Genomic DNA, 60948 nt, shown 5'->3' on the forward strand with positions numbered 1-60948 from the left:
CTTTTGTTTCTTTATTGAATTTTATATAAATATACAAAATTGTTTCCATGACTAAAAATCCCTCTATAACATTGTTTGAGACAATTCAATCGCCCTATTAGAGACAAAACTATCTCACAAAGACTAGGTCGGTAAAGTTTTGTCAGTCTGCTTTAAGACTTTCCTTTTTCCACAATTTTTTCGGTTTCCATTTCTCTGACGAGGTCAAAGTTCAAATGTTTTATTCAAACAAATTGTTATTCCTGTTCTTGATCAGATAGCGGGTAATTCAAGAAAGAGATCTCCCCACGCCGCTTCCCTCACATCATCATTTTCGTTCGAGAGAGAAAGAAAGAGAGAGAGGGAGAGGAAACTCGTGATCGGAGATGAGAGGAAGGGAGCGGGGTCGGTCTGCCGTCTGCACACCCACCACCGGTAGGGTCCGGCAAGGTTTCGATTGCCGGTCGTCGGACAGGGATGGAGATCGTGCATGACCCTGGGAAGGGTGCGCTGTTCGCTAGGGTGACCTTTCATTACGACCATCCGAGGGAGCTAATGATCGCCACCGGATGTGGACAGGTCGGGTCATCTACTGCGACAAGAAGGCTACCATCTCTGTGGCAATGTCCTCCCGCTCCAATCCATTCCTGAGGAAGCCGTCGTGCGCAACATCGAGCGCCATGTAGCCAACCATGTTGTTTTCGCTCGATCCTTCGGGAACTACGCACCTTTCGAATCGCGTGATCAGAGATGAGAGGAAAGGTGCGGGATCGGTCTTCCGTCTGCACACCCACCACCGGTTTTGCGGTTTGTAGTATTGCTGTTTCTTCTTTTATTTGGTTATATTGATTGCATATTAGTTGTTTTTCATCATTTGATTAGTGTAGTGAGCTCAGCATGTTCTTCATTGATGTTGTGATGGATCTGATCTAGGATATTGAATTGGTGTTTTTGATCTGATCTCGTCTTTGGTGTTTTTTTTTTTTTTTTTGGTGATCTTGGTTAAAGAAATCAAAGTTTACCATGACTAAAAATCCCTCTATAACATTGTTTGAGACAATTCAATCGCCCTATTAGAGACAAAACTATCTCACAAAGACTAGGTCGGTAAAGTTTTGTCAGTCTGCTTTTAAGACTTTCCTTTTTCCACAATTTTTTCGGTTTCCATTTCTCTGACGAGGTCAAAGTTCAAATGTTTTATTCAAACAAATTGTTATTCTTGTTCTTGATCAGATAGCGGGTAATTCAAGAAAGAGATCTCCCCACACCGCTTCCCTCACATCATCATTTTCGTTCGAGAGAGAAAGAAAGAGAGAGAGGGAGAGGAAACGCGTGATCGGAGATGAGAGGAAGGGAGCGGGGTCGGTCTGCCGTCTGCACACCCACCACCGGTAGGGTCCGGCAAGGTTTCGATTGCCGGTCGTCGAACAGGGATGGAGATCGTGCATGACCCTGGGAAGGGTGCGCTGTTCGCTAGGGTGACCTTTCATTACGACCATCCGAGGGAGCTAATGATCGCCACCGGATGTGGACAGGTCGGGTCATCTACTGCGACAAGAAGGCTACCATCTCTGTGGCAATGTCCTCCCGCTCCAATCCATTCCTGAGGAAGCCGTCGTGCGCAACATCGAGCGCCATGTAGCCAACCATGTTGTTTTCGCTCGATCCTTCGGGAACTACGCACCTTTCGAATCGCGTGATCAGAGATGAGAGGAAAGGTGCGGGATCGGTCTTCCGTCTGCACACCCACCACCGGTTTTGCGGTTTGTAGTATTGCTGTTTCTTCTTTTATTTGGTTATATTGATTGCATATTAGTTGTTTTTCATCATTTGATTAGTGTAGTGAGCTCAGTATGTTCTTCATTGATGTTGTGATGGATCTGATCTAGGATATTGAATTGGTGTTTTTGATCTGATCTCGTCTTTGGTGTTTTTTTTTTTTTTTTTTAGTGATCTTGGTTAAAGAAATCAAAGTTTACCATGACTAAAAATCCCTCTATAACATTGTTTGAGACAATTCAATCGCCCTATTAGAGACAAAACTATCTCACAAAGACTAGGTCGGTAAAGTTTTGTCAGTCTGCTTTTAAGACTTTCCTTTTTCCACAATTTTTTCGGTTTCCATTTCTCTGACGAGGTCAAAGTTCAAATGTTTTATTCAAACAAATTGTTATTCTTGTTCTTGATCAGATAGCGGGTAATTCAAGAAAGAGATCTCCCCACACCGCTTCCCTCACATCATCATTTTCGTTCGAGAGAGAAAGAAAGAGAGAGAGGGAGAGGAAACGCGTGATCGGAGATGAGAGGAAGGGAGCGGGGTCGGTCTGCCGTCTGCACACCCACCACCGGTAGGGTCCGGCAAGGTTTCGATTGCCGGTCGTCGAACAGGGATGGAGATCGTCCATGACCCTGGGAAGGGTGCGCTGTTCGCTAGGGTGACCTTTCATTACGACCATCCGAGGGAGCTAATGATCGCCACCGGATGTGGACAGGTCGGGTCATCTACTGCGACAAGAAGGCTACCATCTCTGTGGCAATGTCCTCCCGCTCCAATCCATTCCTGAGGAAGCCGTCGTGCGCAACATCGAGCACCATGTAGCCAACCATGTTGTTTTCGCTCGATCCTTCGGGAACTACGCACCTTTCGAATCGCGTGATCAGAGATGAGAGGAAAGGTGCGGGATCGGTCTTCCGTCTGCACACCCACCACCGGTTTTGCGGTTTGTAGTATTGTTGTTTCTTCTTTTATTTGGTTATATTGATTGCATATTAGTTGTTTTTCATCATTTGATTAGTGTAGTGAGCTCAGTATGTTCTTCATTGATGTTGTGATGGATCTGATCTAGGATATTGAATTGGTGTTTTTGATCTGATCTCGTCTTTGGTGTTTTTTTTTTTTTTTTTTGGTGATCTTGGTTAAAGAAATCAAAGTTTACGAAGTTAAGAGACATAATATCCCAATTGATTGAGTTGTAAGGTTTTTATGCTAGTTAAGTATATGGTATATGCTTGGTAATTTTAAATGCTATTTGGTTTTAACTGCATAGTCACAGAAACGAGGGAGACGCCATACTTGTGGGAAATCTTGTTGGTCATTGAAATTTGGTGAAAAAAATATACTGTAGTGGTATAAAAGAAGTGCAGTTTCTTTTTTCAGGAGAAGAAGTCGATGTTGTTGATACTTGATATGATACAGATATTTGAAAAGAATTAAAAATGTTTTAGAAAGCCGCTAAGTTAATCCGATACGTACTAAGTATCAAATGGTCTTGTTAATACCAACCTTATCATACTCGGCTTCATCCGACCGATACAAATTGAAATACTGGCAAATGGATTTGAATCAGCAATTTCAAGAGTACCGAGTGTCGCCTTTTGACTATTTTATGAATTTTCATTAATTATAAACATTTTCATTTATTCTTTAAGATTGTTTTTTAAAATTTCTTTTACAAAATTCTGGTAAAAACTGGAGATTTGATGAGAGTCCTCAAAATGTCAATGGATCTGGATCTTGTCCAGTTTTGGATCACGTGTGTTGCGGCGAGGGTGTATGCTCACATCTGAATTGAGAATAAAGCAATTCAAAAACTGAAGGAAAATAAGCCCGATATCTGTTGACGAACATGGGCATAATTGTCTTTTCAGAGAAAAACCGTCACATGAAGCCAGCGTTGAGGAGGCAACTTGTCCAATCATCCCATCGTCGAAAAGTGATGCGTGGGACCCCACCCCATTTGAAAACACTAGAAAAGCCGTGGGGAATTGCAGTTAAAACAGAAAATCAAGAATCCGGATGGCACTAACCAAGGATGCGCTGAGGAGGTTCCCCAAGAAGCAATTCGCCAGGACTCGACATTCCACCCTTCAGTGGTATGCCGTTTCCCCTGCTTCTCTCTGCCATCCTTTTGTTTGTTTCCTCTCGCTGCGGTAGTGATCGTGAAATCTCGATTTGCTGGTCCTTTTCCTCTCGCTGCGGTAGTGATCGTGAAGTCTCGATTTGCTGGTCCTTCTTCTGACTTGGCGCGTCTTTTTTATCGTTGCCACGGACGTGATTGTAGGTATTCTTGGATTTCTCGGTTTTGGTTAGGTTGGCGCTTCGTTTTGTGGTGATTCTCGAATTTGGTCTTGGTGGTTGCGCTGTTTGGGTCAGGAAGAACGATGCGAGAAGTTGATCACAACGGATCTTGATTTCATCTGCCTGTTCCTGTTCTATTTGTAGTCGTTCTGTTTGCTGCATCTTGATGCAGTATTGTCGTATCTCGTTCCTTTTCCCACGCTGATTGCTTGGAGATGGTCCTTTTAGTTCTTTTGATTTCAGAGAAAATTGCGTTTGTTTTGATTGATTGTTTGTCTAGACCTGTATATTCAATTTCAATTTGTCGGATGGTAGTTTCTGGATTTTACTTTTGGTGGCAGTTCTGGATTTTCTCCTTTCTTTGCTCAATTATGGTCTCCTCTCTTCCTTGATTGAATTTGGTTGGGAAATAAAGTAACTCGAGGTCGATTGTCCATGCCTTCATCAGAATCTGTTTCACCAGATGGGAGGCTTCTTTTACAGGACGGCGTTTGTGGAAGGCAACATAAGCAGCACCTTTCTCTTCTTGAAATGCTTGAAGGAACATCCCAAACTGTTGATTTGGGTGAACAATAATAGAAAGCAGTCTCAGAACGAGCATCATTCTGTGTGCATGCTTTGGCGAGCAGTTCAAATTTGAGGAGGTGGAGCCTCCTCTGTCACCAGAATCTTTCGCGACGAGAGATTTTTCGGCTGGTGGCATTTCCTTCAGGACTTTGGATTGGGATGCCAAGTTTGAGGATAATCATGTCGAAGAGGTTGAAACTACTCTGATGGATGCCCTCTCACTGAACTATGTGGTCCCTTTCTTCCCCTTTTTGGTTCTTTATTTTCCTCTTGACGGCTCCGTAGATGGTTGTTTTTAATATTCGTCAATCTCGTTTTCCTGCGCAGGAAGCGCGTGCTTTATTGGGACGGCTGGAGTACCAGAGAGGTAACTATGCTGCTGCTCTCCAGGTGTTCCGTGGGATTGATATACAGGGTTTGATACCTAAGATGACTAAATCTGTCATTGAACTAGAATTTCAGCAGGAGCGAGATGTGCAGGTAGACTTCAACGCCAACTGCTAAGGAGGCTTTTTTCCCTTTTTTGCGGCCTTCTTCTCTTTCCATATCTTTTCCTTTTTATTGCATTTTTTTATACTGACGCTTCAAATAAATGCTTTTCTCCTTCTTTTCATGTAATCTTTTACGGTCTGGACAGTTTCAACTTTCTGAGGTGCTCAAGTTCATTGACATGAATTCTGCGTTTGTTCACTTCTTCAGAATATTCGATCTTGCTTTTTTGTATGACATTTTAACTTACTTCTGTTGTAAAAGAACGTTACTATTAGAGTTAAATGAACAAATTGATTATATATTGCCTAACTTCAAAATTTCATGTGGTAATAAATATGTTGACAATTCCTATGAATGCTTGTGACATGTTTTTGTTCTCTTTCTGAGTTTTTATTTTCTCAAGACTTCTTCACATGTTTGTTTGTTCTTTTTTTTCTTTTCTTTTGGGTGAATTGATTTAAGAATTCAATGAAATGTGAACCATAGAAGACTCACCTTCTGTTTGTGGTTTGACAGAGGCTGCCAAAGAGTGCAATGCTATCCTGGACACAGTCAAAGATGCATTACCTAAAGGCTTGCCTGTTGGTGTTTTTTGAGACCGCAAATTACAGGAGATGTTCCATACAGCACTGGAAACGCTTCCTGTATTGTGGAAGAGGGCTGGCTGTCTTGAAGAGGCCATGATTGAGAGAGAGAACCCAGAAGTGGCTTTTAGTCTTGGGTTGGCTGCTGCAGTATCAAGGGATCTTAATGCAGCTTTGGAGAGTTCAAGAGATTACTTGCATAGGACATTGGGAAGTTCTGTTAAAGGATGGAGCCTTTTGGCCCTTGTTGTGTCTGCGGGCAATCCCTTAGTGAAGCTGAGACAGTTGTATATCTTGCTTTGGACGAGACGGTAGAGTTGGACCATATAGGTCTCTTGAGATTTAAAGTGCAAACTTCAAATAGCTCAAGGACGGCCCACACAGGCAATTGAGACACACATTTCTGTTTACTCTTATTCAAGCGCAAACAAGATCTCAAACTATGAAATCTGTATCTGAGGTACTCCATTGTGTGATAAAACTTAACTGCATATTCTTTCCCAAAGGAATAAATCTTCTTTGTTTTCTCTTTTCTGGTATTAATTGTTCATTTATTTTCAAAAGCTTGGTCAGATTGTTATCTTTCAAATGTTTGACAAGTGATGCTGCGTAAAAGATTAGAAGCAGAGGCATGGCAAGATTTATCATACATATATACAGTACTTCGTTTATGGTCTGATGCAAGTATCTGTGTCAATAAAGCAATGTCATTTGGTGCATATTCTCCTACCAATTGGCATGCAGCAGGTTGGTGCTTTTTCATTTGTGGCTTTGTTCACTTCTCTGCTATGCAACTGTGCCTTCCCTTGTTGTCAGACTTCTTCAATTTTTTTGCGAAGGTGAGAATGTCTTAGGTCTGATAGCTTCCATTCAGATCCTTATGCTTCTACTTTTTTCTTTCCCCCTTCATAGTTTCTTCTACTCCTAATTATATACCTCAACAGGTGAAACGTATGGGCGTGCGCCAGCAGCTCCAACAGGATCAATAGCTGCAGCAGCAGCACCACCATCAAACGGAAAAGGGGAAAGGTAAGAACATAATTATTAGGGGGTCCACGCAGGGGTTAGGTGTATTTATGTTAGGTGATACTAGGAGGCTGACAGAAGGCATACATGGATTTTTATTAGGTGACATATTAGGGGACCCACTTAAGGCATAGGTGGATTTTTATGAAAGGCTGTGGTTGACGGCCTCGTAAGTCATAATATGTGTTGGCTGCAGTACATGTGGGAGTGCTTTGTTGGCAAAGTAATATTGGGTCGATAAAAAAACATTTGTTGGCGTGTCAATTTCTGCTCGATGTTCTTCAATAAAGGATAAAGCACTGGCTCTTCCAAGCATAAAACTTGGTGCAGTTCAGGGCAAAGCTGGTTGAGAAACTGAATCAGTGTTTCATACATTTTTTTTCTTATCTTACTGCCATTGAGATATATAGGATTTCAGCTCTACTCTTGAGATTTTTGTGCATGCAGGCTATAGCTGCAGCTAAGTCAGCCGACGATGTCGGGTTAATCGACTTTGCTCATTTTCCTGAGTTCCCTATGCCTGAGATATTGCATGGTTTGTGCAGGTAGGCTTTTATGCATGTTATATGGTTTAGAGTCCTGTTCTCGTTGATTTTTTACGAGATTATGTTGCCATGCTTGATGCTTGTCTGACTTCAAAGCACTCAACACTAACAGGATCAGGCAGTACCATTGTTATGGAGTTACTTGAAAGCGAGAGGGCAACCGTTACCCCGGATGTGCAGACTATGTGTCTTTTGCTGCTACAGATATCTTGAACTTTGTGTCTCAGAATTGTGGGATGAGACCAGTTTCTGGGCTTGAAGATTTCTTCAAGGAAATTAAAGGTTTGTGTTATTTTTCAACTACAGATATCTTGAACTTTGTGTCTCAGAATTGCGACCACAAACCATCTTTATTTCAGCATTTTAAGGGCATAAATTCTTAGAACCAGAACCAGAACCAGAAATTTTTGGCTAAGGAATAGTGACATGTTTTTCAATGCTGACCAACTGCTGAAGAAACCATCTTTATTTCAGCATTTTAAGGGCATAAATTCTTAGAACCAGAACCCGAAATTTTTGGCTAAGGAATAGTGACATGTTTTTCACTGCTGACCAACTGCTGAAGAAGCCAGTACCCTGCCTTTGATTCTCTTGGTACCAAAACCTCCTTTTTCCTGGAGTACAAGGTAAAAAAAAAGAGTGAGTAGCTGTTTTTGAGTGACCTGTATTATTTTTCTTTTTTCCCTTTCCGTCAAGAGTGTACCATTTTGTAATGAATCTGACTTCTGTATAAAAGAAGAAATTTTTTTTAGCTCAGAATGGCCAATTTTTCTTTTTGTCTACGTTGTTAAAAGTGGTACATGTAATTATTAAATGCATAACTCTCTTAGAGGTTTTGAGAAACTCATTTAAGGAAGGCCTTCTCGTGTCTTGCTTTTGAAAACTTCAAAATGTTGTGTGCAAAAAGCCCAAGGGATGAAGGCGTCAATGTTTATCACACATTTGAAATATTTTGTAGAAATATTTTCTGGACTTTCTAAACACGGTCTGAATCAGTTGAAAAAAAAAATTCTTCCACATGATTTCAAAAGTTCTTTTTAATCCACGACTTTTTTTTCCATGGTGAAAAATTCTATCAGTGGTTATCTCCTAAACGATATCTGAGAGAAGTTATTTTCCATAGCAAAAATATCTATGGATTTTCTTGTTACACTGAAAGACTAAAAATTCCATCCTAAAGGATCACTTAAAGATTTTTTACTTGAAAAAAAAATCCATGAAATTTTTTGCCATGACTAAAATCCATGAAATTTTTTTCCATGACTAAAAATCCCTGAAATTTTTTCCATGACTAAAAATCCCTGAATTTTTTTTCCATGACTAAAAATCCCTGAATTTTTTTTCCATGACTAAAAATCCCTGAAATTTTTTTCCATGACTAAAAATCGCGGAGAACTTTTCCATGACTAAAAATCCCTGACATTTTTTTCCATGATTAAAAGTCTCTGAACATTTTTTCCATGACTAAAAAACCATGACTTTTTTTCCTTGACTATTTATCCACGAATTTTTTCCCATGACAAAAAATCCATGATTTTTTTTCCTTGACTAAAAATCCCTGAAATTTTTTTCCATTACTAAAAATCCCTGAGAACCATGACTAAAAATCCCTGAAATTTTTTTCCATGACTAAAAATCCCTGAAAATTTTTTCCATGAGTAAAAATCCCTGAAAATTTTTTTCATGATTAAAAATCCCTGAGAACTGAATCCCTGAAAATTTTTTCCATGACTAAAAATCTCTGAGAACTTAATCCCTGAAAATTTTTTCCATGATTAAAAGTCCCTGAAAATTTTTTCCATGACTAAAAATCCACGACTTTTTTTCCTGGACTATTTATCCACGACTTTTTTTCCTGGACTATTTATCCACGATTTTTTTTCCTTGACTAAAAATCCATGAGAACTTTTCCATGACTAAAAATCCCTGAAAATTTTTCCATGAGTAAAAATCCCTGAAAATTTTTCCATGATTAAAAGTCCCTGAAATTTTTTTCCATGACTAAAAATCCCTGAGAACTTAATCCCTGAAAATTTTTTCCATGATAAGTCCCTGAAAATTTTTTCCATGACTAAAATCCACGACTTTTTTTCCTGGACTATTTATCCACGACTTTTTTTCCTGGACTATTTATCCAGGATTTTTTTTCCTTGACTATTTATCCACGATTTTTTTTCCTTGACTAAAGATCCATGAGAACTTTTCCATGACTAAAAATCCCTGAAATTTTTTTCCATGACTAAAAATCCCTGAGAACTTTTTCCATGACTAAAAATCCCTGAAATTTTTTTCCATGACTAAAAATCCCTGAAATTTTTTTCCATGACTAAAAATCCCTGAGAACTTAATCCCTGAAAATTTTTCCATGATTAAAAGTCCCTGAAAATTTTTTCCATGACTAAAAATCTCTGAGAACTTAATCCCTGAAAATTTTTTCCATGACTAAAAATCCACGACTTTTTTTCCTGGACTATTTATCCACGATTTTTTTTCCTTGACTAAAAATCCATGAGAACTTTTCCATGACTAAAAATCCCTGAAATTTTTTTCCATGACTAAAAATCCCTGAGAACTTTTTCCATGACTAAAAATCCCTGAAATTTTTTTCCATGACTAAAAATCCCTGAGAACTTTTTCCATGACTAAAAATCCCTGAAAATTTTTTCCATGACTAAAAATCCCTGAGAACTTAATCCCTGAAAATTTTTTCCATGACTAAAAAACCCTGAAATTTTTTTCCATGACTTGAAATCCTTGAATTTTTTTTCCATGACTAAAAATCCCTGAAATTTTTTTTCCATGAATCCCTGAGAACTTTTTCCATGACTAAAAATCCCTGAATTTTTTTTCCATGACTAAAAATCCCTGAAAATTTTTTCAATGACTAAAAATCCCTGAGAACTTTTCCATGACTAGAAATCCCTGAAAAATTTTTCCATGACTAAAAATCCACGAATTTTTTTTCCTTGACTATTTATCCACGACTTTTTTTTCCTTGACTATTTATCCACGAATTTTTTTCCTTGACTAAAGAATCCATGAATTTTTTCCCATGACAAAAAATCCATGATTTTTTTTCCTTGACTAAAAAATCCCACGAATTTTATTCCATGACTAAAAAACCCTGAAATTTTTTGCCATGACTAAAAAATCCCTGAAAATCCGAATGTTCAATTGGAAAGCCTGAAAATTAAAAGAATCCACGAATCTAAGGGTGCATTTTATTCACCCCGAAAATAAATCTACGGACCTTTTCACCATAGATATTTTTACCATGGAAAATTTTATGGAATAGGGTGGCAAGAATTTTTTTTCCATCAATTCAGTTTGTGCTTGGTAAGTCCAGAAAATATTTCTACAAAATATTTCAAGTGCCTGATAAACATGGAAAATTTTATTGGATAAAATTATAAATCACCTCTAGAAAAAGAAAAACATTGACACACAAAAACAACTCAAAACTAACAATGGAAAAAACTGGTATTGCCATGGATTTTTTTTTACCATGGAAAAAATCTCTGGAATAAGGTGGAAGGAATAAGTCCAGAAAACATAATCAAGGAAATATTTATGAAATAAAATTTTAAATCACCTCTAAGGACAAAACTATTAACGCACACCTCTCTCTCTCTCTCTCTCTCTCTCTAAATCCACTAGCTCTGAAAAAGAAATACTCATATATGCAGTATTTGAATCAGAAAAGCAATTTCGTTGCTTCAGTGATAGTATAGCGAGTAAATATCAGACCACCCATTAGCTAGCAGAAGATCAACCAGCAGTTGAAGTTAGAACATTGTATGTTCCTGATTGAGGGACTACGAGTTCTTCATTTTCCCCTTTTAGGAATTTAGGACAGATGAGAAAGAACCACTGGTGACAGCCAGAAAAAAGGAACAAAATTCAGAAGAAAATCTGGCAGACCTAATCCCCCTTCGGTTTTCCTATACCTGAATAAGGCTTCTTAACCGACATGATCAGGATCAGCATATAAATGACATACATCAAAGCCCGAAAAGAACAGAGGGATCAAGATCAAGAAGAAAAGCATCCTTCCACAATCACTGGGTGATTCCGGCGAAGGCAGACTCCCCATCCGCGGCTGGCGCCAGTGCCTTGTCCTACTTTGCGCTCTTGATCTTCCTGTACTGCTCCCCAAGAGAGACGAAGGGTTGAGGGATGCCATGAATTAACACTTTAGGCTTCTGAGGGCTGAGGATTATTGCCACAATCGTTTAACTTTGTTATTAATGCTTTTAGTGAAAAAGTATCTTGCCAGTGTGCAGTTATCTGTTCTAACAGTAGTCTATCAACCCTTAAGTGGCCCCATGGGCGAGTCTCTTGTTCTTGGGCTGGCCGATGAGCGAACTGATTGATTCTCATCCAATTTACCTGATTATGTATGCACTTTTAAGAGTTTGTACAGTTGCACTACCAATCTTGTGATTGTTTTATTTTTATTGGAAAAATGGCGAAAGGCAAGATGAAAGCTAGTTCTGATAAAATTAAGAAATGTCTTCCAAATAAGTTTCCAACTGAAGTGTGGTCGAAGATCTTCGAGCTAAAAACCTACCGTTGTGCATCCCGAAAATGAAGGTTATGACGACAGTCTAAAAGGGGAAATGTTTTCTCTGATTCACCTCTTTCTTAGCAGACAGGAAAAGCAGAAAATGTAGAGAGAGAGAGAGAGAGAGAGAGAGAGAGCAGTGCAGACCAGGTCAGAAATTCTTGAAGTGATGAAAGTTGAATTACGGAATCGCTTTTGAAGTGCACGGGTTCCTGTCTCCCATAGGGCCATTCTTGGGCAACCGCCCTTCCTCATCAACCAGTCTCTTTTTGACTTGCCCTTCTTAGGACCCTCCATGACCTTTTCTACAGCAAGTTTGATTGCTTCAACATTTGTTTCTGGTTGATTAATCTACATAGGGAAGGTTCTGTATTTTCAGTTTCAGAGTGAATAAAAGATCATGAAGAATCTATACAGCAAGTTTGATTGCTTCAACATTTGTTTCTGGTTGTTTAATCTACATAGGGAAGGTTCTATATTTTCAGTTTCAGAGTGATTAAAAGATCATGAAGAATCTATACAGCAAGTTTGATTGCTTCAACATTTGTTTCTGGTTGATTAATCTACATAGGAAGGTTCTATATTTTCAGTTTCAGAGTGAATGAAAGATCACGAAGAATCTATACATTCCTTCTAACAAATTATGCAAAAATTCTGTGACTTGCTCCTCATCCTGTAAACAAGTTATCCAAGCAATCAAACCCTTTTTAAGAAGGCATACCATAGAAACAGAATGGTCTGACGATCTTCATAAAAGACCATGAAGAATCTATACAGCAAGTTTGATTGCTTCAACATTTGTTTCTGGTTGATTAATCTACACGGAAGGTTCTATATTTTCAGTTTCAGAGTGAATAAAAAGATCATGAAGAATCTGTACGTTGCGCCTAAGAAATTATGCAGAAATTCTGTGACTTGTTGCTCCTCATCCCGTAAACAAGTTATCCAAGCAATCAAACTCTTTTTAAGAAGTTGTTTACTTAAAAGGTTAAACACATTTTTTTTTAAATGATTATAACAGCAATAAAAGGACGTCAGGGATTGGCCGAATGAAGCTTTGACTCCATGCAGCCAAAAGCAAGTGATATAATAATCGATGCGCTTCTTTTATTCAGACCGCAGGTGAAACTCCCAGGGTTGCTCTGTCACTCACGTGTTCGTCTTTCATTGAAAAAAAAAAAAATACTGTAGTGGTATAAAAGAAGTGCATTTTCTTTTTTCAAAAGAAAAAATCGATGCTGTTAATACGACACCGATAGTTGAATGAAATATTTTGTTATTTTAATATAAACAAATTAGAAAGAGCTAATTTAATCCGATACGTACTAAGTACCAAATGGTGTTGTTAGCACCAACCTTATCATACTCGACATGATCCGACTGATACAAATTGAAATACTGGCAAATGGATTTGAATCACCAATTTCAAGAGTATCGAGTGTCGCTTCTTGACTATTTTTAAATATTTTAAGAAATTTCATATTTTAAATGAATGATAAACATTTTCATTTATTCTTTAAGATTGTTTTTTTACATTTCTTTTACAAAACTCTGGTTAAAACTGGAGATTTGATGAGAGTCCCCAAAATGTCAATGGATCTGGATCTTGTCTAGTTTTGGATCACGTGTGCTGCGGCGTGGGGGTATGCTCACATCTGAATCTGAATAAAGCAATTCAAAACCCAGACACCGCGTCCATTTCACTCCTCATATCTAATTCTCAAGTATTGTCGTCGTCATGAGCCTCACAGGTCACAACGCCTCTCTCTCTCCCCTTGGAGCGTCGTGCTCAAAGCAGCGACTGCCATGACGGCGCGACTCTCGAGGCCGGAAAAATGGTTTCCGGTGAGAGCAGTCAATACAGTCCATGTGCCCGTTCTCCCACCAATCTTTCCAGCTCACTTACCATTAAGCCCTTTCCATCCTGTCCTGTCACGGCTGTCGCCTTATAGCGCAATATTTGTTGGCGCCCAATATATCGGCGAGAAACCAACTTTTCTTTTAGCTATTTTCATCCAAAATTATTACCGAAAACTAATTAAAAAGGTGTTTTTCCTTTTATTTTGTGCAAAGCGAAGGTTGTATGAAATAACAAGTGCTTGGTAGCATAATTTCAGGCAGGTAGGATATCTATTGTTAATGTGTGTCTCTTTGTCTAAATGAGATTTCTTGTAATAAATTCGAAAGCTCTCTCAAGCTAATTACATATAAAAATGGAAGTTATGAGTTTTTTGTTCTTTTCTCACTTTTAGAATGTGAATCCCACATTGGATAACTAATGGAAATACAGGTTGAATTTCAAGCAAGCACCACAATGAGAAGCAAAGTTTCAGATTCTAATGGAGATCCTGATGGCCCTCATGACCTGACAACAAATCGAGGGTCTGCTGTTTAATTCAAACCCGCCATGTTTCCTGCTTGATTGAGAAGTTGTTGTTTATCCTCAGATAAAAATTACTGTTTTCTCTTTTCCTGAGTGGACTCAGAGTTGAAAAAAAAAACGGAAGAAAAAGAAAGCGCAATCTCTGTGACGAACATGGGCATAATTGTCTTTTCTGAGAAAAACTGTCACATGCAGCCAGCGTTGAGGAGGCAACTTGTGCGATCATCCCATCTTCGAAAAGTGATGCGTGGGAAGACTTCCCATTTGAAAACATTACAAAAACTGTGGAGGAATTGCAGTTAAAAAAGTTCAAAACAGAAAATCAAGAACGCGGATAGCACTAACCAAGGAGGGGCTGAGGAGGTTCCCCAAGAAGAAATTCGCCAGGACTCGACATTCCACCCTGCAGTGGTATGTCGCTGTCCTTTTCATTTCACTGCATTTAACTGTTGGCGTTTTCCCTGCTTCTTGCTGCCATCCTTTTGTTTGTTTCCTCTCGCTGCGGTAGTGATCGGGAAATCTCGATTTGCTGGTCCTTCTTCTGACTTGGCGCGTCTGTTTTATCGTTGCCACCGACGTGAATGTTTAGGTACTCTTGGATTTCTCGGTTTTGGTTCGGTTGGCGCTTCGTTTTTGTGGCGATTCTTCGATTTGGTCTTGGTGGTTGCGCTGTTTGGGTCTATTTAGTGGAAGACCGATGCGAGAAGTTGATCACAATGTATCTTGATTTCGTCTGCCTGTTCCTGTTCTATTTGTGGTCGTTCTGTTTGTTTGCTGCATCTTGAAGCAGTATTGTCGTATCTTGTTTCTTTCCCAAGCTGCTTGCTTCGAGATGGCTTTTAGTTCTTTTGATCTCAGAGAAAATTGCGTTTACTTTGATTGATTGTTTGTCTAGACCTGTTTATTCAAGTTGAATTTGTTGGCTGGTAGTTTCTGGATTTTGCTTTCGGTGGTAGTTCTGGATTTTCTCCTTTGTTTGCTCAGTTTTGGTCTTCTAAAGGTTCCTGTTTTCCCTGATTGAATTTGGTTGGGAAATAAAGTAACTCGAGGCCGATTATCCATGCCCTCATCAGAATCAGTTTCACCAGACGGGAGGCTTCTTTTACAGGACAGCGTTTGTGCATGGCAACATAAGCAGCACCTTTCTCTTCTTGAAATGGTTAAAGGAACGTCACAAACTGTTGATTTGGGTGAACAAGAATAGAAAGCAGTCGCAGAACGAGCATCATGCTGTGTGCATGCTCTGGCGAGCAGTTCAAATTTGAGGAGGTGGACCCTCCTCTGTCACCAGAATCTTTGGCGACGAGAGATTTTTCGGCTGGTGGCATTTCCTCCAGGACTTTGGATTGTGATGCCAGGTTTGAAGAGAATCATGTTGAAGAGGTTGAAACTACTCTGAAGGAAGCCCTCTCACTGAACTATGAGGTGCCTTTCTCCCCCTTTTTGGTTCTTTATTTTCCTCTTGACGGCTCTGTAGATGGTTGTTTTTAATATTCGTAAATCTCATTTTCCTGTGCAGGAAGCGCGTGCTTTATTGGGACGGCTGGAGTACCAGAGAGGTAACTATGCTGCTGCTCTCCAGGTGTTCCGTGGGATTGATATACAGAGTTTGATACCCAAGATGACTAAATCTATAGCTGATAGGGTCCAGCGTCAAAAAGCTCGATTTAAAAGCCAGAAGGTGCAGAGAAATACAATGTCTATGCATTCTGTGAGTCTCTTGCTTGAAGCTATCTTACTTAAAGCAAGATCACTGGAACAGCTTGGTTTGACAAAAGGTACGGTATCTAGTTGTGTAATTACCTTTCTGTTCGAAAGTGGTGTTCTTAGTGTTCTAGTTGACATGTCTGGATTTGTCTGACTGACTTTATTATGTTTGAATGTCTTCGAAGAGTGGTTGAGGCTTGAGCAATTCTGTATTGACTTAATCATTCATCCTGCTGCACATAATTAGTAACACTATGTTTAAAGGTATTCACGATGGGTAGATATACTAATCAATTTCCTATTGTCATGTCGTATTTGCAACCCAACATGCAGTCAAGTTTCCTGAAAGCAGACAGCACATGATCAAAAACTTTGAATCTTCTCTTTCCTTGGTAGCTTGGAGCTATTCTCCGATTAAACAGTTAATACAGCAGTGACAGCACTATAACACCAAGGGGATAATGTTGGCACTGTCACTGAACTAGAAATTCAGCAGGAATGAGATGTGCAAATAGACTTCAACGCCAACTGCTAAGGAGACTTTTGTCCTTTTTGTGGCTTGCTTCTCTTTCCATATCTTTTCCTCTTTATTGCATTTTTTATACTGACGCTTCAAATAAATGCTTTTTTCTCCTTCTTTTCATGTATTTTTCCAGTCTGGACAGTTTCAACCTTCTGAGGTGCTTAAGTTCGTTGACATGAATTGTCTGTTTGTTCACTTCTTCAGAATATTCGATCTTGCTTTTTTCATGACATCTTTAACTTACTTCCGTGATAAAAGAGCGTTACTATTGGAGTTAAATGAACAAATTGATTATATATTGCCTAACTTTGTTATACATTACAAAATTTCACATGGTAATAAATATGTTGACAGTTCCTATGAATGCTTGTGAGCATGTTTTTGTTCTCTTTCTCAGTTTTTGTTTTCTCAAAACTTCACATGTTTGCTTTTTCTCTTTTCTTTTGGGTGAATTGATTTCAGAATTCAATGAATGTGAACCATAGAAGACTCACCTTCTGTTTGTGCCTTGACAGAGGCTGCCAAGGAGTGCAATGCTATCCTGGACATAGTCGAAGATGCATTACCTAAAGGCTTGCCTGTTGGTGTTTTTGGAGACTGCAAATTACAGGAGATGTTCCATAAGGCACTGGAATTGCTTCCTGTATTGTGGAAGAAGGCTGGCTGTCTTGAAGAGGCTATTGCTTCCTATAGGCGTGCTCTGGTTAAGCCCTGGAATTTAGATGTAAAAAGCTTGTGTGCCATACAGAAGGACTTGGCAGCAACATTACTTTACTGTGGCATTGAGACGCCTCTTCCTCCACATTTTCAAATATTGAGTGCACTTTCCCCAAAAAGTAACATTGAAGAAGCAATTTTGCTGCTGTTGATACTGATGGAGAAGCTGATATTTCGGGAAATAATATGGGACCCAGACATCATGAATCACCTTGCTTTTGCATTGTCAATATCAGATTGTTGTGATGTTTTGGCAAATATCGTTGAGAAATTACTTCCAGGTGTATATCATCGAGCAGAAAGATGGTACCTCCTATCTCTTTGCTATTATTCAGATGGTCAAAATGATGTTGCGTTGAACCTCCTAAAAAATGGTTTGGGCAGATCCAAGAAGTGCTACCACCTTCCTTCTGTTCTTTTGGCAGCAAAATTGTGTACCCAAAGTCCTAAGAGCTTTAAGGAGGGAATAAATTTTGCATACACTGCTATGGAATTGGCTGACAGTCATGGAGATGTCCATCTCATGGGTGTCGCGATGCACCTACTTGGAGTATCTTATGGTTTACATGCTAGATGTTCTGTTTCTGACAAGGAACGGCTCTTTTTGCAAAATGACTCTGTAAAATGGTTAAGGAAAGCTGCCATGATTGAGAAAGAGAACCCAGAAGTGGCTTTTAGTCTTGGGTTGGCTGCTGCAGTATCAAGGGACCTTAATGCAGCTTTGGAGAGTTTAAGAGATTACTTGCATATGACAACTGGAAGTTCTGTTAAAGGATGGAGGCTTTTGGCTCTTGTTGTGTCTGCTGGGCAATCTCTTAGTGAAGCTGAGACAGTTATAAATCTTGCTTTGGATGAGACCGTAGAGTTGGACCATATAGGTCTCTTGAGATTAAAGTGCAAACTTCAAATAGTTCAAGGACGGCCCACACAGGCAATTGAGACATACACATTTCTGTTTGCTCTTATTCAAGCACAAAAAAGATCTCAAACTATGAAATCTGTATCTGAGGTACTCCATTGTGTGATAAACTTAACTGCAAGTTCTTTCCCAAAGGAATAAATCTTCTTTGTTTTCTCTTTTTTTGCTATTAATTGTTCATTTATTTTCAAAAGCTTGGCCAGATTGTTATCTTTCAAATGTTCGACAGGTGATGCTGTGTAAAAGACTAGAAGCAGAGGCATGGCAAGATTTATCATACATATATACAGGACTTCGTTTATGGTCTGATGCAAGTATTTGTGTCAATAAAGCAATGTCATTTGGTGCATATTCTCCTACCAATTGGCATGCAGCAGGTTGGTGCTTTTTCATTTGTGGCTACTTTCATGTGTATTTGCTCACTTCTCTGCTATGCAACTGTGCCTTCCCTTGTTACCAGACTTTGCTTGTATTTGGCTAATCTCATGAGTACCATATAACAAGTGGAGTAGAGGACCAAAATGGTCTTAAAAAGTGCACTGAGAAGCATTTTTCAGAAATTGTTGATGCACCACTATTGTGCATGTTATGCAAAAAGAACCAACGTAGAGTTTAAGATGGTGAATAAGGAAGAGTGGCTCGCCGTGATTGTGTATCTCTAAAGTACTTGGACCTTCTCTTTCGCAGGTTCCCTTTTTGAAGCTCGTCAACAATATGTTGAGGCTCTCATATCCTTCTTTGTTGCACTTACCATCGAACCAGATCATGTACCAAGCTTGGTTTCTGCAGCAGTAGTGCTGAGGGAGCTAGGGAAGAAATGTTTGCCACTTGCTCGTAGCTTTCTAATGCATGCCTTGCGTCTAGACCCCACTAATCATGAAGCATGGATGAACCTTGGATATATCTCCAAGATAGAAGGCTCACTCGCGCATGCTGCAGATTGTTTCCAAGCAGCATTCGATCTAGAGCAGACATCACCCATTCAGGATTTTGCTTAGTTGTGCTTGCACATAGTCCAACTGTTGGCGATTGAGAACAGATAAACCAGCTCTTTTGCACACTACCAACGTCATCAATTGTTGGCCCAGGCAAGCCTAACGTTGCATTTTGGAGATATTCTGTAAATTCAGTATGAACCTGATGTCCCGCTTATCAAGCAAGCCTTGAGATCAGATGTACATAAAATCTCCAATTATGTTGTTGCACAATGTAAAAGCCTGTTCCTGTGTTCATTATAGAGATAACCTGTTAGTTTGTTACCTTTTGTGATATGACCTCAGAAAGTGTTTTCAGCAATCGTCCTCCATCCAAACTGTTGTGAATGCTATTCTTGCAGCAAACGGAATTTTGGTAATCAGAATTTCTTATAGAAATGTTTTTGGAAAATAATTCATGGACCCGATAGCATTGCTACGTATGGTGGCCCTCCTGAAAAATTTAAGAAATCATTATGTTCCTTTCTAGGACTTTATCAAAACGAAGATGACTAGTTTAGGAAAATTAATTTACAGAATAGTGATCAATTGTCTTTCTTGGGCCCACTTGAGCTTTTTTGGAAGAAATGTGAAGTCTCTCTCTCTCTCTCTCTCTCTCTCTCTCCGTGTCATTCGTCCATCCCTTCCTTTTTTCTTAGGTTTTTCAAAAATTTTCGGCACCTTTACGTTGCCTTCATGTTTAGTTGTTTTATCTTCTTTTTGTTATATTTAAACGCGTCTATTTCCTAACATTGATATACTTCATATACATTATCATTAGTGCTTGCTTTGTATGTGTGGCACACGCCTTCTTAGTTGCACGCATCTGAAGTCCTGCACAAAGCGTTGTCGTGGACGTTGCAAATGCAAGCTGCACCCTCCTGATTTGTTCTAAAAGGTTTTCCAACTCCTGCACCACGTTGGTGGCTTCATTCCTCGGAAGCATTGGATGGTCACTAGGATCACTTCTTTTAAGAAAGAGAACAGCTTGTCTCACGGCAAAATCATGTGTTGACTCATAGATTCTATATTATACACATATATATAACATTATTGAATGTCGAAGATATATAAATTAAAGATATGCACTATATTCGGTAAGATGGTTCCCATAAGCAACATCTTTGTTTTATATATATATATATATATATGACTTTAACAAATAATTGTCAAATGGACTGCTGATATCAACCGTTCATCATGCCCCATCCAACGTTGTAGACACATCAAATAAAAAGGCGGATGCAGTGCCCCAGTGGGAATGAAGGCAATCATCACATGGAGAACAAGTATACTGCTTGTGGGGATGATCGTATTGAATATGATGTATATTTCATTGACATTTAATAAATGAAAACAATTTTACCAATGTGAAATGATAAGCAGATGTGCAACATGGCATGTCTATGTCTGCTAACATAAGGACATAAAAGGCTTCTGTCACAGGATTCACAATCATGGCTAGCAGAAAGGGCCACATGAAAATGTTTGACATAAGATCAGGGTTGAGAGTTTAATCATTAAATCCTTTGCAAGTCTTCGTGAGAATCTAAACGTACTTATGAGCAATCAAATGTTCAGTTAGGATTTTTTTTTTCAGTTGATGATATGAAGTATGGTGGATGCATTAAACTACCAGCCTGAGCTCAGTGTGAGAGTGAGTATATTATTAGAGTTGGTATGGGAGTCGTGTTTGTCCACATGTACAGACCTTTAATGGGAGTAGATTGTAGTACTTCATTATAAAAAAGTTTATTTTCATTGGTATTTTTGGAAAATTTTTGAGTATTTATAAAAGATTGTTAAATGATTAATTGTCTTGATTCTAAAATTTCTAAGATACAAATTAAAGCTGCTATGATATATATATATATATATATATATATATAGGTCATGCTGTTTGGATGATAGCCCAAAACTGAGTTTTGAAAATAAAACACCTTTTCGCCTTTAAAAATGCAGTTTTAGGCTTACTTGGGTAACCTCAAAAATGGGTTTTTCGAAAAAAAACTCATTTTAAACTAAGGGTTTGAAAAAACACTGTTTGAAAATTATTGGAGGCCGCTTATTTTTTTTTTTTTAAATGTGGTTTTTGAAAAAACACTGTTTCCAAAAGGTGTTATCCAACGGAGCTTAAGTTTCTGTTGTTCAACAAGTGACATTATTGGAAACAGGAAAATTTTACATATGAAAAGACTGATTTATGTTGAAGAAAAAATGGTTTTGCAGCAGAAATTATTATTGTTTTACCACCACTGGTTTATGCAACTGCATCATGAGTTGGTAAGAGAATGTTTGATGCAGCCAGAATTTTAGAATTTTAGAATGAAAATTCTCGTTATTGATGAAATGGGAATTGTGGTATTAAACAAAGAATTTTGATTCTGAAATTTTATATTAATTCTAAAATAAAAAATTCCAGAATTATGGGTGGAATTATGATTCCGGTACTGTAGATTTGTTTTCCCTGTCTTTGGGCACAAGGCATGAAGACTTTGATCGATGAATTCTACAATTTTAATTCCCTTTCATCAAACAAGTAGTTTTCTGTTCTAAAATCAAACTTCTATATTATCAAATACAAAGAGAAACAAGAATAAGAATTTTCATTTGAGATGAAATTTTGATTCTGGAATTCTTATTCCAAAATCAAAATTTCAAGCCACCAAACGCCCCTTAACAGAAGAAGCAGATCTCATGTCTTGAAACAAAGAAGAAAAAGATCTCATTATCTTGAAGTTTGTTTCATAAAAGATTCATTTGCGACGTAGAGCAGCATAACGATTTCTGTTAAAAAATCAGGTGTTTTCCTGCAATATGACGCATGAATTGTGGACTGTTACAGAAAAGTCCTGACGAGTGACGACAGCTACTCACCATTTTCCCTTTCAACACGTTCTACGAAGTGAGGGCGGGCTTGATTGTAAAACTCACTCTGGTTTTGTCTCGCATTATTTTCCTATTTTCTTTTCCCTTTCGCGGTTGCTTTGCCGCTTTTCTTGCTGGAGGGAAAGCCGTTGCAAGGCTCGTCGGAAATCCCTTGCTTCACGCAGCCAAAGTACACGACGGAAAGAAACAGAGAGAGAAAGAGAGACACAACGAGAGAGAGAGGGAGAGAGCCGTTTATCCGCCTCAGCTTCCCTCCTTTTCTGAATTCCTTTATTCGAATTCTGCAGAATCTCTAGTCGATCTTGCTGCTGATTGCCTCCAGTTTGGCGATTTCCTTGGGTTTATTTTCTGTGCCTCCGATCGCGATTTTTTTTCTTATTCGATTCTGACTTTGGTTTTCTGCAGTTCGTCTTCGTCGTTCGTTGGTTATTGTTTACATGAAGTTTCGTCTGATTCTTGTTTGTTGAGGGGGATATGTTGGCTTACGGAATTCGGTTGTTGATTGGTGCGACTTGGATTCGTATTGGTTCTCTGACGGCTATTATTCTTTCGTTTATTTGCTCTCTTCGACGAGGTTTTCTTGCTGTTTGAGTCATTAGCTTCCGCGGATTTTTGTTGGCTAATCTTTTCGCGCTGAAATTGGTTTCCTTTTTTGTTTCTTCACGAGTATGCTATTTAATGCGGACTAGATTGTTTCCTTGTGAAATGCTCATGGTCAACTAACCAATGGTTTTTTTTTTTATTACTATTATTAGAATCTAGTTTTCATTTTTGTCTGTGTGGATATGGAACCAGCTCCATGCAGATAATACATCCCATGATCACGAAGTCCTGATATGTTAAGGCGTTGGATATTCTTATATACTAATTTTTACAACGAGAGCTTGAGAATAATCACAAAAAGACTTTAGCGACTGGTAGGATGCCGCATACGTTGTTTTGTTTTGTTTTTCTTCTGGCGTTCTTCTGTTGTTGAAAACATTTCCTGGTCCAGCGTTTCGCATGCTTTGCTTGGTAGTTGTCCTCTCTGCCGTTATGTCCAGGGGTTCTTTCATGTATTTTATTGTTATTTACAAATTTTTTTCTATCTAATTTCTTGATTCGATTTAATTATTTGGATGCTACTTTCTAGCAGTGTTTCCGGAATTAGATCATATCTACTGAACCATATCCACCCCTTAATGATATAATACTGCCAACTCAGCCTAAAAATTTTACGTTTTTTTCCATTTTCTAAATCAGTTTAAAATATTTAATATTTTTTTTTTAAATGAAGAACTTAAGGAACTACAAAAGCCGTTTGTGGTCAGGGACGAAAACTTGACCTCTTAAACTAAAATTTTGAACAAAATATAAGCATCCTAATACGTCCTTCAAGTAACTTCATTCGTCAGCTGACTCAGCTCTCCAACTTTCCATCCGTTACCACTGTTGAATAATGAATACTGAATTTAGAGTGTGAAGACAATATGTTCCATGCCTTCTGCATTCAACGTCTACATCCATTTCGATGTAATGGAACTGTGTTGTTCCGCTCCAGCACGGAACAATGAGTCAAAATAGTTTAAACTTTAGAGGACTATGATTCTGGTTATCTGCTTTGAAACTTCCTTATAGGCTCTTAAATGGTACCAAAGGCGATCCTGTGTCATTTTCGCAGAAAACAAATAAGATGTCCTGGTGAAAATTTCAACTTTTATGACTCTTTGCTCATTCATTCAGTAATATGCTACATATTTTTGGTGTTTTCATTCCCATGCAAGTCCGATACTCTGTCAAAAGTAACCAAAGAAAAAAGCACATATTGGAGGTACATTTGTCCTTCTAGGCAGGAATTGATTTTATATAGTTGGGTTTTCATGTTGCTAGTTGCATCAGACGTTTGGTAGTTTATGTTGGAATAAATCTGCCAATATTATTGCTCTCTTATGTTCTGTCACTTTGTGTAGATTGTATGTGAAATTATAACAATGAGATTATCTTAACATTGTATCCTGTCAATGGCATCTGAAGATCTTGCATCTTTTATTATGGTACAAGTTGTCAAAAAATTGCAAGTTGAGCACAGGCCAGTCAAAACCCTAGAAAGCCTAGCTGGACTAGTTAGTTTGGTTCAGTCCAAGTTGGCACGCGGACACACCCAGACACACACACACTGAAATACATGTGGAAGTATATAAGTGTGAGATTAGTTGGCTGGCCAATGGCTAAGCGGACTAGTTGATTTTTTGGCCCAACTAATTGCTGGTTTAACAATAGGTCGGTTGACAACAGGCTCAACCAACTAGTTGGGCTTAGTCGGCGGGCTAGTCATAATTTTGACCACAAAAAGTTTATGGTGCTGCTGCTACCATTAAGAAAATTAGACCTACTATTTGCAATTTATGATGATTAATCATTGGTGAGCCCCTCTCACCTTTTTTGTGAACCTCTTCTAGCTATCGGTTCAATCCAAATGGCTTCTTGAGAGATGTCACTCCTTTAGTTCTTGTATGCCTCAATATAGTACAACAATGTGCTATCAGAATTTTCTTATTTTAACAAACAAATTAGCCGTGCATCCTGAGAGTGAAACTTCCAATTCCAGTGAGGACTAGTTCCTTTTATGGCTTTGTGAACCTTTTCTTTACCAGCTTTTTATCTTGCATGCATGGTGGTCATTCTTTATCGTCTCACAATTTTGGTTACTTTTTAGCCATAATTATGTGTTCATAACTTCATATGAGATTCCAACAATGTAGTAGACATTAATGTTTGTCATATTGGATCTGCTAGATACAATTTGTTATTTCTATTTGGTAGATAACATGTTTTGTTATTAAACCTTGCAGAACCAGGACATTGTCCCTTATTTTCCTCTTTTCCGTTCTTGGCATGTCAAGTGTGCTTGGGACTGATAGGTTATGCATATGATGGAATATCTAAGTTCTGAATTTTCATCTAGCATGCAGCTATGTCATGCTACTGCTGTCACTGGTGGTGATTCTAGGTAGTCTTCCTTCATGTTTGTCTGTGAAATGGTTCTATCTTATGTTGGTCCAAGTCCCTCTTCATCTTCCAGTGCTTTTAATGATCTTGGAAATAACCTGTTTTTTGGTTCTTGAATTCTCTGTTCCAACTCAGTTGTATGATTGATTCTTTTGGCATTAAAAGGATGAATGTCATTGTTTGCCACTTTCTTTGGCTACACTTATGGAGACTCCCAAGCATATAAGTTAATTTTAGATATTAGCATGGTTCTTACATTATGCAATATAGACAGTAGACCAGACTTTTTTAAGTTCAGGTTGACAGTGGATTTCGAGCCCTTTTTTATAGGACATCTGTGAGCATTTGAGGCATGTAAACTCTGTTAAATTCAGTTTATTTCATGACAGCTTCAGTTGGTTTTACGATCAAAGGGGCTGATTTTGCTTTGTCTCTTAGTGAAACGACATATGCTTGGTTGACCCAACTTCTCGGTTCATTCTGTTGGTGAATTTCTGATTGCATGGTAGCAGACCTCAGTGGGTTTTAGCCTACTAGGTTTTTGTGCCTGACTGATATGAAAGAGCTATCCTTAATGGTCGTTTTGGAAAATAATATCATTATGATGTAGAGATGGACGGTGCACCTCTAGTTCCTAACACAATTTCTATCATTAGTTAAGTAATTTATATTGTTATATGAGGTGTTCCCAAGAACAATTTGCCCCTGGGATATATGAACAGACATAAACTGTAATTTCGTTTAAGAACGATCATATATCTCTGGTTGGTGCATTCTTTTATTTGGTTTGCAAAGTTGAGCTGTTATTTGTTTCTGAAATGCACGTTGTTGTTTAGTATGAGGATGATGATTCCCATACCATGGATCAAGAAATTTCGTGGTCCATCATGGTCAACATGGTTTTGATTAAAGAGAGAAGAAAAATATGAAAACTCATCAAGATTATAAATTCCCTAGGCGCAGATTCAAAAAAGATTTTGATCCATCAGTCAACATGGTAGGTATAATCTTGGGGTTTCTCCTTGTAATTTAAAGGAAAAAGTAGAGAGGGAAGTATGAGAAATTGATTAACCTACAAGGAAAGATCTTATGGCATATGAGGCCTTTATAAGATGGAAAAAAGGTATAGGTATACGATGTATCTTTTATGCAAAAGCGACTAATATGTTATGCTTTTTCTGATATTGTTGAATGCTTACTGTTATGATCATGCATCAAATCCCTCAAACTGATCAGAACTGGGCTCTTGTAGCTGAAATAAATACACACATCCTTTGGTGCTTTTAGTGAGTCATTGCATTTAAGATTTATGAGGAGTATTAATCATGGAACTGGTTCTGGTTGCAGCCAAGACTGCAGGTACAGCTATGGATATGCAAGTTCACGTGGAAAACGTTCATCAATGGAAGACTTCTGCGAAAACCAAATCTCTAATCTTAATGGACAAATAGTTGGTCTTTTTGGGGTATTCGACGGTATGCATGTGTGGGGTATTTGACTTTGTCCAATATTTTATTTGCAACAAATGCTGTTTGTAGATTCAGTTCTCAATGCATTTCAAATTGTAATTTTTCGTGGATAGTTGATGGGAATTCACATCTTTTGGATGATTGTATTTTCTCTTCTGAAATGCTTTGGCTAACTGGGAGTCTTTTTTGTTTTCAGGCCATGGTGGTGTACGAGCTGCAGAGTATGTGAAACAAAACCTTTTTAACAACTTGGTTAGGCATCCTAACTTTTTCAGTGACACCAAGTCAGCCATAGGTACTGTGCAGTTTCATATGAAGTTAACTTTCCTCTCCTATTCCTTTATAGAGAAAGTGGTTTTCATTTTTTTCAATTCACTTATTTATAAATTTTGAATTGTTCCTTGTACTGAATTTTCTGTTTTCTATTTGTTGTGCAGCTGATGCATATGCTCATACTGATGAAGAGTTCCTAAAATCAGAACACAATCAGCATCGAGATGCAGGGTCAACTGCTTCTACTGCTGTTATTGTTGGCAACCGTCTACTTGTTGCAAATGTTGGAGATTCACGTGCTGTTATTTGCAGAAATGGGAAGGGTAATTTTGTAAATGATTTCCCAGAACATGTTTCTTGGAAGTGAATCAGCACCAGCATATGAATTTTGACTGTGCCTTCTGCATCTCTTGCCTTACCTTCCATTTGTGTTCTGGTGCCTGTAGATATAAGTTTGGTGCATGCAATAACCAAACCATGCTCTTGTGATAATTTAGGTTGTAAAGGGTTTCATGACATGGTAAGCACATTCTGGCTTACAAAACAGAAATAGTTGAATATGGCATGCATATTCCCTCTTCTGGCTCACAGATTGACCTCCAATGCCTTTTGTACAAGTCAGAGCACCCCTTGAAGCATACAATTTGAATGTATGAATTAATTAAAAATAATTTTTTCAATGATGGATCTCAGCTTGAAATATTCAGCTTCACATAATTTTTTTTTTCGTTGATATAAATTACAAAACAACTGAATTTTTAGGTTTTGTTCTTAAATATACTTTCTCTAAAATGATTCGGCCTTTTGTTTTCCCTTAATTTTTAGCTATCGCTGTTTCGCGTGATCATAAGCCAGACCAAAGTGATGAGCGTCAGCGGATAGAGGATGCTGGAGGATTTGTGATGTGGGCTGGTGAGGTCTTCTATTTCTCTTGCCTATGTAGTGTTTTGACCTGTTTGGATAATGGAGAAAGTTTTATTAGTTATCTTTTGTTTGAACGTATCCATCTCGAAACATTTCTTTCTGCCAGCAAGTTTATGAATAAGAGAGCACCTATGGAGCACGTACATGGAATTTGTGTATCCCTACAAACATCATTTGGATATCTTTCAGGATCGCCAGTTAGCTTCTCCTTTTGTTTTGTCATTTCATCAATTTTAACATGCCTAATTTAGGTACATGTTATTTAATTAAGGCCCCATGTTAAAAGGTTTTCTTAATTATGGCCCCAAATTAAGGGTTTCTGAAAATCTGTCCTTGATTTTTTGGTGAGACCTGCTGCTCTTAGTTGATGCGATTTTTTTCTCAGTATTCCTGCTTGCAAATTTGGAGCTTTTTTTGCCTTTTCAAACATGTTCCTGTCTTAACACGTCATGGCCAACTTCAGGGACATGGCGAGTTGGTGGAATTTTAGCAGTTTCACGTGCTTTTGGTGATAGATTATTGAAGCAGTATGTGGTCGCCGATCCAGAAATAAAGGTATATGCAAGGCTATGCCAGACATGATGTTATCATGCCAGGAAGTCTTGCAATTCTGATGCATTACTTCCATTTCGAAGGGGTAACATATCCATCTATCTTGGTAATTTTGAGCTGCAAATCAGCATTTCCTGCTGTGGTAGTTGTAGTTTCTCAAGAACATAATGTTACCAGTGTCACTTTGAAGGACAACATCAAGCCTACAAGTTTCTCAAAGCAGTGTACCGTCTTCTGTTTATCCTATAGAAGAGTTATTTGACAAATAGGTTCCTTTTGCTGGCTCTCTATGGGGTGGAACTGGGTCCTTTGGGTAACGTAAATATTTTCTTTTCAGGAAGAAGTAATCGATGGCTCTCTGCAATTCCTAATCCTGGCAAGTGACGGCCTGTGGGACGTTGTCACCAACGAGGTTTTCAACATCTGCATTTCTCAGCATCTCTTTTCACCTGATACCAGGGGTGGAGCCAGGACCTTGAAATTCAGAATATTCATCCTACATATTTTTCTGAGATAACCTTTTGGCTCTTCTTAGAATGACAACTAATAGTAATGCTTCCTTCCGCACCTTACAATAATGATAGGACAGATGTCATATAGTAGCCCGCCCTACATGTATTTGCTGGCTCTGCTCCTGCCGGATATGATACTGGAATAAATATATTGCGCTTATTTGCTCGATATGGTACCGTAAGACAGTAGTTTTATACGATTAACCTTAGTAAATGGTTAACCAGTTAACCTGTTACTTTTCCAGGAGGCTGTTTCGATGGTACAACCGATTGAAGATGCAGAAGTTGCTGCTAACAGGCTCACTGAAGAAGCGATTCGGCGAGGGAGTGCTGATAATGTTACGTGCATTGTTGTTCGGTTCCACCATAGTGGCAGGGCAGAGGCTTCTCCGTGATGCTTTTGTAATATGTACGATATATTTTGCTTGCTCGATGTTTGCTAAAACATGGATTCTTTTTTCCTTTCCATTCTTCTATCACATCCAGTTAAGATTGGCCCATCACGTAACCTAATCTCTCTCTCTCTCTCTCTCTCTCTCTCTCTCTCACTCGCTCACTCTGAGCGTTCATTGATTGTTCGTTTTGCTATATGTAGTAGCGACCGTCCTGGATGTAGATGCATCAAGTGATTCATGACTCATCTACATATCTTCAAAACATAGCATCTGTGTAAGGTCTATGATTCATTGAAAGGGATCTTTTGCATTTCAAATTGGTCGACAGGCACATTAAATTCTGGGTCTGACAGGCAATTGGGTTTGGTTCACCAAGCTTCCAAAAAATGTGCATTCCTAATCTCTTCTCCTTTTACATACATTGGTCCGAACCGATGCATGGCCGGGTTCGTGCGGCTTCCCCATGTATACTGTTAAGTATGCTACTTGGAATCCTTCATGATCGAGAGTGAATGAGGTGCAATCGCATATCAGAATTGTCAAATGCAAAACACAAGGACGGCAGGTCTCGGGTTCGTTATTGCAAGCTGCCCGGTGTCTATCAATTTATGTTAGAATCTCTTTTACATTCATGCTGCTGCTTTTCCCTTCTAATAGGAACTCTGGGTGGGACTCAAGACACATTTAGGAACTGATTTATTATCCTTCTTCAACATGGTGGTCTTAAGTGGAAGCCTGAAGGGAAGCGGATGGAACCCTTTGCGAGTATATTCATGCTTACATGGTCAAACTTTTGTGGTTTTTGGGTTTAGATGAATACTTTGGCTGGTTCTACCTGGATTTGGAGATCGTTTCACCTTTCTGATGTAAGCCTAATATTTTTGGCCTTCCCTGTGGATCCACTGGTGCTACATAGCCTATATCCGGATTCAAGCCTTAGCATTTGCTGATACAAGGTCTTCTATTTACGCCACGTACTAATACCTATTTGAATAGCGACGTCGCTTCATGTGTCCAGGATCCTATATATTTGATCATAACAAGTCCTGCAAGTAATGTGTTGTCCACACTGCTATAATGTGGGGTTGTTTTGACACTAAGTGGGCAATGCTTGTCGGCTTCCCCTGATGGGTTGCACATTCTTCTGTTGGTGACGAAAGAGTTTTGGTGAAGTAGCGCATAAAGATGAGCAAAAGCAGAAAAGAAGTGGGGGCAGTATTTAATCATAAAGTGTTATCCGACGCAGAAGCTAGATTTTGACTTGAAAAAGTAACGCGATTGCGTCGTTTAGCTTTTATGGTGATTTGGAGAAGTTTTTGATGATCCAAAGATACAAGCTTGTTGTACACATCCCAAGAGTCTGCTCATATATATATATATATATATATATATATATATAGTCCAAGTTATTTCCATGAAAAGTATTGATTTCTCTGCTATAAAAAATTATAGTATTCCGCAAGCTACTAATTTTTTGATGATTAAAGTGACACATTAAAACCCATTGATTGACTTAATGCATGTCTTATGTCAAATCAGTCTTATGAACATATCTATAACATTATATTGCACTAAAAAGATCTCTCTTTATTGGTTGTGCCTGGCTTAGGTGGTCTAAGATATACAGGTTCATTTGTTCTCTCTTTCTCTTTATTGAGAAATAAGAAATAAGGGAAGCCTGTTGTCGGGACATTGATTGATGTATGTAAGCTCGTTGCCTTTAAAAGCCTGGTCTGTTCAACAAGTTTTGGAATAGTGGAGATGGCAGATCATATTCTAATCAAATGTGTACCTGCCACACAGAGAGAGAGAGAGAGAGAGAGGGAGAGAGAGAGAGAGAGAGATGAAAATAATTTCATTAAACGGAACCACATCAAAGAGAATTGGATCCGAAAAACAACAAAAACCAAGAAGTAAATTTATAACAGAGAAAGAAGAGAGGTCATAAACTGAGGTTTACAACAAGCTTTGACCAGAGCCAAAATGTTCGACCGAACAGAGTGAAGGACACTGTAGAAATAAAAGGTCAGACTGCGGAAGAAGACATCATTTTATGTAGTCCGAATGTGCCACAAGAAGATGAAGAACCAAGTTCGCCATAAGAAGCGCCAATTTTTGGACCTGAGAGCAATAGGAGGTCTAAACAGAAGGTCCCGGGCAAAGGATGTCGAGATGCATGTACGGATCTGAGAAACAGAACTTTTGAGACCTATTTTTAGTTAGATTTTGATATGAACATGAGCTTTTTATTTGAACTAAATATAATTAAGCGTTTGGGTTTGGAATTGAGATCATTTCACCCTACAATTTATGTTTTCCGGACAGTATGAATTACATATTTTCTCTTTTAAGTGCACGAAGAGAATATATGGACAACTGAAAAGATTCGCTAACTTTGTAAAGTAGAAACTGTAGAATTAGTGGTGACCTACCTGATCATCTCCCCTGACATTTGCCGGTACAACCAGCAGCCAACCTAGGGTTTTCATTTGCCCTTGTCAGTGGACGCTTTTGGTTTGATCAGATTTTGCCTGTAAAACAATTGCATCTCATCATAGAGAGTTGGACGCCGTCTATGAAATATCATGGCAGAACCAGGCCCGGCCAAATTCTTCCGAAGGATGCCTACTTTTCCCCGCGAGGTTTCACGCTTTCATTTTAGATGATCTCGTCAAAATTAGGGTTAGTCGTGATCTCAACACCTTGGTTCAGGTTTTGAGAGTCGTTGATGGCTCCTGAAGGCTGCAATGGTGCATTTAACAGGCCCTCTGGACGGACGGTCCCATCTTGGGTGGGAATCACATCATACTATACTTTCATTGGGATGAAGAATCTCACAAATCACCGAGCTTTGAAGTCTTTAGTTTTGTCATGATACGGTAGGTTCGGCGAGGCGGTTGGCCGGTTGCCCTTTGGTACTCTGGCAGCCCATCTGTTGAAGATAAGGTTCCCATTTTGCTTCGCTACACGTCAAATGAATCAAATGTTGAATTGTAAATTTCTGTAAACTTGAATATTTTAACATGTCCGAATATTAACCTCTCGACTTCTATGACCGTGAGATAATATTCCTTGTGCTCTTCTGAACATTTTTTTCTTGCGTAAGTGGGTTTTCTCAGATATAGGATTCAAGATGACCAAGACAGCCTGGATCGCTTCAATCAATTCTTTGGTTCCATTCCTTAAGTTTGACAATGGTGGAAGATTTTGACACAGCAACACACGCTATTCCAAAAGATCCACACACGTCACGGTAAATGGCGAGCCGGCAGATTGGACTGTCAAATAGTGTCAATCTTCCCCAGAAAGAAAATGTATTGAATTTTGGGAGATAATGGATGTGGCAGGAGCCTCTGTCCCACCTCATTAATAGAAAGATCCCACTTGATCTTGAAAGTTTATAATGGCAGCATAGTAGTAACTTGTGTTAATTCATCAGCGCATGAAAAAACAGTTAATGGCAAGCCGCCAGATTTTGGTGGCTAATCTTGAGCGGTAAAGGAAAGGCAGTTCAAGCTCATCTGTTTAGTATTTTATCATCAGTGATTACCAGTCTCTTGCATGTGATTTCTTACGCTGCCACGTTATACCAACTGGGCAATTATTGTACTTCCGTTCGTGCCGAACCCCGACGTCGTCCGCAAAGTTCCGCCCATCTTCCTACAAGTGCCGCAGCTTTCTTTGTGCTGGCAAAGGCAGATCCTTCTGTCCGTGGAATAAGAGGAAGCGGACGTTTGATTCCTGCACATTCACCGTTTGCTTCCAATTTGGACTTTTGCGGACATGATAAGGTGAAGTTGGCATTCAGATTGGTGTTCCTGTTGCCATCCTTGTGCTGTCTCGTTGGACATTTGACATCATTCTTGCTGATTCTGATTCTGGTCGGTTTTGACGCTTACTAGAAGCCTGCTTCAAAAGTTTACTGCAATATTTATCTTTTGACTCGCCATCTTGTTGATAGAAGATCTCGCGTTTTTGCCTTCCGATTCCTTCCACTGTCTGCCTTCTGTTTAATCCAGGGTATCAGAGTCAATAGCCGGCGCTTTACTAGTCTTGCTTCAAAATTGGGTTCTCAAGCTCCTACTTCTTTTCCATGAAGACCCTCTGGTAGAAGGAGAGACTGGGCCACCTGCTCTCTACGGATGCTTGAGAACTGAGAGCAGGGCCCTATATCGTCCCTTTGTAATCATACATCTTGGTTTCTTTTTCCTCTTTCTTCCCGAGAGAATATCGGTCTCTTTGATCCCGCACCTACTCCTACCTATTGGTCGCATTTCAGAAGAATAATTCCAAGGGATCTACCATAGAGGGAAGCTTTCCTCGCCTTTTACCCGGCCGAGGCAATTTGGATGTGCAGAAGTCGGCCTCGACAGGGAGAGCGGAGGGGGAGATGGGTCGTCCTTCGTGGGGCTTGACAATCTTCACTCAGCTGGCTCTCTGTGGCTTGCTGTGCGTTGCCTTCTTTATGGGTAAGCCTCAGAATCCCGGCAGAGAAGAACCATTGGATGTGTATTTCATGAGCGTCAGCGGGGGGCATAGACCATTGAAGCATCAGATCAATCTCCTGAAACAAGTTGGTTGTTCCTAACCTTCTATTTAGTCAGTTTCAGTGTTTTGATTAGGGATGACTTCTGTTTCAACCTTATATAAGTAGTTTTTTTTTTTTTTCTTGATTGAAGATGGAAAAGCTGGTCAAGAGTTACAATGTAAAGTTCGTCATCAGTATCAGCGAGCTCGGTGACGAGGATCCCCTCTTGCAGAATGTAAGCCTGCCTCTCTGTCTTTCTCTCTGAGTGAGCGTTCCTGGTCTTTATAGTATACGTTTTGATATATTCTGTTTTGCAGGTGAGCAGGAATTTCCCATCGCTAAATATTCCATGGTAATGCACAATCTGCTCAGTGTGTGATTTGGTATATAGATTTTCTTTTACGAGGCACGAAGAAAACCCGATCCCCATGGATGAGAAACCTCGACCTTGCGCTTTTGCTCACTGCGGAAATCTTCCTATTGCTTTGGCGGGCCCTATGGTGGAATTGTTTGTGTCCTTTTGAAAAATGGCCTACCATAGTTTGTCCGTTTTCTTTTGTGCTTTTCTAGGTTTGTGCTGCAGGATTCTATGACGGGGTATTTTTTGAAGTTCTAGGTAACTGATTGCTTGAGAAAATGCAGATTGTAACCATTAAAAGGAAACTTTGTTATGTAGGTATGGGACTAACTTTTCTCAAGGGAAAGGACACCTTGCAAAGCAGATCACAATCCCGTATGGAAATATCCTAGATATTGTGTTTGTTGATACCAGAATGCTGAAGGTATGAAAATGCTCTTGTACAAATCAGTTTCCTGAACGTTTAAGTACCTAACGAACATGCATTATGAAATGGAGTTCATCACAAACTGATTGTGGGCTATCAACTGCTGAAACTTTATCCGTGGCATAGCTCCAAAGTGCTCTTCTTTGTGGCCTTTTGTTGACTGAACTTGTGTTATCCTATGGTGCTGTGGTCAATCGTGCCCTTTTTGGCAGACTGCTTGCAGTACCTGCGTGCCCGTGGCATCAGCCAGCGGGTTATCTATCCAGCCGGTCTTGTAACTTGGACCAAATAGTATGACATATATGCGAATCAACAGGTGTTGAAACCTGGAGATGACTCTCGGCAATGGATATCTTGGCTCCCGCCACGATGAAGAATGTAACAAAATGCGATAGTTGATGTAAATTGCAGAATCCCATGAATCGTGGAGTTTTTGAAAGCAAATTGCACCCAAGGCCATTTTGCCAAGGGCACGTCTGCCTGGTTGTCAAACCGCACTTGCACATGGGTTAGTCGATCCTAAGGGGCAGGGGAAGCCTGTCGGACAGCACAATCAGTTCCAAGACTTAAGGAAGCAACACGATGGAATAGACATCATTAATATATACTAGAGGACAGGAAACTTGTGACGAGTTATGTGGAGGTAGTTCTTCCAAAAAAGGGGGACTAGCATATATGGTTTTGTTGGGAAGTAACTGTCGGAAAAGGAAAAAAAAAAAGAGGCACTAAAAGATATGCCTAGTGCACTAGATTTCTATGTTGTGCACAAGTCCTTCAATTTTAAGCTTTTCTTGTGCACATCCAGGATCTGTCATGAAATAGACTGGCCTTTTCATGTTTCCATTCTGAAAAGCCATCAATATTTACTCGTGTTGTGCCTCTTTGTACTTTGGCACCCGATGGTCGTTTTGGACAAAAACGTATGGAATTTCTTTGGTGGGATTGCATTTATTCATGTAGTTCTTGATGAGTTTGCTATGCGCTTCATCTTCATTGTTATTTAGGTTTATCCATCTGAAACCTTTTTTTATTCAATCGTAGCTGGTTAAAATTATGTTGACAGAATTTCCATAATTTATTATTGTATCTAAGGAACATAGGACGCCTAATTCAAATCATTTACAGCAAATTGAATTTCCAGGATAAAGTACTGATGGAACAATCAAATCATAATGGGATGCTAGTGGACCAACAAAACTTGCTCATGAGAACATTATCACAGGCTAATGGCAATTGGTATGTATTGACCAATGCATTTCCAATGTGAAGGGGCTTTCAAATTATGTACTTCTGCAATGTTCTTCCTTTCCTTTTTTTTCTCCTTTTAATTATTCACCTATAAAATTGATCTGCAATTATGGGATTGCATTGATCCTTACCTTTCAATACTTTATAGGTCTTCTGTATTTGGTTTCCCATATAATTGTTGATTCCTTTGGCACTGTATCCTATATTCTGTCAGCAGGATATCAGGGGATCATGAAGTTTGGTATGCTTTGCATGTTTTGCTATTATGCCATGTTGCAAGTTAGTAAAGTGTGCTTATGGCAATGGTGCTTACAGCTGCTAAACTGCTGTCTTGCTATCTTATCTACCTGGAACAAGTTAGCATGTGAAATTTACAAAAATACGTTCAACTACTTTATCAGTTCTCATGCATTAGATCCATTTATCTATCCCATCCATGGAAATATAGAAATTTGAGTGAAGAATTTTCTCTTTCCTATACAGCTTCCAAGTGGGTGGAGTAGTACATGACTCTGAATGGCAATATGTAGTCTATAAGACTTATTGAGTCCATACAATGTGGAGCTAATGAAGAATGGGCGGTGTCTGGCCGATGTAATATGCTGTCCTGAAAGAGGACCTGTGTGCCTCCTTTAATTGTTATTGAGGAATTGAGTTAGTATAGTGTCAAACTGGCAGGATTCAATGTAAAGCTTTTTATGCATTTCATCATTCTGAAATGCATTACCATCTTACTAATATATGGACAAATAGTGAAGTTACTCAACAAAAGGCAGACTCTCATTTTGAGGAGTAAGTGTCTCCTCTAATCAAAGCTGTACCCTTCAACCTTTAGTTACTAATTATCTTATACCATCTGAAAGGCTCACTAGTTAGTTAGTTAGTTCAAGACACATATAAAATCAGTTACAATGTCAAGAAATCTGGCATGCTGAGCAGAAGTATATCAATATATTAAATTTAATGACACAGTGTTAGAATCTTTTTGGCATGTAAAGTCTCATGCATCGGTAAGAAAGGGTTTCAGATCAATGTGTTTCCCTAGAACTCTAGCAATCTCACATTATAGTGGTCATATAGAAAACTTGACATGCTTTATTGTTAGGTTGAACTAATTTTAAAAGAAAAATTCTTGGTTGTGCCTGGGATCGCTAATGCTGCCCAGTTTGCATAATTGATGTCTGATTGTATTTCAAACTTTCAATTAAAACAAAATCGAGAAGTTTTAAATTTGATCATCAAATCTGAATGATAAACGGGTTCCTGATTCGTGAACACCATAGGAAGCAGCCATTGCCTTTCTTGTGATCGTGATGTACAGGACAATTTTTGATACATATGTCTAGTACCTCCAAGGATTTTGATAATATTAGTCACCAAGGTTTCATAGTTTGAGCTCTTTGATTGATGTTTTCAGGAAAGGTTTTCTGTTCATTTTGTCATGATTAGTGGTAGTTCAAATTTCTCTGACATATATGTTTGATGCGTACCTATTTTTTTTGAGACAGGCGTATCATTGTTGGATATCACCCCCTAATTGTTTGCCAAGGGCCAGAGAACACCATCACACCTACCAAAACAACTGAACTCTATGAGCCTTTGCACCACGCTTTAGTCAGATATGGGATTGTATGGTCGTCACCTTGGAATGTTATTAGATTTTCCGACGTCTCGTGGCAAATCAACTAAAACGGGCTTCTCTTTATATTTCTTCAGGACATGTATCTGAGCACTCAGGCTCGCATTGGCCATTATATTCGAGACAAGGGGATCACTTACATTGGAAACCCAGAATTTGGCATTGAGAGTCGTAGTTTTCCTTCAGAAAATGATAACTCTGGCTGCATTAGGTGAGGAGTGCATCCATGCCCTGATTTATCTTCTTTAATTGCTTATGCAGGAACTGAAGTTAGTTTTTGCTTCTTTCCTCAGTGGAGCGGAACATGGATTTCTTCTACACAGAGTTAGCCCCCTGGAGATTGTAAGTACCATTGCTTTCGTGTGAGGAAACCCGACTCTTTCTTCATACTTATTAACTTCAAAACACAATTTCCCTGGCAGGAGTCTTATTTCATCGATACAAAAGGCAAAGTAGTCTTCAGGTCCACCCTTCACCAGAGAGGCAAAGAAGTCATATAATCGCCGCAGACCATTGCTTCCTTTGAGTCTTGTTGTCTATTTTGTTGGTCATTCCTTGTTAATTTATATTCCTTCATTTTTCTGTTCACCTTTTTACAGTGTCATTTTTTCTGTATGGGGGATGAACAGAGGAGAAAGGCAATAAAGATTTATGCATTATAAGGTCCTCATCTGTTGCATCGAGCTTTACGTTCAGTAGTTGGTCTTACGAAACACCGTTCAGCTCGTTCCATCGACTGTCAATGGGCACATTGCATTCCTTTACGATTCCGCTTTTTCAACTTGTCACTTAATCCTCAGATTAGTGGCTTGAAAAAGATCAAAGAACTAAATGCCACAAAGCTTCAGCTCATCAAGCACCCTGTTTTGTGGATGATGAAGGCAAGGTTAGATGCAACTAAAGAAAGTGCTTGTTGGTGAAATGCTTTGAATTTTTGGGCTCTCAGAATGGCTTTTGAAAGGATATACTGGAATGGCTTGAGGGCGTGCATTTTCTGCTGTCTAGGCCCGACATTGTGGGGCTAGACTGGGATCTTTGTTGGCAATGTAGGCTCAGGAATTGGTTTTGAGATTTTTCTCTTTTCTGGCTGCATCCAACTCGGGTTTTAGATTTATCCAAATTCGAACTATTGAAAAACACGTATACATGTAGATTTAGTATGCCGAGTTTGGAATAAAAGTAACATAACAAAGCTCACTATATTAGCGAGAAAATTACGTTGAATGGAGTGGTTTTGATGATAAAATGTTTCCCCAGTTTCCCTTCTGCGACTCTTTTTTGGCAATTTAAATACATTGGATGGCTTTTTTTTCATGTCTTAAAATTTTCTGTTATAAAGTATATATCTTGGAGACTAAGATGGATTAAAGAGTAGAGTGAGAAAAGAGGGATGGACAGACGGCACGTGCAGGTGACTCAGGCTCAGAGAGCACCTTTTCTTACTTAACCTTTTGATATATATTTGAGGTTTTTCAAAAAAAAAAAAAGAGATTCAATATAGGGACATCAAATATAAAAAGGTAAATGAAACATTATTTGTTAGAAAAAATTTCACGTTTGCCGGTCACTTTTTTGGCGAGTTAGAATAAGGAAGGCCTCCTTTTAGTGAAAATTTATTAGTTTCCACTTTTCCAGTGGCCAAGAACAGAAAAATTTACACTTTTTTCTTCATTTGATTTATTAAAGGAGGTCTGTGCAGGTGAGTCGGCTCAGAGCGCACCATTTCTTACTCAACCTTTTGATAAAAATTTGCGCATTTTTTAAAAAAGTGAGATTCAATATGTGGACATCAAATATAAAAAGGTAAATGAAACATTATTTGTTAAAAAATTTCACGTTGCCGGTCTCTTTTTTGCGAGTTAGAATAATGAAGGCCTTTTTACTGAAAATTTATTAGTTCCAGTGGCCAAACACATAAAAATTCACTAATTTTTTCTTCTTCACTATAAAGGGAGGTGTGGAGGGCCAAAGCCTTTCTCATCTCGTTAGTTTAAGTATGAGGCTGTAGAGAAGAAGGTCCGTTGGGGAGGGCTGCCCTTCTCTACCTCGCCTGTGATTACCCTTGAAAATAATAGGCCCTCCCTCTCTTTCTTTCCCTTCCTTTCTCTCTCTCTCTCTCTCTCTCTCTCTCTTCTGTGTTCCTGCAGTACCTTCTTCTTCTTCTTCTTCTTCTTCCGCTTCCTGTTTTTTTTTGGGGTGGCAATGATGATTTCTGCCGTCGGTTTCCCAGAGGGATGGACTCTTAGGTTGGTCGATGGCGAGGCAGCCATGGATGGTTTCCCCTTGTCCTTCAAATGAATGGTAGCAAGGGGCGGCAACCGCTGCAGCCATGGCCTCCCTTGGGGCTCCTCTTTTCTCGGGTAAACGCTAATCTGAGCCCTCCCCCCTTTCAGTAAACGGAACAAAAGCGGATCGTCTCTCTATATCTCTGTTGATCTTTTCTCGGTCTATGCAAAAGAACGCATGAACCATAAAATAGGGTTTTCCAGTCTTTTCTTGCCGTCTTTACCTTATTCAACTTTGCATATAAACATAAAAGAGGGTTTTCCGGTTTTTTCTTGCCGTCTTTACCTTATTCAACTTTGCATAGACATAAAATAGGGTTTTCCAAGTTTTTTCTTGCCGTCTTTACCTCATTCAACTTTTTAAGTTTTTCTTGCTCAGGCCGTTGTTGATGAATGGTGATGATGCATTAGCATTATAAGCAGTGAAGATCCGTAGGCTGGCATGGAAGCTCGGTCTTCAGGACCTCAGGTCGACTTTGGCGAATCTTTTCTTTTTGAAGAAAAGTTTCTCGGGCTTCCGCCCGAAAGGTAAAGAAGAAAAGGATATAAAAAAAAGCGAAGATGAGGTTTTATATTTGCTGATATGACTAGTACGCCAGTCGAAAAAAAATAGTGTAAATGCCAAGTTAATACGGGGCAGCAGGCATGGAGAATTTATAGAGAATGAATGTTGTTTAAACATATCAAATTGATGTGATTTTGGAAAATGAAATCATGGGGATTACAGCAGCAGAGTGGAGGCATGAATGAACTTTGCATGACTTTTTGTGGAGAGGAAGCCGCATTAGAGATATAATCATCATTGTCGATTCATAATATTGATAATATCATGGACTTAGTTCTGGTAAAAGCGAGCTGCGACCATAACTCCGAAGCTGCAAGCAACTTCATATCCAATTTAGAAGAACCCATTTCCAAAGACGAGAAGGAGGCTTCGTAGAATCTCCAAAAGAACATACCAAGTACTAAATACTGTAGTTCCCGGTCTGGTTCCCGCCGGTGGATTGGTTCATGGATTTTCCCTAGCGTAGACGGTTGGTAAGGTAACTCACCATCAATTCAGTAAATTAGCACAAGGGCGATGTCTTTTAGCTTTTCCTGCCCGGAGTGAAGGCTAGGGAGGGTGAAAGAGACTCCCCCTTGCAATGTTATGTTGTGGAGATGAGGTCCCTCCATTCACTGCGTGGCTCCTTCAAACAAGACATTAAACTGTATGACATTAAGATTATGGACCCCAAGAGTTGGTTCACTGGACAATGAAAACCTCAGTGGAGTTAGTAATGGTGCTTCAACATTATGTCTCTGCTTATTAGAGATGACAAGCTTGTCTTCCCCGACAGAACAGACTTATGCACACCAATGAGCTGATATTTAGAGGTATAAATTTAAAGTGAGGAGCATCCTTCTCTTGGCCTAACAAAGGAAATAACAATAACCGGAGCTATTCTCTCAATAAGTTCTCTTCCATCAGCCCTTTAGAAAAAGAAAAGAAGGCAAACAAAAGGATGAATTATGGGGGCTCCCTTTCTCTGACATATCTGACAATCAATAAGGAGATCAGCCCCATCACTCATCACCATCTTCCTCCTTTTCTTTCTTTTCAATTTTATCTTTTATTGAAGAGATGAATGGCCATACATGCATATGAGGAATAGCCATGGCGAGGCAGCTTATAATGTCTTACAACCCTCTGCATTTTCGAGCAACCATTGCATGGTAAGGTTCAGGTCACCATCCGTTTGCGAACTGGTGCCAACACAAACAGATGGTGACCTGATCCCAGTTCATCATAGTAAAGAACTGCCGGATTCTTCATCATGTCCAACCTAATAAAACACCATAAGACGCTTATCTTTCCCAAAGAGTTTTTAGTTATGTACAGCCATTACAGAATACAAATTCCAAGCAACACAGTTTATACGATGTGCAAAGCAAAAGAGTTCTTAAAACATAAATACACAGACAGCCATGAAAAAGGTCTCGCCTAAGGTTCAAGAGGCAGGTATTCAGATTTCAGAGGGAACCATTTACAAGAAGAGGAAAGGACTCAAACCAAACAAACATCAGAGGCAGTGGGCCTATCACTTGCCCAAAATGGACTTCAACCACCAGACGCCCTTGGTGTCTACAGGACCTGCTTCAGGGGGCGGCTCAGTCTGCGGTGTTTTGTGGATACGAGATACATCATATCCCTCCTGTGTGGCCCTGTCAAGCAGCTGATTGTAGATCGTCTCATCAAGCTGTTGTTGCCTGCATAGTATCTGCACATCGATTCACAAATTGCATATCAATTTCCTCGCCTGAAAACAGGAAACCCAAAACTTCCTTCATAATTTTTGCTTCAAACACCATCCAACCAAGCCGATTCACAAGCTTTGGCTCTTGGTCACACCCGTAACATAACATTAGATCTTCCCAAGATAAAGTACCCAATAATATATCTAAAATTAATTTCATACAGAAATCGCGGTTCATGAGCGTCAACTGGAAAAAAGGAACAAAAACCATTCCTCTTCCCTGTTCCCGTAGAAAAAGGGAAAAAAACATCAACAACCTAAAATCCAAACCGATCGCGAAGAAGAAGATGATAATGATGACGGCAGAGAAGAAGAAGAAGAAGATGAAGTGAAGGGGAAACATACCCAAAGGTAATTTCTAGAGGGCTGACCAATGAGGGCATACTGGTAGTCCTGATCGATGTAGAGAACCCAGTAGTCCCCAACCACAGGGATGATGGGCAGGAAGGGCGGCACGTAGAACTTCACCTTCAGCTTAGCCTCGTCGCTCTTGGGGTCGGCCTTGTAGGCCGACCCTTCAATGTAGGATCTCTTCCCGTCCGTCCACGTCTCGTTCAGCACATGGATGGTGCCGTCGTCGTTGAGGGTGTAGGTGGCCCTGGTGTTGATCCCGTTCTTCGGCTGAAACCTCGACGGAAAGGACGCGATTTCATACCAGCGGCCCATGTACCTCTCCACATCTAGCCCCTTCACCACATCCATTTCCTTCTTACCTCCCATCCTTCAACAACCAACACACTCACTTCCCTCTTCCTTGATTGCCAAAATGGATCGACACTCCACAGTCTAGACACCGAAGAATCAAGATGATTCCAGACAGATGCACGAGAGTGGTAGGAGGAGGAAAGCATTGGAAGAATATATATTATATAGGGGAAAGAGGGACATTCGTGTCGGTGTAAGCGTTGGATATTTTGAGGATAAGATATCGGACGTGTCCGCCAGGAGAAGGCGACGCGTTTCACTTTCATCTACAGCCTGTTGCTATGGAGCGTGTAGTTCGCTCAATCATTTTGTTTCCGCTTGGAGAGTTCCCGAAGATTCAATCCGCTGAACCGAAAACCGAACCATATTTTCTGTTTTTTTGGGAAAAAATGAAAAAGAAAAGGAGAAACAAAATAACATTCAGAAAGATTCATTTCAGAATTCCAAACCCGTGGAAAGTTTAACGGCTTTCGGTGTTTGATCTGAATTTTGATGCCAAAATGGATTTCTAAATGAAACCGGAGATGATTAACAGACCACTTTTAGATGTGCGGCTGATTTTACATGCATAGCAATTAATCAAGTTTCCAAATACTTAGTGAAGAAGCCCTCATCTCTGCCAACCAAATTAGATCCGACAGAACGTCGAGAGTCCAATTCATGAACTTGGTCTCTCGGCACAGCATTACTGAAGCCTTACTTGAACCGAACATATTGATAAGCCGTAGATAGATTCAGTTCGAAAATTGAATCATCAGTCAGTTCTTTTAGCTGCTAATTGGTTATTCATAATGAAGATTACCAAACTAATGAAGAAAAGGAAGGACAGCGGATTGAGAAGATATTTATTGTGGGCTAACGAGAAATTGATGTGAGCTCTGGGAGATTCTGTGGTTCGCAGCAAAGTCTTCTTCCTTGCTTTGCAAGTTTCTTTCTGTACCACCCGTCACCGAGAGAAAAAAAAGAGGAAAAGTGAGAGAGAAGAGGGACGGACAATAACCAACCACTTACATTTGAAGAACAACATTTACTCCTCAATATCATCAACATAGCTCCCTATCAATTGATGTCAGAAGGAGAGAAGAGAGAGAGAGAGAAAAAAAAATACACTAATTAAGTTTGTGAACTACTTCGTTATGAAGTTGAATATAGAACGGTCCTCAAATCCTTTCAAACTCTCGAATCGCGAGGAGTTGTGTTGATTATTGATCCTCAAACCTAAGTGGAATCTAGGCAATTTTTTGAACAAATTTTAATTTCGATTTGGATGAAAACAGTCTTTTTTGAATATAATTGAATTTAAATTTGGATGGAAATCATCTGGAATGTTTCTCATGTAAAAGCAACACAATGTTGACACGGTTTTTTTGCTTGTTTGGACAGTTTCCCCATAGCTTATGGACTGGAACATTAAATTCTTCAATTCTTTTAAGTATATCTTTTAATTTCTATTTTCACTTTCAGTATCACATCCTCTCTTCTTGTTGTTAGGCGAAAAGACAATTCCTGAAAACCAGTTTTTTCCTCTCTTTTTTTTTTTTGTTTATAGTTTCCTTGTGAATATGGATAACATAGTGTGTTGGCCTTGATCTTCATCAGATTTAGTCTGAACCAGCTCGGGCCAATGAGGTATGCTGTATCTCTTGAGATATTTCATTTCCTAGTTAACTTGCTTGAGAAGGCAAGTAGAACAGAAGAGAGTTGAGATCCTCATCGGTACATAACCTCAAAAAACAAGAGCAAAATCTTTGCACCAGGAAAAAGGTGGAGAAGAGGAGGAAGAAAGTTGAAGGTAACGTACACGAAAGGTGCTTTCTAGAGGGTCGACCTTCTTTCGCTCTCAAGATATCCAGGAATGGCCGAAACCAAAAGCTGGTTTTCAGAAAACATCTCTCTTTTTAAAAATTTTGGAAAGGCAAAATAAGAAATGAGATGACGAGATATACAAGATTTATTTCAAAATTGTGAAAAGATCATGGTTCATGACTGAGGACTGATCTGACAGACTAATTAGTAATGTTAAAAACTAAATCTGAAATAGTTTAAGTTGTTTTGATGTCGGTGCCTACATCATGCAAAATGGCTTCAACTTTTTCCACTCAATTTCAATCGATGCATGATTTCATGCTCGTTTACTCAATCTACCAATCGGAAGGTACACGAGAAGGTTCATATTTTTTTTAAAACACTCTTTAACATGAGTTTAAGAGGTCTGGTTCTTTACCCAAATGGTCTTGTACCTAGTAAAGAACCAGACCTCTTAAACTCATGTTAAGGATTGTTTTAGACAAAATATGAACAACCTAATGTGATTATAAACATTAATTTAATTTAAATTATGCTTTAGTTAAAGTCATTTTTGTAAAAAAAAATTTTGATGTTTATATTACCAAAACTTTGGTGTTATAGAGCCGTTCATTTTTTACTATTAAAAAAACATTATTTAAGTAAAAAAGCAAGCAACTTAAGATACGTTTCTAACCGAAACACTATTAAAATGATATGTATAAGTTTAAAATTTACAAAAAAAATATTGTAATACTTACTTTCAATAGGCCTGGTTTTTTTCTTACCCAAATGATTCGATTTTTACCAATTTTCTTTATATATATATATATATATTATTAGTTTTTTGGTGACGCTTATAATTGCTCCAACCTTGTCTCCTGTGTTAGATATGTTTTATTTTTGTTTTCTTTTTTTGTTTACGTAGTGATCATCAAATCCAGCCATCTTGCGACACCCTAAATCTGTTTTCTATTTAATTTTGTGGCTCGGCTTTCTCCAACCAAACATCATTGGCTGGTTTTTGTAGTGTTGTTTGTTCCATTTACTATATTTTTACCCTCTTTTCTCTCTCTCTCTCTCTCTCACACACACACACACAGACACACACGCACACATGTCAGCTTGCCTACTAATTGCCCAAGATTTCATCTCTTGAATTTTGATGCCAAATTAAGGTTAACCTCTCAACAAGACACAAGATTAATAAATCACATTTGAATGTCGTGTTGGTGAACATATATGAGAGATGAACCAAACCAGCCACAGCTTAGAAATTGGTATTGCTTTTTTTTTAATTTTTGGATAGGAATAAAAAGAAAAAAGGAAAAAAGAAAAGTGCGAGTGTGAAGGGAAATGAAAAAAAAAAAAAAAACTAAAGTGAAAGGAAAAAGATTCCAAAAGAACACTGCTTGAAGTCATCCTTCGCCTATAAATTACAACTAATAAAATTTTAAAATAGAGAGTGACAGTATCGTGAAAGCGGCCGTTCAGACCTGCTTCGAGCTCTAGCTACCACTCAAACTCCACCTCATATTCAAGACAAGTTCACCCATCTGAATCTTCGATTATATTATTTGTTTAATGTGAAAGTTGAAAAGTTGTTGATTTTTGGGCAGGAACTTTTTGTATGGCATGAGAACTTGGTTTCCTTTAATCTTGGATATAAAGAAACTATATTTACGTGACATTTGATGCTATAAATTAAACTCCAAGACTTTTATATGGATTAACTCTTAACTTTCCTGCGGATTTCCTATGGCATTTCGTTCGAACATAAAGCTTCTTGGTCTAGCTTAATCATGTCATCAAAATTACTCGAGAAGAAAGAAAAACCAGCTAAGAGAGTATGCATCTTCACTATTAATGCTACAACAGACCCGATGCTGACCCTAGTGTTCAGCATAGTTGATTTCAACTTATCATAGCGCCACCTTCCGTTTAAGATACTCAAGATGATGAGATATCAGTAAATAAATGAACTCTTGAAGATTTTTGAAAAATTTCATCTAAATAGATTACCAGATGATGGATCTCAAGTCCGACAGAAGTGGTACAGAAGCAAGTTTGTCCAATTAAAAAATGTTTGGATCCAACTAACATAAGGTCACATATTTATATACAATGGGGTTTGATCTGAATTTGGGTATGAATGAGCATAACAAATCTGAAACTTGTTAGTGATAAGATCCACATTTCTTTACCAAAATCTATCTAAACAGATTTGAAATCCATTTACACCCCTACCCATGTGGTACATGTAGGTCTAGCCACTCACATGCCTGGTTTCATCTAACTAGGTTTTTAGATATTCAGTAGGTACTTTTCTTATTCAAATATTGGAGAAAAGTGCTTGAATAAGGACAGTGAGCCATGAGCCACTCTGTCCAATTTGTCTTCTTGTTGAGTGGTACAGCTTTTCTTGTCATTTTAGAGTCCTTCCCAGCAGAAATCACATCCCAAGCTTGTGGTACCCATCAACATTGAAGCACTATTATGAACCCTTACCTGGATCCGGAATCAACACTGATCTAAGCAGCTAAAATGTGTTAAATCAGGGTTAACTAACCAGCTAAAATGACCAAATCAGGGTTACTAGTGCTGGTTACTATCAGATGGCCCGATACAAGCCAGTGCGTATCGGCCGACACCGCATGCGGGCGGACGAAGCGATTCACTTAGGTCTCCGATACAAGATAAAAACCGATACAACACTGAGTCAAAACAAAAATGCAAAGGCAGCCCTGCATCCTTAAAGATCAGGTACATGCAGATGCCATCTACTTAATGTGATTCATTTTTGTCATGCCCTGTTGAGACCTTTGCATCAATCCAATGAATGGTCTTACTATATTGTACTTTTAAAAGACTGATACAGCTAGATTTGGAATTGGTTTCCATACTTTTTTTACATCAGATTCTGAATCTGCATGTGAATTTGAATAACAAAAGATCCGTTGGACGCTTTAGCGTCTACTCCATAGCCATTTTGTTGAGACTCGTTAACGGTTCAGAGGTAATTCTTGAAAAGGTAGATGGCTCCACCAGACTGAAACAACAAAAAGATAAAAGATTTAACCTGCCTATCGTTGTCGAGAAAGATTTAACCTCGATTCTCAAAAACCAGTAGAGGCATATGTGGAAAGAAAATTTTTCTCTTTCGTGCGGAGAAAAATTTTCCTTGTCCACTATGCAGCGGGAATCGTCATCACAACTGTTGGACATGAAAATTTTTTCGGGAGGTAAGTGGGTATTTTCTTTAAGAAACCTGCAAGAGGAAGTAATCTGAGAAGTCCTTAGCTATGGAGCAGAGAATGAGTTTCCTAGTTTAGATGTTCTTATAAGGGAAAACCAATTTTGGGTACATCGAATTTGCGAGGGAGTCCATTGCCTCTCATAAGAGTCCAATAGTCCATGAGATTTTCTGCATATTACTACAAAAGAGCCTCCCGGAAGAAAAAGTAGAAAGGGACTTGCCAACAAGTGATCCATCCTCTTAGGCTAGGGTACCTGTCAGAATTTACAACAAAGGAGAAAAATCAGTGAAGATTGTTCTACAATCTTCTTACGTTTGACACTTGCGTGCAACTTATCCATCAAGATTAAGAAGGTAGAGCCTCAGAAAGAGTTCATTGACTTGGGTCGCTCTTTAAGGGCTTTCTTTAATGACAAAGATAAGCAAACAAAAACTGTATTGGAGTGACAGGCTGACAGTCTTGGCTGAAGCCACGGATGGAAAAGAACCTCTTTCAAGATTTAACCTCCAATAATGTCCTTAGAAAATTGCCAGCCGTGGACAATTCTTCCGACGAGCACGATCCGGAAACATCACTTTCAGGCAATGCAACTGTGGCCTTCACTGAGTTCCATTTGGTAGCATAAGTACTCATTTGAGGAGAAATCGAAAGCAAGGCAATGAAAATGGCTTCATTTCTTCCCATTGTCCTGCAATTTTTCTGTTGCATCTCTGCTATAGAAGCCATTCCCATCTTTTTGCCGCCTCCGTCTTTACTTCAATCAAAACCATCCCTAAAATCGAACGTCTCATACAAGACCCACTTCTTCCCTCAAGTCCTAGACCACTTCACTTTTGTTCCGCAGAGCTACAAGCTCTTCCAACAGAAGTACCTTACCAACTCAGAGTATTGGGGTGGACCGTCCACCAAAGCTCCGATCTTTGTCTATGCTGGCAATGAAGGCAAGATCGAATGGTTTGCAGAGAACACTGGCTTCATGTTCGACATCGCCCCCAAATTTCGAGCTCTGCTGGTCTTCATTGAAGTGAGTTATCTGATGTTGGTTGTGATTGCTTTTGCTTTTAGGAGTCCTGAAATCAAGTTTGAGAGCGTTGCTCCGACGGCATCTTTTCCTTCTAACACATGGCCCAAAACAGAGAGAACAATGAACTAAGGAAAGCTAGACGAAGAACTTGATTGTGGGTGGCGGAAGTAATTGTTTGTGCGGAACCAGCCAGTTTGGTGCTGGGTTGATTTGCTTGTTGACTGTGTTATCTTCTGCAAACTATGATACTGACTAATAAATGATGTTTAAGTGGCGATGCATCTTATTTCCTGCAGCATAGGTTCTATGGCGAATCATTGCCTTTTGGAAAGGACTCCAGCAACTCGTCAGCGACGCTTGGGTATCTCAGCTCCCAACAGGCACTCGCTGACTATGCAACCCTCATACTTAGCCTGAAGAAAAATCTTTCAGCAGAGGATTGCCCTGTAGTGGTTTTTGGTGGGTCTTATGGTGGAAGTAAGAACCTCGCGCTTTCTCTTAATCTCTCGTGTTTTTACTCTTTCCTTTCTCCTTTATTGCCTTCGGTGATGGCCTTGGCCGCCTGATTCAGATTCTCTCATTTTTTAACGCATCTTCTTTTGCAGTGTTGGCCGCCTGGTTCAGATTGAAGTACCCACATATAGTTCTAGGGGCGCTTTCTTCTTCAGCACCCATCCTTCAGTTCGACGACTTGACGCCATTGACAAGCTTCTACGATACAGTTTCTAAAGCTTACAAGGTTTGAAGAGAGACTATCTCGCTATCTCTTGTAGATAAGTTTCTTAATCTTGCTAGTTAATTTGTACCAATGTGTAGTCAATGGTTAAATAGAAGTGAGAGAAAGAGGTATGCAAACATTTTTCATCAATGTAGCACTTTCAGCCAGACCATGCATATCTAACAGACTGACATCCTTCTCCATTACTTTTTGGTTTTGCTGCATTGAATATCTTCCTTCAACTTTCACATGGAACCAGAGCAGCATTTTTTTTGTTGAGTAGCTGATTGCCAAGCTAGTATTTCACTTTTTCTTGCTATGCATTTTCTTAATAAGTTTCCAATGATAGTGGACTATTAGAGGCAACCAATTTTCACCAATCCTGCAATTCAGCTTGCACCAATAACCAATAATTTATTGTTCGACACTGAGACCTTTTTTACATTTTTGCAAGTCTCGCTCTCTCTCTCTCGTTCTCTTATATCGTGCCCCTTCCTTTTGTAGGATTCAAGTAATAATTGCTTTGACGTGATAAAGAAGAGCTGGGATGAATTGATATTACTGGGTTCTGAGGAGGAGGGCCTGTTGAAGATATGCAGGAACTTTAGAGCCTGCAAGTAAATCTCTCTCTCTCTCTCTCTCTCTCTCTCTCTCTGCATTTCGTGTAACTAAAAATGACAGATTCGACTTGAATAATCAGATTTGCATTTAATCCGGTGATTTCATTGAGCACCCCCACGGTCTCCCCATCATTTCTTCTAGAGACACCGATGCCTGCATTCTCTTCCTTTTCCTTTCACTCTCTGAAAAGGACTCTGTATTGCAGGACCGCGAGTTCAGTCTATTCGGTGAGAAATTGGCTGTGGGAAGCTTTTATATATACAACAATGGTGAACTACCCAATGAAGGCCAATTTCTTAAAGCCATTGCCGGCCAATCCTGTAAAAGAGGTAAAAAAAGAAGAATCATCTGCAATTACGTACGCCTATAGTTCTCGTCCAGCACCAAGAAATGTGCTTTTCTTCTTGATGACAACACCAAAGATCAATCAATTGGTGGGCACTGATGTCTCGAATTACTTTTTCAAAACGATTTGACATCCTTGAAATGGTGGGACTCACCAAATATACGCGCTATTAGTGCTGCGATGGAGACCATTCATCTTCCCAACGCACAGCTTAGAATTTAGATGAGCATCTGATCTTACCTGCTTAGTGGGCGCCTAGGATCCGGCCAGGCATTCAATGGCCTTCCGGCTCGGGACACAGCTGGGTTCCAGCCAGGCACTGCAATGAATGCCCTTGGTGTCGGACCAGGGTCTCATCAGCCATGAATCTAGGATGAGCTGCCTAAGATTCGAGTCTGGTATGTCAGCATGTCAGGCCTTGACCTGGGCTCGCTGGCTTTAGCAGTCTGGCCTGCCGCCCACACCAAGCTGCTGCCAGTATACCTGTAGGATATGACTTGCTCTTTTCTGCTTTGGATGATTCAGAACCTTGTTTGTCGCCATTAATGGATGGTAGGTTGGACATGGATCTGTCTTGTAGCACACGGTTTCAATGTCATGTGGCAAAGGCTGATCTGGGTCCATACCATTACCGACTGTCTCCTTTTTTTGGCTAAATTGATACAGTCTGACCATCCCAGGACAGGACCACTTGAATGGCCCGTTTAGCCAGTTTCTTTTTCTTCCGAAAACCACCACAGTGAGTAGGGTGAGCGGGAGTAATATTTTATGTCACCTTAAGAGGGCGGAGGCTTCACCCTTTTTCCCTGCCCTCAGGATTTAGGCTTGCTTTCAGATGTAGGTAGATCTACATACACCTGTCAATTAGAGTAGTGCGATGTCATGTTTTGCAATCCAGGAACCTGGCACCGGTAGGCATCAAAGTGGCGATGAGACTTCCACTTATACCGATTCGACCAGCTATGCTAAGCCGCTTAGGGTTCCACAAACTACACCAATAAGGAGAGACTTGGTCACTTGCCCATGATTGTAAAACCTTTTGATTGAGACCTTTGCTCCCAATCCTATACATGTTTTGGTTTATTCCCTGAACTTCATCCATAATGAACCAAACATAACTTGCACCAGAGAGAACCATGGTCGAGTGCAAGATAGTCCTAAACTTTTGGTATCTTGTTCATTGGAACAGGTAAATGACCAAAGGCAGGATTCAGTCATTAATCACTGTAACATTTGTTGGATATCCATTATGCAACTGCAATGCTCGTTAATCTGCAGATTTTAACCCTTTCTTCACAGAAAATACAGCTAAAAACTTTTTCTGGGTATATTATGTATCATTCTAATGGGATTTCTCTCTTTTGTTTGGAAGATGTGCAGGATAATTGATTCATACCCCCCTGAAGCGGATACACTCACTAAAGTGTTTGCTGCTGCAAGTCTATATTTTAACTATTCAGGAACCGAGAAATGCTTTGAATTTGAGAAGAGGAGAGACCCACATGGCTTAAGTGGTTGGAATTGGCAGGTAAAAGACAACATTCAGAAGAACGAAATTTAGTACTATCAGTTATGCAACATTTTAGTTCTAAATTGCGGATTTTGGCCGGAACTTGATACCTCGCGTAGACAGACATTTTGTCTCACCATACTTCCCCCATTCAATCGTGGTGGAGAACGTCTTCAAAGTTCAAACCAGTTAAAGTTACCGGAGGAGTGTTTGCCCAGATTCTGTCGCGCCTCTGGTCTATGGCAGAAAGGGCAGAAGATAATGAATGTCCCAGACGTTCCCTTCAGGGGGCAGGGTCTTCCAGAAAGGTTCAGGTCTGGGATTTCCCTTCGCACTCGTTGAAGTGGAAAAAGAAATGAGGAAGAATCTTCGGTAAAATGGTTTTGCCAGATCAAATTTGTGTGGACTCACTCACACAGCCTGACTTTCGTCGTTGCCCTACAACTCAGCTCTCATGTATGCTCTCATTTTTGCTAATTGATTCAATACTAACGTGGATCTTCCCTCTCCCTCTCTCCATATATCTACAGGCATGCACGGAGATGGTCATGCCCATGAGTTGTTCTGAACAGAGCATGTTTCCGCCGGACAATTACAACTACACAGAGAAAGCAGAGGGTTGCATGCTGGAATTCGGTGTACAACCAAGGCGGCATTGGATCACCACCGAGTTCGGGGGCCATGTGAGTTGATGACCAAAAATTTCAAATGCTGTTCCTGCTATCGTTTTTCCTTATCTGAAAGCATGACGAACCGTTCAAATTCAGCGTTAACAGAATCGCGTTGCGAAAACTTGACATTGTTTCTTGAAAATCAGAATTTGGTCCTTCGCTTGACTATAGGAATTTAGGGCACTTGTTTCAAATCCTTTCTGTTGTTTTTTTCCCCCTTATATGCGCCTCTTAAAAGTTTTAATTCATTTCTTTGGTCATATTCTTAATGGATCATAAGTCAGTTATGGGAACTGCTACTTACAACTCATTCTGATAAAAGAATTGCTACCAAACAGAGTCTGGCCTTTGTGCAAAGTTTTTCAAATCAAGAATTGTTAAGATACTTTGTCATTCTTAAGAATAACTGAAGAACAACCGAGGCAAAAGTAAGTTCATAAAACTTTCTTTGTGTTTGGCACTATTATGGGACTACATGTTCGATAGGGATCTAAGCGATTAAATATGGGTTTCAGTTTTTGGTTCTTTTTCCCTGTACATCACAAAATCCAATTTTCTGTGCGTTTAGATTGTCCGAAGCTAAACCATTCATAAGTTTTGTTTTGTTCTTTTTGAAGTACTTCCTTCAACTGTTTATCTTCTGTATGTTGTGATGGATGTAGAGGATCGGAATGGTCTTGAGAAGATTTGGAAGCAACATAATATTCTCAAACGGCATGTTGGACCCTTGGAGCGGGGGAGGGTACGTGTATTCTTTACCTCTGTTTCCTTTTTCTATCCCCACTTCAGCGCTGTCCTCCTTTCATTTCCTTCCCCTTTTCATATCAAATAAAACTCAAATGTAATGATTTTAAACACCTGAGATAAATTACCCTAAATCAGTTAGAAAATAAGTTCAGGTGGCTTAAAAAGTTTCCTGCATTTGATCATTCTCTCAACTTTTCATTATGATAGATCAGTGACCCTCGTGAATGAGCTGGGGTCACCATTCAATTATATATATATATATATATATATATTCGATGTTTCTTTTTCATATATTCAACCAGATGAATTATACAAGATCCAAGAAATTTCGATTAGATTTACATCTCATTTCTAAAAGGCATGTATCCCCAGCTTACTGTAGCATGAACCAAGCATACGAAAAAACTGAATGACATCTCAAGTTTGGGCAGTAAAAAGAAAGGAATTTATGGGACATAACGTTCTCACTTCTCAATTATGTACTCCATTTTCATATGTGATTTACTTTTATGGGTGGACATGAATCTTGAATCCTTTCTCAAGCACTAAATAGAATTGTTAGCCTGGTTAAACAGAAAGCATGAGTTTGTAGAACACATCCTTAGTACCTCTAGTCATTCTAAAATCAACATGAAACTCTTGTACGTCTTCTTCAATGCAAAACTTGACAAATCTCTGTTCTTCATCATTCTGACAATGAATTACGTCTTCCAACAAAATGCAGTGTACTCAAGAACATATCTGACCGCATTGTAGCCCTTGTCACTGAGAAAGGCAAGTTTTGCAGGTTCTTATTTGCTTATTTTCTTGATTTGTCATTACAAATTGTCTCAATTCTGTTTGCTCTTGGCTACAGGAGCTCATCACTTGGATCTCCGGTTTGCGACGAAAGAAGATCCAGACTGGCTTATTGAGCAAAGGAGACAGGAAGTAGAGATAATACAGAGCTGGTTAGATCAATACTACTTGGACCTTCAAAGATGAAATTCAGCCTGAGGCAAAGCTTCAATTCGGTTTTCAACTCATGAAACACCATTTCGAATGCCCACTTCTTTTCAGTGATTGCATGAATTAATGAATTTCAGATTCAAATAGAGCGAACAAACCCATCTATTTAATGGAACTCAAACATCTGTTGAAAAATTTAAACTAATATCAGAACTAAACCTGATCAATGATCAGCCTTGGTCTTCCTTTGTCAAATCGATAGTTGCGTTCGTAGTTTATGCACTCTTATCATTGCATATCGAACATGAAATTTTTTAAACAATATTTATCCTATATAAATAATTTTAAAAAATTATGTTTCTGAAGCTATAATTCGGCCTCCTTCATGAAAAAATTCTAAGATCATTGTTTGATTTAGTCTGAGCGCAGGGCTCAGACCTTATTGGTGATGATAGGGGCAGAGCTAAGAAAGGGGGGGAGGGTGCCGGGGTCCTGGCTCCCCTAACTTTTCTATTAAATGTACATGTAAATTAAAAAAAATATTTATCTTATATAAAAATCTTGAAAATTTATTTAGGTTCTTGCCAAAATTTTGAAACTATAATTCGGCTCCCTTTATGAAAACCCCTGGTGATTGAAATTGTGAAAATCCACCAGACTTCGTTCATATACAATGTCTTGTTCAAACGGATGAGCCTACCGTCAATCTTTGTTCCAATTACAAGAAGGGAGGACAGGTTAGACTTGGTAGACCTGATCTTTTGACTGGCCTAACTAAAGCTTCACACACCACAAGTGGAAGCAATGAACCAATTCCCTTACCATCTTTTGATACATACAGTATGTAGGACACAAACTGAGGAAAAAGAATTGCTGGGCCACAAACCAGAAGATATCAAATAAGAACATATTGATCTTGGCTGCTTTATTCATGGAGGGTATATTAACTTAATATGTCGACACCGATACGTACTCTACTCGAACCAGCCACCACCGAGCCGAGACATGCTGAAGAAACTCTTGGTGTTTCATGAACTTTTCTTAATCTTGAAATTACTTAAATTAGTTTTCCCAATATACTGATTCACTTGATTTCGTATGCAAAGCAGTTTTCTTTTGAAACCGATGCTGACAACGGACTGAATCAAGTGGCACCAAGATCTTGAAATCGGTCAAGATATGGATCCAAAGGCCTTCTTCACTTCACTCCCTTGTGTTCAGTAGACCCACATGAGTGAGTAGCTTAAGACTCCTTTGTATGAAAAAACAAATTGCTATTAAACTCAAGTTTTGGCTTGAACACAAAACTAGGAGTGGGCATTGGGCCTGGGCCTATGAGGCTTTAGGGCTTTCCGCCCATGTCTGGCTGGGCCTAGGCCATGAAAAAGGCCTTTGGCCGGCCCAGGCCTAGGTTGAAATCAGGCTTCGCTTAGGCCTGGGCCCGGGTTGAACCAGGCCGGGCTGAGCCGAGCCTGACAAACCGGGCCTGGCCGCGGGCAGCCAAAGTGGGGGCCAAACTATTTAACTCACCTAAATCGACAATGGTTTCATGTCGGTTCCGCTCCTAATCAAACTTGACAATTTGCATCCCTAGCAAGGGTTCACGAAACCAAAGAGAACGATGTTTTTAAAGATACATGTATTAATATATTTTTGCTGATTCAATTGAATTGGATCGCTGAATTGATGAATTCGCAGCTTGATCGATCATATTTAATTTTTGAACTTTGAAACACTATCTCAAATAAATATAATGTTAAAAGAAGGGGAAAAAAAGCGCTTAAAAAACCCTCGTTTGAGTGTACGTAAAGAACGCAAAGGATATGGGTAGATCCATGGTGACTGAACTAAACTAATACGCAGGCAACCGTAGGCCATTGACCAATATCACATTTGCAAATATACCAAATCCAAAATGACCGCCTTACCTTTGGTATAATAATAAATGCTGTAGTGGTACCGGTTTCTAATCCAATAAAAAAATTATACAGGCGAGACTCGAGTCGTTCATGCAAAAACCGATGATTTACCACGAACATAAGGACAAAAATTCAAGTGTGAAACCGTGTTAAATTCGGCTGCGCGGCGCCCACTACCCCACTTGTTCTTTCTTTTAGAACTTTTCATAGATATGAGGTTGAAGCACATGGTGGTATGATCAGATCTGAAATAGGATTTTGGTTTCTGGAATGTTAGGCTGTAATTCCTTTAACTCGCTTTGGACGTCAGGCCCCAGTCCATCCCCGAGAGGAAGAACGGACGGGGGTAGTGTCTTCATTCGTATAGGGTGGATGGAGACGTGAAGTACAATTATATGGTGGGGAACTGGGATCTGAAATAAGAGACCAGATCTAGCGAGAGAGAGGAAGGGAGGGAGAGGGAGATGTCTTCCGTGTGGAGATCAGGGGCGTGCTTGAGATGCTGCCTTCTGCTGGTGGTGGGCGTCTTGGTGCTTTGTGTGTCTGGGCCTGCACTTCTATGGAGGCTTAAGAAGGGTTTGGCAGTTGCCAGGAGTGCCGGGGGATGCCCTCCCTGCGTCTGTGACTGCCCTCCTCCTGAATCACTCCTCAAGATTGCGCCAGGTTCTAACCCGACCTCTATTTCTTGTTTCTTTCATAACAATCTCTTCTGTGATATTTGCCTTTCGGATCCAGTGTCTGTATGCTATAACATCTGGAAATACCTCTCTCTTTCTCTCTCCCTTACGGTCTGGGGTTTTTTTTTTGGGTTTTGGGTTTGGAGGCGCATAACGTCGTGACGAGATCTTGGATATTTTCATGCTGCAGATGGATGGCTTCTTTCTTTTTTCATGTTTATTATAGATGTTATCGCTCTATTGATTTGGGCATTCCTTGGTTTTTTTTCTTGCCCATTAGATTTAAATCCTCCTTTCCTCTTGGCCTGTCGGTCTTAAGGCATATAGTGGTATTAGGAGATTTTGGTACGATAGATTTTGCCATATCGGTGATCTAATTGGCATTACTTATGCATCGGGATCATCCAGTTAAGTACGTCCCTCTTAGTTCATTTTTGTCTTTGATAATACCAATAATAGGACTCAACGTTCGTTAAAAGATTTTTCTTGTTTTCGTGATTTATCTAATCAACTTTTGGGCTTCGATATGGATTGTTCGTGGACAGAGCATTTGCCGTATGTAAATTTTTTCTTATGTTCTACAAAGACAGGTCAGATTTTGGTTTCATTGAGAAAACTGGGTAATAATTTTCTGACGTGATGAAGGGATTGATTATATTTCCAAATTGGGACTAAAAATATCAAATAACAGGACCATGAAGATGATATAGCTGCTACAAGTTGCTTTCAAGCGTCTTCCTGTTGATAGATTTAGCAATTTGTGGTACTTAGATGCCACATCATTTTATCTAATCTTGGTTCCTCCTCTAAAATGAAGGCCCTCTTTATTCGAAGATCTTTTAGCCTTGAATGAGCGAGAAAGCTCATATAAGCACATGTCTATAGAAATGATCAGTTCACAGAAATTAAGATGTTACTTGATGTATGATAAGGAGAATCTGATGCAGCAATAGATCTGGACGCTCTAGTTGTTTGTAGCATTACAGACAACATTTGCCATGTGCAATTAAAGCACCTGAAGATGCTGGAAACATGGCACTTGGTTTGGCACATCTTCTCAAGTGACCCTTCCTCTCTTACTGGCCGACAACCCGCATATGCCACAACAAAATTGAGGATTTTGGAATACTTTCACAAATGAAAAGCACATCACAAACCCTAATTTTCATCTTAGCGAACAACATTGTTTTTGCAGGTTATTGTGACCTAAAGGTTTCCTAAAGGTAGCACTGATGCAACCGTAATGTTTTAGGTTGTAACTACACTTGTTAATGCTCCCAGCATTTCATCCATAAGTAAGACTCTCTAGGAGGTATTTGAAGTTGGAACATTCTGTTATAGGCTTCAGGACTCTCCCATAGGTATTCTCCCACATCGGAACTGTAAATCCAATAATAAGTTGGGAAAAGGAATCGTGTTCATTGGTATCCAATTTTTCTTTAGCACCTCAACAAAGTGTTATATGCTCCTTTATTATCACTAGCCTCATTTTGAAGGTTTAGCTTGAAAATTCAAAGTAGGAGACTTGATTAGCGGGATATTTATCTATATGACTGAATGGTTATCTGACTTCTTTGAATTTATACATGCATTTTAATTTTAACTTTGATATGTCTTTGTGGGACTATTTTTTCTTTGTTTCATCTTTTTCTTATACTTTTCCTTTTAATATTTTGCAGGGCTGGTGAACCTTTCAATTACAGGTTTGTGATGGTCCCTTGAGAAACTCTCCCTGTATTAAAACTACGTTAGGGATAAAATGATTGGTTCCAGACTTCTTCTCTTCTTTTATTTTCTTTTCCATCTGCACAATTTACTTCATATCAGTTTATATCTGTTTCCGATGCTACAAAATTATTTTGCCTGTTTGCTTCATTTTTGAACTTATGTTAGCATTAATACTTCATGATTTTGTGTTGTAGGCTTGTAGCACATGATTTGCCCAATGGATGTTTGGACATGATGAAGGGGTGATGGTCCGATTTTTGGACTCTATCTCCTTGATGAAATCTCAAGATCTATGAGACTATGACTGACTCTAGTGATTTCACTCTCTTGTTTTACAATGCTAAAACAAGTATTTTTTTCTTGAAATTGTGGCATTGATGCATAGTTTGATGCTTATTTTTGAGGATGATTAGCTGTATGTTATCTTACTTTATGTTGCTAAATGTCAATCAATAGTGTGTATATGTGCAGTTAAACTGCTCTAGTTCGAGAAACAGATACAGCTTTTCACATGTACATTCCTAAAATTATCCCAATATCACAGGCCAACTCTACCCATAAATCACCAAGGATATCATCTTCCCTTAGTATCTGGAACTGAGGCTTATAAATGGTTGGGAGACATTATATTGCTTCAAAAGCAATTGATTTTGTAGTTTATTTTGCTTTCACTAGTCCTGCTGCTCCTGCAGAAGTTACAATCCGACTTTTACTGATTAGATCTTGGTTTAGTGGACATGTCTGCCTGAACCCGTTGCCTATGCATGATAAGATATAATCATATTATAGGTGTGTGTATGTATTGCACATGTAGATGGAATAATAATGATGAAATGACTGCCATATGCCATGTGAATTAAAATAGAATTTGTAATAGATACTTCAAGGGAGATAAGCTTATTGTGCACTCCTAGAGGCGATCTATATTGCTTCAACTGTGAGATGCCTAAGCACCTCTTGGAGTTGACTACAACTTCAAATTCTACCCATATTACTTTGTGATGTAAGCTTGGGGCATGCCATTTATCATCTCTGTCTTGGTGGTAATTTTTTTTTCTTGCTTGACATATTTTGGTAAGTGGTATGCTTATCAATCACGATATCCACTAAACAGATTGTGGGAAGCATGATCCTGAGCTGAAGAAAGAAATGGAGAAGCAATTTGTGGATCTTGTGTCGGAGGAATTGAAACTTCACGCTGCTGTTTCTGAGGAACATAAACATCACATGAACCTCACACTTGTAGAGGCTAGAAGGGTGGCAACAGAATACCAAAGAGAAGCAGAAAAGTGCAATACAGCTACTGAAACCTGCGAGGAAGCCAGGGAACGATCCGAGGCATCATTAATAAAGGAAAGGAAAATAACAGCCTTATGGGAGAAAAGAGCTCGTCAGCTGGGCTGGGAAGGCGAGTAACTGGAGAGGTGGATTTCCTGCATTTTACTGTTCTTCCAAGTTTCCTTCATGAAGGTGGGGGAGGGAACTGTATATGCTTCAGATGTTCTATCTAAGCTTTCTCGTCTGATAGGTGTAGTTAATGTCCCTTCTCCATGTTTCTGCAACCTTTCGAAGACGGGAGAAGGTAAAAGGAAAAGGAAGAGGAGAAGAAGATCTGTTGATGTTGATAAACTAGGGGAATGTCGAGTCAATTATGTCTTACATAGTGTGGTCGAAAAAGGAGAGCACGGTAGCCTTCTATGGTTAATGTCAAGTAGAAACATCTCTCAGTTGATTAGGGAGGCAAACTATAAGCTTGTCTTCCATTTTTTGGAAAGAAAGAAATTGCATATCACATTATCAAGCTCATTTTAATATTCTTTGGCTGTTTACTGTATTTTGTTTACGGATACCTGGATTGGTCTATTTATTCATTTGCAATATTACATTTATATGCGAGGGATCAGCCCAGACTTTCAACTTACGGGGAGAGACTTCCATCAAAGCAAAGCTGGTGATGGGGGGCTTTCCCTGTCTTTTGTATTGAGAAGTTCCATTCTGACAAGTGACGACTCACCATACGTATTACCCTATAGTGGTGGGTTGCCGGGGACTCGAACCCGGGACTTCTCGGATTGTTAAGCTTCCATAGAGTATTATTATTATAATTATTATTATTATTATTATTATTATTATTATTATAATGCTGGGAAGTCTTTGTTTTCTCGAAAGTTTTGTCCTTATAGTTATCAGACGATGATCAAAGGAAATAAATATATGAAATAAAAAGGATTTTACGATCGAATCCATGTTTTACATTAGTACTGCGTGTCAGATACCAAGTTTCTGTTACATACCTGATGTTTTTTTTTTCCCTGTTACATACCTGACCTTGAGGTCTTGCAGTGATTATATCGAGGTCCTATGTTCACAAAGGTTGGCAACCAGGAATGTTCTACTGTCTATTTTAAAGTAATATTTTAAACATTTTCAGATTTTGTGGGCCAGGAGGG

General features: G+C 39.2%; 6 protein-coding genes and 1 non-coding gene across 30 annotated transcripts; 6 read left to right on the plus strand and 1 right to left on the minus strand.

Moving 5' to 3' along the window:
- The first annotated feature begins 316 nt into the window (after positions 1–316).
- LOC116249669 (protein NPGR1) lies at positions 317–19343 on the plus strand. Of its 16 annotated transcripts, none has more exons than XM_050076878.1 (8): positions 317–786; positions 1213–1742; positions 2170–2699; positions 4506–4857; positions 15738–15996; positions 16964–18174; positions 18314–18461; positions 18772–19343. In XM_050076878.1, exons 4-8 carry the CDS (start codon positions 4831–4833, stop codon positions 19080–19082), a joined length of 1956 nt encoding a protein of 651 aa, XP_049932835.1. In that variant the 5' UTR covers positions 317–786; positions 1213–1742; positions 2170–2699; positions 4506–4830; the 3' UTR covers positions 19083–19343. The 16 variants fall into 16 exon arrangements, 15 of the variants coding, with proteins under 15 accessions (XP_049932835.1, XP_049932836.1, XP_049932839.1 ...); XM_050076879.1 differs by having other exon boundaries at positions 2170–2654; XM_050076882.1 differs by having other exon boundaries at positions 1213–1697.
- A 2686-nt stretch (positions 19344–22029) lies between these two features.
- Positions 22030–29194, plus strand: LOC116250048 (probable protein phosphatase 2C 59). 7 transcript variants are annotated; one of them, XM_031623391.2, is made up of 9 exons: positions 22035–22521; positions 24779–24936; positions 26283–26425; positions 26601–26699; positions 26842–27000; positions 27503–27589; positions 28065–28156; positions 28491–28565; positions 28911–29194. In XM_031623391.2, the coding sequence occupies exons 2-9, from the start codon at positions 24851–24853 to the stop codon at positions 29058–29060; spliced, it is 891 nt and encodes a 296-aa protein (XP_031479251.1). In that variant the 5' UTR covers positions 22035–22521; positions 24779–24850; the 3' UTR covers positions 29061–29194. The 7 variants fall into 7 exon arrangements, with proteins under 7 accessions (XP_049932626.1, XP_031479251.1, XP_031479249.1 ...); XM_031623389.2 differs by having other exon boundaries at positions 22035–22452; XM_031623390.2 differs by having other exon boundaries at positions 22036–22286.
- Positions 29195–32752: 3558 nt separating this feature from the next.
- LOC116250267 (uncharacterized) lies at positions 32753–37930 on the plus strand. Of its 3 annotated transcripts, none has more exons than XM_031623872.2 (9): positions 32753–33633; positions 33740–33823; positions 33906–33940; positions 34265–34370; positions 35515–35609; positions 37130–37250; positions 37338–37471; positions 37554–37602; positions 37683–37930. In XM_031623872.2, the coding sequence occupies exons 1-9, from the start codon at positions 33451–33453 to the stop codon at positions 37758–37760; spliced, it is 885 nt and encodes a 294-aa protein (XP_031479732.1). In that variant the 5' UTR covers positions 32753–33450; the 3' UTR covers positions 37761–37930. The 3 variants fall into 3 exon arrangements, with proteins under 3 accessions (XP_031479732.1, XP_031479733.1, XP_049932776.1); XM_031623873.2 differs by having other exon boundaries at positions 33498–33637; XM_050076819.1 differs by having other exon boundaries at positions 33516–33633; positions 33715–33823.
- On the plus strand, positions 34708–34863 carry LOC116251750 (5.8S ribosomal RNA). Its single transcript, XR_004171808.1, has one exon. It is a non-coding gene; the product is annotated as a 5.8S ribosomal RNA (ribosomal RNA).
- Positions 37931–41372: 3442 nt separating the features above from the next.
- LOC116251393 (temperature-induced lipocalin-1) lies at positions 41373–42704 on the minus strand. Its single transcript, XM_031625644.2, has 2 exons — positions 42188–42704; positions 41373–41806 (listed from the first exon to the last, which is right to left on the minus strand). The coding sequence occupies exons 1-2, from the start codon at positions 42560–42562 to the stop codon at positions 41627–41629; spliced, it is 555 nt and encodes a 184-aa protein (XP_031481504.1). The 5' UTR covers positions 42563–42704; the 3' UTR covers positions 41373–41626.
- A 5336-nt stretch (positions 42705–48040) lies between these two features.
- LOC116249587 (uncharacterized) lies at positions 48041–54407 on the plus strand. The gene is made up of 10 exons (XM_031622722.2): positions 48041–48613; positions 48910–49090; positions 49219–49352; positions 49836–49948; positions 50158–50281; positions 51671–51826; positions 52339–52491; positions 53142–53221; positions 53951–54000; positions 54083–54407. The coding sequence occupies exons 1-10, from the start codon at positions 48248–48250 to the stop codon at positions 54208–54210; spliced, it is 1485 nt and encodes a 494-aa protein (XP_031478582.1). The 5' UTR covers positions 48041–48247; the 3' UTR covers positions 54211–54407.
- A 1633-nt stretch (positions 54408–56040) lies between these two features.
- On the plus strand, positions 56041–60290 carry LOC116249588 (uncharacterized). Its single transcript, XM_031622724.2, has 3 exons — positions 56041–56756; positions 58450–58473; positions 59613–60290. The coding sequence occupies exons 1-3, from the start codon at positions 56558–56560 to the stop codon at positions 59912–59914; spliced, it is 525 nt and encodes a 174-aa protein (XP_031478584.1). The 5' UTR covers positions 56041–56557; the 3' UTR covers positions 59915–60290.
- The last annotated feature ends 658 nt before the right edge of the window (positions 60291–60948 follow it).

This window comes from Nymphaea colorata, chromosome 3 (genome assembly GCF_008831285.2).
Source record: "Nymphaea colorata isolate Beijing-Zhang1983 chromosome 3, ASM883128v2, whole genome shotgun sequence".
In the NCBI taxonomy this organism is placed as follows: domain Eukaryota; kingdom Viridiplantae; phylum Streptophyta; class Magnoliopsida; order Nymphaeales; family Nymphaeaceae; genus Nymphaea; species Nymphaea colorata.

Bases quoted from the DNA above. Each gene is read 5' to 3' on its own strand.
- LOC116249669 (XM_050076873.1), top strand. From the start codon at position 15,446: ATGCTGTGTGCATGCTCTGGCGAGCAGTTCAAATTTGAGGAGGTGGAC. The intron at 15,644-15,737 runs GTGCCTTTCTCC...TTTCCTGTGCAG, and splicing joins CCCTCTCACTGAACTATGAG to GAAGCGCGTGCTTTATTGGG. The intron at 18,462-18,771 runs GTTGGTGCTTTT...TCTCTTTCGCAG, and splicing joins TACCAATTGGCATGCAGCAG to GTTCCCTTTTTGAAGCTCGT.
- LOC116250048 (XM_031623391.2), top strand. From the start codon at position 24,851: ATGCATATGATGGAATATCTAAGTTCTGAATTTTCATCTAGCATGCAG. The intron at 27,590-28,064 runs GTGAGGTCTTCT...GGCCAACTTCAG, and splicing joins AGGATTTGTGATGTGGGCTG to GGACATGGCGAGTTGGTGGA. The intron at 28,566-28,910 runs GTTTTCAACATC...TTACTTTTCCAG, and splicing joins GGGACGTTGTCACCAACGAG to GAGGCTGTTTCGATGGTACA.
- LOC116250267 (XM_031623872.2), top strand. From the start codon at position 33,451: ATGGGTCGTCCTTCGTGGGGCTTGACAATCTTCACTCAGCTGGCTCTC. The intron at 33,941-34,264 runs GTAATGCACAAT...TTTGTTATGTAG, and splicing joins CCATCGCTAAATATTCCATG to GTATGGGACTAACTTTTCTC. The intron at 37,251-37,337 runs GTATGGTCGTCA...ATATTTCTTCAG, and splicing joins CTTTAGTCAGATATGGGATT to GACATGTATCTGAGCACTCA.
- LOC116251393 (XM_031625644.2), bottom strand. From the start codon at position 42,562: ATGGGAGGTAAGAAGGAAATGGATGTGGTGAAGGGGCTAGATGTGGAG. The intron at 41,807-42,187 runs GTATGTTTCCCC...ATCGATGTGCAG, and splicing joins CCTCTAGAAATTACCTTTGG to ATACTATGCAGGCAACAACA.
- LOC116249587 (XM_031622722.2), top strand. From the start codon at position 48,248: ATGAAAATGGCTTCATTTCTTCCCATTGTCCTGCAATTTTTCTGTTGC. The intron at 51,827-52,338 runs GTAAAAGACAAC...ATATATCTACAG, and splicing joins TAAGTGGTTGGAATTGGCAG to GCATGCACGGAGATGGTCAT. The intron at 52,492-53,141 runs GTGAGTTGATGA...TGATGGATGTAG, and splicing joins CCACCGAGTTCGGGGGCCAT to AGGATCGGAATGGTCTTGAG.
- LOC116249588 (XM_031622724.2), top strand. From the start codon at position 56,558: ATGTCTTCCGTGTGGAGATCAGGGGCGTGCTTGAGATGCTGCCTTCTG. The intron at 56,757-58,449 runs GTTCTAACCCGA...AATATTTTGCAG, and splicing joins ACTCCTCAAGATTGCGCCAG to GGCTGGTGAACCTTTCAATT. The intron at 58,474-59,612 runs GTTTGTGATGGT...TCCACTAAACAG, and splicing joins GGTGAACCTTTCAATTACAG to ATTGTGGGAAGCATGATCCT.